The sequence below is a fragment of the Sus scrofa genome, chromosome 2 (assembly GCF_000003025.6).
Source record: "Sus scrofa isolate TJ Tabasco breed Duroc chromosome 2, Sscrofa11.1, whole genome shotgun sequence".
NCBI lineage: Eukaryota > Metazoa > Chordata > Mammalia > Artiodactyla > Suidae > Sus > Sus scrofa.
Genome location: NC_010444.4, coordinates 32,619,388 through 32,691,476, shown reverse-complemented (window position 1 = coordinate 32,691,476; position 72,089 = coordinate 32,619,388). Strand labels below are relative to the sequence as shown.

Here is a 72,089-nt window from a genome sequence, read left to right as displayed (position 1 = left end):
CCATTTCCTCCAGGGACATGTCCTGGATAAGGGTGAAACCGGATGTTCCTTGGCAGTTTCAGATGACACCACCCCTAACTTTCCATTGGATAAGGGAAGGCCGAAAATAGCCTCTGGTTCCACAGGCTAATGATTTCTGGGACTCCAATTCCTGTTCTGAAAAACACAGGGAAGACGCCAGGCCCTTGCCCACTTAACCCCCTCACCAGCTGACCCGGGACACCAGCCTCCTGCTGCCTGCTGACGCAGAGCATTTGCCAATGCCGACTGAGCCCCGTGGCCTGGCTAAGCTGAGCATGTCCTGCACCACTGCCAGAAGCCCTCCAGGAAGGGGCTGACAGACACAGAGATGGCTTTCCTACTAAGTGTCAATCAAAATGATTGCTGGGCAGTTTGGGGTAGGGGTGGGAGAAGAGACAGAAATGGTAGATGAGGCAGAAGAGAAAGCCAATGGTCATCTGAAAACAGAGAAGACATTCCAAACGACCAACAGGGATTCATTGTTTTTCTTCTTTTTGCTTGAACTTTAGGAAGTTCTCTGGAGTCTCACAGAAGAAGCCAAGCTTTAATGAAATGACATGTGGGAGCTTGTCCTTGGCCCAGAGTAGGTTGCTTGAAGGTGGGACAAGTGATGACCTGCCCACATTCTGGCCTGTGAAGCTTTGTCCTCCTCACTTCTGGTCCACTTGACCCTCATCTAGAGGCTCAACCCTCCTGTAGAGTTAGCTTCTCCTTTTCCTGATCCCAGAGAATGGGAAGGAACTGGAGGACCCTCATTCAGGATTTAGTTTTGGGTTGAACTTTCCAGGCATCCCATCCTGACTCTGAGTGTTGATTTTCATATCTAGAATTGTTTATCTTGTTTCTAGGGTGAAGCTTCTACTTTATTTGATTTCTTCCAAGTCTAGGGTCCTAGCTGGTTAATCCCCAGGCATTAAATTCCTATGCCCAAGTCCTAGCCACCAGGTTAGGACCAGAATTCTCCGATGTTTCTGACTCATGCTTACCTGGAGGAAGGGGAGTCTAGGGAAGTGGTCCTACACTGGCTGGTCAACAGATGCCTAGGCCCCGCTCCCCAAGATTCTGATTTAACTCATCTGGTGTGGGGCCTGGGCATAGGTGTTTTTTAAACATTTCCTAAGAGATTAAAAATATGCAGCTCATGATCAAGTGCCATCAGTCTGGTGATGAAGATTGGGAATCTTCATGTTTGCAACCCTGTGGATAGACTTAGAGGGCCTTATGCTGAGTGGAATAAGTCAGAGAAGGACAAATACTGTATGATGGCATTTATGTGTAAAATCTAAAAAAGCTGCACTAATAGAGACTAGAATGATGGCTATGAAGGGCTGGGGGGGCAAATGGGGAAATATTGGTCAAAGGGTATAAGCTTCAGCTGTAAGACAACCACGTTCTGGAGATGGAGTGTACAGCATGGTGATGCTAGCTAACAATACGGTATCGTACACTTGAAAGTTGCTAAGAGAATAGATCTTTAATGGCCTCACCACAAAAAAGAAACAGTCATTATGTGATGTGAGGCAGGTGTTAGCTAACATTATGGTGGTGATCGTTTTGCAATATATATGTGAATCAAAGCCACGCTTTGTACTTAAACTTACACAACATTTACATGTCAGTTATATCTTAATAAAGCCGGAGGGGTAGGAAAAATGCCAGAAAATGTAGGTTTATACTGAGAATGCCAAGAGATTATTAACATAGAGGAAAGCAGCACAGGTACGAAGAATTGCAGGTAGCATAACAATGAAAGGAAATGCTGATTTAAAAAAAAAATCGGCCTTGGGATTTTATAGATGTGGCTTCAAACCTGACTTTATCATTTATTAACTGTGTGACCTTGGGGCAAGTTATTTAGGCTGTCTGTTGTTGGTTTCCTTGTCTCTAAAATTATATCTATATCACACAGTTGATGTGTCTTTTAGACAGCATGCAAATGATCTAGCAGGGCATCTTGCACAAAATAGGGATGTAATATTATTGCTTTTTGTCAACCTCTTTTCCTCATGTTCAGTCAATTCATGGAGCACTCACTCCTTTCTGGGCTTCTCGCATATGCATCATCGGTCTGAAGACCATGGAATCCACTCTCCGTGAAGCATGTCAGTAGAACATACTTTGCCCTTTCACACCCACATTCTGCTCCATCCTGATGGCCACATCCAGTCCTTCACAGCTTGACTTTGCTACCTGATTGGTCTCACCACCTATGGGATCTGTTGCAGAGAAATTGGGGAAACCAGCTGAGTTCATCTTCCGGGTCAGTTTGAGTCCCTTGGCAGTAACTACACAGAGGACAACCTTGAAAAGCATTCTGAAACTAAGCTCAGCTAGGACTAGTGTCTGCGCTGCACAGAAGAGTCGGGGGAGGTGGCAAGCCCTGCCCTTTTCCTGATGCCAAGCCAGCAGGGGCAGGATCACTGCCCTTTCTCCTCCTCCATGGAGCCCAAACACAAGGCAACCTTGTAAGTGTTTGATTTAGGGAGGATTAGGCATTCCTGAGTTTAGCAAATGATTCCAGAATACTCTGTCTACCCAAACCTGGCCACGCACAGGAAGCCCTTCTGATCTGCTCTGAGATGGAAGCAGGGACAGCTGCCCCATTTCCAGGTATTGGAAACAGCCGGCACAAAGCTCTGGCAACCCTGCCCTTGCACTGTTCAGCACAGAGTGGTGTGACGCCCACTTTGGAAGGGCCTCCAGGCAACATGAGCCTCTAGGCATGTCAACCCTTAAAAGAGCAAGCCAGTGTTCTCTTGAAAGCTAAAAACTATCAGTGTGCTTTGCCTTTATGACGGAGGTGCAGCTCTGCTTAGATATGTAGCTATTTCCATTTCTTTTGTTTCCATATTTCCTGATGCCCTTACACTGTTGCAAACGTGCAGTGGTTAACAGAGTGGCTCCTGGACTCCAGGCCCTGCTCTGTTTCTCACCAGTGACCTTTGGCAACTTACTTGAACTCTCTGTGCCTTAGCCTCCTCGTCTCTGAAATGGGAGTACTAATCCCACCACCTATTCTATAGACTCTGGTGAGGATTAAGTGAGCAAGCGTGCCCCAGGCGCCTTGAACACTGCTGGTACACAGTAAGCACTGGTCATTCTTACTGTGTGAGGGGCTACAGGACAAGCAGCTTCATGTGAGGCAGGACCTTCCTGATGTGCCATGACTATTTTTAGAAATGTGGCCATGGCTTCTAGTTTTTCTTTCAGACCATGTGAGTTATTCCATGTCACTCTGGCTTCAGTCTTTCCCATTCAGCTGGGATGGACACTTAAGGATAATGTGTTTCATTTGGATTGCATGATCTGGAAATATGCCTTTTATTGTAGCATATCTGAGATCTTCACATGCCTAAGTGTGTGCAGTGGCTACAGTTTAATTGCCAAGGAATACTGCTGGACGATCCACAGGAGTTGCCTCCCTGAGGCTTCCAGAGGAGACAAAGTGGCCCTGGATGCTAGTGAAACACAGAAAAAATAGGATCCCCTCTATAAGTCAGAGGATATTAGAGAACAGTCTCTGATATCTGCACTAGATGAGCCCAACTTATCCACAGTCAATAGAGTTCGAGACTTTTGCATGGGCCCATCATTTTTCTAAGTGCTTTATGTCTATTGACCCATTTGATTCTCACAAGATCCTAGGAGGTAGGTGGCTGTATCTTTACCTGCCTTTTACAAGTGAGGAAACTGGGGCACAGAGAATTAAGTAATTTGCTCACAGACACACAGCTCTGGTGTCAGAACTGAGAGCTGGACCCCAGCCATCAGGCTCCAAAATTGACTGTCCTATGCTTTGAGAGGTGAGAAGCTGGGTGCCATAAGATCCATAGTTCTGAGGTCACCAGGAAGGGAAGATGGGCATGAACTGGGAGCAGAGCTAGATGGAGCTAGAAAGAAAATAGAAGTTTCTCAGAGATTCAGACCCAAAGCACTCCTGGCCAGGAATAAGCCGAAGTTAGGTAGCAGGAACAAGGAATTCCAGACTCTGCCTATCCAGTGAGGTTTGTCTCCTAAGCTGGCCAAAGCTCTGCTCAGAATGATCTTCCGTAAAGATTTGCTGTGAAGAAGACTGCCATTGGGTGTGGTGTTGACCTGATTTATCAAGGGACACCCTTGTCTTCAAGGCCATTGTCTCAAGAAAGAGGCTATACCTAGAGCACTGTGGGTAGCAGGGAAGCAGGTTGGGAGCTGCATGACCTTGCTCAAGCTTATAAACCCAAAGGAACTGAGAGACAACCCCCATCTGTTCTGGAGGGTGCTATAAACAATGACTTTGTAGGATGCAAATCCTGCAGTTTAATCCATGGTTTCCTGACTGCAACTCAGCAAAACACACTTGATCTCTTCGAGGCACCATTTATGTCGTGGAGTGACATAACATAGGCAAATATCATCGTGTGATTTTGAAAGCAAATTTAGAACCAGGTAGAAAATATTTGCACCTTGAAGAATATTTGGGTACCTTTTGCAAGGCTGGTAATATTTTCATAGTTCTATATATGAAGCAAAAACCTCCCTGGGAGCATGCCTCCCCTTCCTCAACTCCCATTCTGACCCAAGTGCCTCATTTTTTTGGGTCTTTTTAGGACCACACCTGTAGCATATGGAGGTTCTCAGCCTAGGGGTCAAATCGGAGCTGTAGCAGCTGGCCTGCACCACAGCCACAGACCCAAGTACCTCCTGACTTCAATCTTGTGGCAAGTACCAAATAGTAAGAGCATAACTGATGGAGACAGAAGATGGGCAGTGAATTCTCAGAATGTTCCTCAGCCTTTAAGTGCTCCAAAAACCTCTTTAATCCCTTTTCACCACAGAGGATGAAGTAGGAAGGACATAATGATAACTCTTAGGGCTGGAATTTACCTCTAAGACCATCCAGTTCAGTCTTTTCCTATGACAGACAAGGGCTTGGAGGTCCAGAGACCAGAAATGGCTGGGCCATCCTAAAGGCTGAACTTGAACTACCTGGACTCCTGGCTCCTAAGGTAGGCTTGTTAGAGTTCAGGTTTCCATATTGCCTAATAGATGAATAACATATTTGGCCACCCTCCACCCACAGAGAATCTTCAAATGCAGTCTGCAGTGTCTAAAATGTGCGGGAATATGCACACACAGACACACACACACACAGATGGGGTGGGGGTGCAAATAGATTATTCTCCAGAAATAGTTCCCACCATCAGAAAAAGGTTTATCACCAAGATTGGAGAAGTCCTTTGCACTAACAATCTGGTCATTCCGGAGGCGTGAACCTAGGACTCCTAGCTGGACGTTAATAGCTGATTAATTCAGGGAGCTTATTTAATTTGTGGCCGATAGAGATCTGTTTCACAGAGAGGGGGCCATGTTGGCAGATGCAGAGACCAGCTCCCCAGATGGAATAATCCTTTTCTTATTAATTTGCTGCATGTTGCTTCTCATTTCTCGCAGTCATTCCAAATGTGTTACAAACAACTACATGCTCTGGGTCCTGAATCCACTACTGCTTTGAAAGGGAAAGAAATCAAAAACGTTCACTGTCAGCTGCAGTTTCCCAGCACACATTTTGGGGCTGGCTTTTGAAATCATCATTGCTGCCTCCCAACACTGAGCATTGCTCCACCTGGGAGCACCCATTGCTCTTGTGTGGTTTTTTTGGGGGTTTTTTTGGGTTTTTGTTTTTGTCTTTTTGCTATTTCTTGGGCCACTCCCTCAGCATATGGAGGTTCCCAGGCTAGGGGTCGAATTGGAGCTGTAGCCGCCGGCCTATGCCAGAGCCACAGCAACTCGGGATCCGAGCCGTGTCTGCAGCCTACACCACAGCTCACGGCAACGCCGGATCGTTAACCCACTGAGCAAGGGCAGGGACCGAACCCGCAACCTCATGGTTCCTAGTCAGATTCGTTAACCACTGCGCCACGACGGGAACTCCTCTTGTGTGTTTTAAGGAATGAAAACTAGATGCTTTGAATGATATTTTCAGGGCTCTGGAAAGAGGTAGTGGCGTGGCTGGGATCAGAACTCACAGTTCCAATTTCTTGGCCTGTGTTGTCTTCCTATTGTCTAGGAAATTAGACTGCAGGCTGACTTTTGTTTTTTTGTTTTTGCTTTTTTCTTTTTTGGCCGCCCTGCAGCATATGAAATTCTCCAGCCAGGGATCAGATCTGCGCTGCAGTTGTGACCTCAGCCGAAGTTGCGTCAACGCCGGATCCTTAATCCACTGTGCCTGGGCTGGGTTCGAACCTGGGTCTCAGCACTCCCAAGAGGCCACTGATCACATTGCACCACAGCGGGAACTCCTGTCTACTCCCTTAATCTATGTGTCAGGAGCATCACCTGAAGGGCTTGTTAAAAACCCTGATTGTGGGCACCCCCCTACTGTCTCATTCAGTAAGTCTAGGGTGGGTCCTGAGAATGTACATTTCTAACAAGTTCCTCGAGATGCTGCTGCCAGCTGCCTGGACACATCTTGAGGACCAGTGCTTAGTCCCGTTAGAGGAGGGCAAGGGCGGTACTATCTCCAAGTCAACACTGCTCAGTACTTTTGGAGAATGTCTCTGACATTTGGAGGGGTTCTATTTTGTTCTGTCTTTTTCTTTTCCCCCTCCCCCTCCTCCCCTGAGATGCACCAAATTTGAGTTTAGAAACTATGATGACTCTTTTAATGTTAGGGCTCAACGGAGAAGGCAGACTAAATTGAGTGTGTACCTCAGTGCTTGCTATGGATTTTTCCAAAATGTGAGCACTTAAGCTGGACAAAAATATTTCCCCTGGGTTCGGCCGTTCTGTGCAGACCAGCTCCTGGTTTCTAAGGAGCCGTTTGAAGGGTGGACAATACCGAAGTGCAGTGCCACGGACGCATGCTTGCGAGATTTCTAAATGTGGAACATACAGCTCAAGCTCAGTCTTCCAATCAACTTTTTTTGGGTCATTTACAGGCTTCTGATTGCTAATACCCTGTCACTTACTACACTGTTCTGGGTAGGGCATTTTAGGACAGAAGGCCTTACTTTTGGCAAAGGAAAATTACTTTCGTTTTGCCTGATATAAAGAAAAAATTAGCAGCTCCCACTTAAACACACAAATGAAGGCAAGATCCTTTTTTTAAATTTTACATGAGTGATGGCGGTCGGCTAAGATTTAACTAATTGGAAGACTAGCTTTTATAATTCCATGCTACTGACATTACCTGGCAGACAGGATTGTTGTTTTTCAGAAAAGCAAATGTCAGGTTGGGGAGTTCCTGATCCAGCGTTTCATACCTGGCACATAAACAGGGGATGGAAATCCTGTAGAGAGTGCCACATAAATGGCTCTTTTACTTAACAAGGAATATCATGGGGCAGGCCACAATATTTTCCTCACATTTAAGCATATTCCTTTTTTATTTTCTTTTTAGGGCACACCTGCGGCATATGGAGGTTCCCAGGCTAGGGTTGCCACAGACACAGGGAAACGCCAGATCCGAGACGCATCTGTGACCTATATACCACAGCTCACAGCAACGCTGGATCCTTACCCGAGTGAGGCCAGGGATCCAACCTGCATCCTTGTGGATACTAGTCGGGTTCATTAACCACTGAGCCACGAGAACTCCTGTAAGCATATTCTGTAGGAAATGTACTGCATGTACTCACATATCAAAAAGCAAGAAGGTAGCTAGACTTGAAGGAATAAGAGGACAGAGATGTGGACAGGGCATATATTATTACCCAGATATGTATCAGCTAGCTGGTTTGGACTGGCTGCACCTACTCTAGCTAAGCGTTTGGCTCTTAGGTGGGAAGTTCACAGCACCAACCACTAGTCAGCTTATTTTAACCAACAGTGAGGTTCCCAACTATTCCTCCCTGCAAACCAACCAACCAACTAACCAACCTTTAAAGCAAGTTAAGCAACCAACCCACAGCTTAAGGAAATAAATTAAGACCCAGATCCCACCACTAATTTTGCCATTCAACAAATCTGTGGCTCACTCTTTCCAGGCTAAGTATCTTATCTACCTACATGATGCACATAAATTCTCCCAATTAACATTCTTAACAATGGTTTACCAAAACCTGCAGCCACTTCCCCTTTTAGAACAGGCTTGATGTGAGAACATGGAGAAGACGTGTTTTAATTAGGCCTGAGCCCTAATGCTGCCGGAGGGCTGGCTGGGCTGTTTTTGATGCAGTTCATAAGGTGTTCGACATTTTATCTAGAGCCTATAATCTCTTAAATGAATCGGGGGAAATTTTACACTGATCCATTCTAAGATTGAATTCAGATTCTCACTCAGAACTATGATAATATTCACAGAATTAGTATAGAAATTATATATTCATAGAATGAGTATAGTATAAGAAGACTTCATAGATACTGCTAATGACCACAAAAGCTTATCAAGGAGAAAAATATCAGCAATGATCTGGGCTATTTCTAGGCATCTTCATGATTCAAGAGGCTTACCCAATAGAGTACAAATTGGCTCCACCTGTTCAGTTCAAGTTAGAAGAAATTTAGAAGAAATCTCCATCTTTTGTTTGCTTATTCCTCTGACCTCAACTTCTGATGGAAACTTCCTGTCACGTTTACCCAACTCCTTTAACCTCAAGGAGTTTGCATGTCAAATTGAATTCTCACTTCTTTTTACTCAACCCTTTCCAAAAATCTTTGAGTCTTCCTTGACTGTGAAAATTGGTTAAGCCTGAAGTTTACCAAGCTTCTAATTCCATGGCTGGGCTCCTGCTCTGCCTGGCCATCAGGACTGCTCCTACAGTTTAGAGGACTTTGCAAACTCACTCAACAGATGAGGCTCGAGTAATTCCTCTCGATCGATCTGCTCCTCCATATCCACAACACAAGTCTTTGTTTGTTATGACTTTCTTGATCCTTATTTATAAGACAATACAAGAGGAAACCATGTGTGTATGTTTGAAATAGAAATGATACATTGCACAGATATAGTTCACCACGTTCTGGGATGGGTTGTCAGTGTTCAAATGGGAAGTCTCAAGAGTAGGAACAGATGCTTTTTTTCCTTAATGGCCCTTTCTCTCGTTTAAAATCCTTCCATTTATTTCCCTAAGATTTAGTGATAACTTTAAACACTTTAACTAAATTACCCAGCGGCTTGGCAGCCATCACAGAGGCAAATCCTTTTAGAAATCCTGGCAGTCTGTTAGATCGTGGGTACTGTGATATAAAATCTGCGTGTTCCATGTACAAAAATTAAATCAGTGCAATGGATACGAACACATAATGCAAATGGCATCATCTCCAAACCAAGGGTACATGACCTGCCTCTAAATATTGAATTTCTATGTTTTTTTTTCAGTCATTGATTTTCTAAATTTGGGCCAATTTATCCTCATTATCCCTAAGTAAACCTACTTTGATTTTTTTTTTAACAGTTATTTTATAATCAAATAGAGCCAGCCAACCCTGATGCATGGATCCTGATGTTGCTAGGCTACATGGCTTGGTATTTGATGAAAGTATCTCACTTCAAAGGGGAAAACTTTCAAGTGTCCTAGAAAATGACACTCCCGTCTTCCACTGTGGAAGACAGGCCCAATCCCAGAGCTTCTCAAAAGCTCAGACTGCAGGATTGGCCTCCCATGCTTTGAAATAAGCATCGTCTCTGGAGGGCCGTGCAATTGGTCTTAAAGCAAGGAACACACGTATTTATAACAAAACACGTTTTCATGTTTGTTTTACAGTGAAGAGAAAAAAACCCAGAACCCCCAGATTTTATATACTTTGAAAATATATTTAAAAACATTAAAAATTCTATATTTAAAACATATATTATATGTTACTTAGTACACTTAAATAGAACTTATATTTACAATAGGCTTCTGATGCGATTAAGTTTTAATGCCAATTTTTTCAATAACATAATTATATAAATATACTAAAATACAATAAATATTTTTAGTTTGTTTGTTTTACATGGTGAATAATATCTTTACCATAGAGAGAACAAGGCCACAGACATTTACTTACATTTTCAATGGGAATCACCATAAAAAAGCAACAGGCCTGCTGCCATGCATGAAACACTTCTGCCACAGAGACCACAGCAAGACTTTAAGAAACAAAACGAAACGCAACGGAACAAAAATGAACAGCAACAGAGATAGGTTTTGACAAAATAAATCTTAGGTCAACGTAAACCACCAAGCATGTGACTGTGATGTAGCTTGTTGCGTTAAGAGAGCGCCACTGACCACACAATTGCTGAAGGTCTCCTACTCAGCCACTTAACAGATCCGGCCTTTGAAGCACGCTTGGAGATGGCGATGGGGACTTTTTGTTTGTTTTAAAATTTTGTCCCTGGCAAGGAGGCTGTGAAAAACTAACAGACAGCAGATATTCCAAGTCTTCGTTACATGTTAATGATAAAGAGAGTATTCTCAAACAGCACAAAACAAACCTACACTACAGAACGTGTTCCTTCTTTTAAAGACAGGTATTCCGATGGTACTGGAAAAGACAGGCTCCTTCTAAAGGCGAGACTGAACAAATAGAAATTATTTGCTGAGGGTGTCTTCATTCCCTGGGTCATGACGGACAGCCTCTTTTGCTTATCCCTCACCCTCCTACTACAATGTAGCAATTTCTTGAGGCTTCCTGATACGCAAGGACCTGGTCCAGGACAGTTCCAGGTTCACACAACGGGCTAAATGGGCTTTAGCACTGCTTTTCACTGGGATTCATTTTGCCCAGGACCACTATTCCAGGCTCCCAACTTGATTTCTCCTAACCCAAGACGGCAGCGGTAAGGCGGAGACCCTCTCCATGACTGAGAGGATGGTTGGGATGTTGCTGTGGCCTTCACTGGGGAGCAAAACTCTGTCAGCTCTGTCCTGGCCTCTTCCATCAAGCAAGGTGCCTTCAAGCCTTTGGTGTCCTGGATGGGCAGACACCATCCTGTCCCAAAGTCTTGTCTCTGGACAAGATTTTTCTATTGCTAGTTGTGGTTCATCCAACCTGAGTTTTGGGGGCCTTTTCCTGTTCCCTTCCCCTTTACCAAAAGTTTTCAAAAGACAAAACCCTGGTTTCCTCGAGTCTAATTTCAAAGCAATATGTGTTCACGCAGCAAACATCTCCCGTCTCATCACATCAATTTCACGATCACAATGTGACACACGTGGTTCCAAAAATGCTCCAGGCTAATCCAGCTTTAGGCAAAATTATTCAGGGGTGGAGGATGTAAATCAGCTTGAGCATGGTCCTCCAGCGAGAACCTCTTAGCACAGTTAGATAATGTAGGCACTTAAAGCGCGAGGTCCAAGCAACTTGACACGTGTCATTCCAGAGCCACCCCTGAAGGGTCCTTCAGAGGCCGCCTTTTAGGAGTGTCTCAAGTACCCTTCTCCACCCCCACCTAGACCTCAGCACGGCCACTCAGAAATTCCTCCTGCACCGCCCGGAAATGACATGTCAGCTCCACAAAGCCTCCAGGTGGCTGTTCCGTTTCATTTCACTGGCAGTGTGGACGCCTGCTCTGATCTAGATGTTTCTGAAGGGTCTGTACAGAATCCCACCTTTTGCCTGCAAGACAGTTGTAAGCCTTACCGTGATTTTTTTTTTTCCCAAGCCTAAAATGATTTACCCAAATGTTTACTCCTCATCTAAAAGAATCTTTATTTTTGAGTTATTTTTTCCTCATCTAAAAAGAAGAAAAAAGAAAAGACAAAAAGAAATCATTGTTCTCCACACTTCTATGAGTGCCACACTGTCCACTCATTCACAGCAGTGGGAAAGGAGTTCAGAGCTCGCAACTGGATTCTTTTCACCCTTAAGAGAAAACAAAACAAGGAGGGGACCAGAAGGGGTGGGGGAAAGAACGTGCTCGGAGTAAATGCAGATCTTTGCAACCAAAGAAGCTTCCCCCAACCAAGGCCCAGAGGGTGAGCAGGCGCCTAGGAGGTGCACTTCAATCGTTTGCCTTAGTTTTTATTCACTTTCCAGCCATCTGATTGATACTGCCAACATCTCTGCAACATACAAATGAATCTTTTATCAACCAGAATACAGATGGACGGAATTCTTTCCCCATCCCTACACCCTGTGGAACTAAAGAACAAAACAAAACAAAACAAAACAAACAAACAAAAAAAGAAACACAAAACAAACAAAAATAAACCCCTCCCATCCCCCATCCCCTAAGCCAGTAAAGCGATGACAACAGCACCTTGACATTGTTTTAATTCCAACGCTATCAGAAGTTAAAAGCAGTAAAACAGAGTACCAACAAGAACAAAGATACTTACTGTCTAAAATGTAAACGGAATGTTTTGGTTCAAATTTTTGTTAGGCTTTTTTTTTTTTTCTTTCGCTTTTTTTTTATGTCTGTTTTCTGTAAGAGGACAGTTTGTTATCAATTCACAATTAAAGCAGCATGCAATTTATTAGTAGTATTTTTTAAACTTTTTTTTTCTTTAACGTTTTTCAATTCTTGGCAACGGCAACAAACCACAACATTATCGAGGAATGTAATGCAGACTTTTTTTTTAAAGTTGTGCGCAAAAAATGACTGTTTCCCTCTGGTCATGGAAATGTCCAATAAATAGATTGTAGAACCACTGTACTGTATAAACTTCATTTATACATGCAGTTCATAAAATTATTTTTTTTCTTAACTGAATAATTTACCCTGTTATGTATATATACAAATAGATAATTTTTGTCTCAATATAATCTATACAACATAAAGCCACTATCTTCCCCTCTTAATGGTCAAAGTACATACACAGGAAGTGTCTATCCTTATGAACCGCCAGCCAATTCGCTTTTTGCTATCCATGGTGAGGGCCCGCACATACGACTGGGTAGTTCGGCACTGGGAGTTCCAGTGCCTCTTGTCTATGCCCCTGCAGCCCTCCTTTGTGTACCCCATAGGATTGCACTTGGTCTCGTAGAAGTACTGCTTCAGTTGGCCTTTCGAGACGGGGACTTTTTCGAGGACCGTGACCGTGCCACCCGACATGTCCACTGCCGTCTTTTTATCCGCCGCCGTCACCCACTCGCTAATGCTGTCGCACACGCTCAGCTCCCCGCGGCGGGCGGGGTCCGAGTGGCGCCGGACCCTCATGGACATGTTTGCAGCATCCAGGTAATTTTTGTATTCCTCCAGCAGAAAGAGAAGAGGAGGCTCCAAAGGCACTTGACTGCTGAGCATGACTCGGGACGTATACATGTCCGCGTCCTTATTGTTTTCCTCATTGGGCCGAACTTTCTGGTCCTCGTCCAACAGCTCCTCGATCACGTGTTCAAAAGTGTCCGCCAACGACGACGATGACGACGATGTCAGGCCTCTTGAACCTGCCTTGGGCCCATTCACGCTCTCCAGAGTCCCATGGGTCCGCACACCTGGGTAGGCCAAGCTGCCTTGTCCTCGGACGTTGGCTTCTTTCATGGGGGCAGCCTTCATGCAACCGAAGTATGAAATAACCATAGTAAGGAAAAGGATGGTCATCACTCTTCTCACCTGGTGGAACTGTAGGGAGAAAGCAGAAACAGGACACAAGACTGTTTAGGGCTTGCTTGCTTGCTTTCCCAAGGGGACGAGGCAGCCCTCTGACTGCAGTTCCAGGCCATTCTGCAGGGTCAAGGTTTCTGACGCATTGGTGAGAAACTCCAGCTGCACCAGACACAGGTTAATGTCAGTAGTGTGCTAGATGGGCTTTAACATAAACCAGAGACGTGCAGCCTTGGCCCCAAGCTCTAGCGTATAAGCCCGAGATCAGATGGCTCCTGAGCAAGTGGAAAAAAAAACTGCGGCTTCAACTTTGCCTCCTTCCGCCCACTTGAGCAGCTTTGTAAGTTTAATTTTTAATGCTCTCTGCTCAGGCTGTCACAGGAAACGCAACATCAGAAATGTTACCAAGCATCAAGGGTAATAGTAATTCTTCAAGTCGGCAACATGGCCCAATGGCAGGTACGTGTGGAGGGAACAGCGGTGGCCTGTGGGGTCTGAAGTGGGCCTTTCTAGCTACAGGCTATCTAGGTGTGAACAGTACAATAAAACAGAAGTCAGGGAGTTGCATGGTGCCTTCCCATTGACCTTTTTTCCTCCCAGAGAGACACTCTATTGCAACAAAGGAGAAAGATGATTTCATTAAGCATCCTGGTTTGTCAGTAAGGAAACCAAAGGCCATGGAGGACTTGCCTCCTGTCATGAAGAAAGTTCCTGTTAGGATCAGGGCTCCCAATTCCAGCTCCAGTGTTTTTTCTACTACACCTGGGTGGTTATCGTGACAGTAAGTTTTGCTTATTTCCAAACAGAAATCATTTTCCACACGTTGGTTTTAATGATGTGTCCATGCCTGGGGCTGATACCATGAAAGCAACGTGTTTGCTTAAGAAAGAATTGGAGAGGACAGCATCAAAAACCTGGGGAGGCAATTTCAAATGCCTGCCATATGGGCATTGGTGGTTAACTCCACTAACTCTAGGCCTCTTGGCCCTGGCTCAAACACAAACCCATCTAGGAGAGCTCTGCCTCTCTTTTTATTGGACTGTGACCTGTGTGCACGTGTGTGTGGGCTCTGCGTTGATCGTACCTTGAAAAAGCTGAATGGCACTGTGCACATTTTGGTACAGGCAGCTGGCGCTTCTTTCTGGGCTTTTGAAGTTTTCTGGGAAGTCCCTTAACAGCACACCACAAAATTAATCTTCTCCTGTTTGCCAGAGGGAATCTCTACACTAAATTTGGCTCTTTGTCTACAAGCATGCTGTGGGAAGCCAATTCGAAGGAATGAACAGGAAAGATGAAAACATACCTACAGACCCACACAAGGTTACTGCTGGATGGTGAAGGACTTCAGAAGCACTTACCTGAGGCATCACGTCCCTGAGGAGTAAAGGGGAGCATTCCCTGCCCCAACACTAACTTTATTCCTACCGCTCAGTCCTAGGCAAGGACTAAACAAAAAACCACGTGCGTGCCAGAGCTGTTATGCTGTACCAACCAGCAGGAAAGGGGACTGTCTTCCTGTCCACGAAGTGTCACCCGCCAGGAAGGGAACCTACCTGCAGTCAGGAGGTCTTACTGCAGAAAGGGCTGAAACTCTGGGAGCAAGACCCCCGTTTTCCTCTCCACTTTTATCAGAGATCACATTTTCTCCCACTACGGGACTTGATTACTGCCCCCAAACACCAGCCAATTTCCTTCTGGATTCACGCTTACTTGGCACAAACAGCAAGCATGTGCAGAACTGCTTGGAGCATACAGTCTGAGATGAGGAAGGTTTGAGATGAGGAAGCGCACGCTGGTGTGAATAAAACAGATATAACACAGATATCCATTCTGCCAACACCTGAACTTTTGCGAAGGGTTTGGATTCTTCACCATCAAAGAAATGGATCCTCCAAGGATGTTTCTCTTCCTGGCAGGCAGTATTTACACCACTGACAGAAAACCCTTTCTCCTAGTGTTTCCCGTCCAAATTAAAACAACCCAAGGGGCACCTCAAATGCAAGTCGGTGAAAAGCAGCAAATTTAGAATATTTTACTCTAGGATTTTACATCATGCTGGTAAGAGAGTTGCTGTGATCAGCTATCTTTTAATATCACATTTCATGAAATCTATGATACCATCCTTATAAAGCACACCATTTTATGCACCACTAAGATTTTTTAAAATGCAGCCTGTTAAACTATTGCTTTCTTTAATCACTTAGAACTGGAAAGAATTCTTTTAGACTTATTTGAACATATTTTTTCAGATGTAACTTTTGTGCACGTGTAAAAAAGAAAATTAAGCAAAGAAAATTGGTTAAGGCAATGACAACTGTGATGTAACTGTCTAGCCAATGACAATAAAATAACATCATTTTAAGATGTTCCAGATACAAGTCAATTTCAGAAATGTTAAAAAAAAAAGAGTAAGAAAACATGCACCTTAGAATCAATGAAACAGAGTAAGTTTAGCACGTATTTACTAAGTGCCCACACTCACCATTTAAAATGGCCCAAGGTACTGAGGCATCTTAATCTACAGAGCTGGAAAATTGTTTTATTATCACTATGATAGTAATGAGTCTTTTAATGATACTTTGGTCTATCCTTGGCTTGAGGAAGGTGACCCTTTAAAGTTACTGCCTTCATTTATCTTTTTATTAATAAGCTTCTGGTTATAAATGTAGTATGTTATATATCATTTTCTCATCAGCTCCACAAGCAAATATTTCAGAGGAACAAGTGGCATCTGAGTAAATATTACTTGGCTTTCATCCTGAAGCCCAAACATGGGCATCCCTCAGAGCAGAAGATCTGCAGACACATTAATTACCTACCTGGTAATAAAGCCCAACCTCTATTCCAAATCCTGCCCCCCCCCACACACCTCCCAGCCTACAATGCTAATTACCTACTTACTCCTAAGGCCAATACTTCCTGTTGGAACAATGTTACTTCCTAACCTTGCTGATTCTGACAATGGTTTCTTGATACTTTGGACCACCCAGGCTGCAGGCTAGAAATCTGGGAATCAAGTTTTGACAAAACATTTCCTAGAGAGCCCTCAAGTTCAGTCAGTGAAGAAGCCCCACTTGTTTTTCCTTTAAAAGATCTCTCCTGACCCCCCTGTTCCTCCATCCCACTGCCACTGTCTTGGTTCAGCTCTCACCACCTCATTTTGACTCTAATCATGTCCCAATATATATGACATCCTTTCTGCTCCATTTAACTGATGATCACTGCCTGACAGCTCTCATTTTATCATGCTCTAACACAAAGACTTGCATGGACTCTTTTATCCCACCAGGTCAAATATAACCCCTTTTGATAATTCAGCAGCCCCCAAAATCTGGCATCATCCCACACAGCTAACTTTCTCATGTTATTCAGGGCTTCATCTCCTCTGTTCTGATAAGGCCAGAGTCCTTAGAGCCCCTTTTATATATTATTGACTGGAAGTGACTCATTCCTTTCTTCTGGCAAATTCTTTTTTTCTTCTCTAAATCTTGCTTTTCCTTCATGACCCAGTTTAAGCATCCCATCATCTATGCCACCTTCTCCAGTTCTCCCAACACACACTGCTCTCCTCTTCCTCTAAAATTCCACACGACATCTCATTTAGTACTTCACTGCCTACTCACTTGTTAATGGATAACAGTGTTTGTTAATTATGGTCAGTTTTCAGTTGAATGATAAGCTCCCTGGACCATGTGTGATTCCCCTATAATGTTCAACACAGAATAATGTAGTGGTACTCAGTCCGAAACTTAGTGAAGGCTTTATTAAACGGTTAGCACAGTTCTAACATCATTTTTCATAGGAAGCCTTTCCATATGGACAGCACCAGTAAACTCACTGAAATTATTAGGCCAAGTACAAGCTGTGCAAAACCCAAATTATAAGCTCTATAGTATGTGGTAGATAGCAGTTATCAGCCATGAGGAATCTCTTGAGCTTCTCTAATAGGATAAAGCTTTACTTGAATAATCATTTTTAAAAAGCGAATAACACTGTAACATACTAACTGCCCCTACTACTTTCTGTGTAGTTCTGTTTCTAATAGAAGACTTGGAAAGAGGGCAGTAGTAATAATTATAGCAAAATTTGGAACATTCAAGTCTTTTGCTGTCCTTTTTTTTCTATTTACCTCTTTAATGAGTAATTTTATATACTGTATTAGGAAATCACAAAAAGTTAAGTAAGCAATTCTGTGACAATTCTTAGTTCTTCAGATGAGTCTTTATTACACAAGAGATAAAGAGGCTGTGCAAAATTGCTATGTAGACTGTTAGTTTATATATCTGTTTATACATAATAAAATTCACTGCTAATTCTGCTCCATGCCTTACAACAGTCAATTCAACCACATCTATAAAATGCTAGGAGGGTTGGTTTGTTTTTGTTGTTGTTTTTGTTTTGCCTCATTCTTGAGAAATTACACATAGTGCATAGGGCTAAAACAAAAAATAAATGAATAGAAATAGGCTTTACTTTTAAGCATGACTCAAAAGTCTTTAACATTCAACCAGATGAAAAGCCATGACAGCATGCTATGGTAATGACTTATATTTGTCTAAAAGATGACAGAACATTCACAAGCATCATCTAATTTGATTGTCATTAGGACAGGTATTATCTGGAGGAGACAGACACTATCCAGAGGAGACAATTACTGTTCAGAGAGGTTAAGTAACCTATCAGATATCACAAAGCCCAACTGTCCAAGTTCTTACCTTCAAGACATTTAAATTTTTTAAATTTATTTATTTATTTATTTTTTGTCTTTTTGCCATTTCTTGGGCCGCTCCTGTGGCATATAGAGGTTCCCAGGCTAGGGGTCCAGTCGGAGCTGTAGCCACCGGCCTACTCCAGAGCCACAGCAATGCGGGATCCGAGTCATGTCTGTGACCTACACCACAGCTCACGGCAACGCCGGATCCTTAACCCACTGAGCAAGGGCAGGGATCGAACCCGCAACCTCACGGTTCCTAGTAGGATTCATTAACCACTGTGCCACGACGGGAACTCCTAAATTTTTAAAATTTAAATATTTAATGGCAGGGAGGAGAGAAGCTATGCTAGGAAAGATGATCAAAGAAGGAGCTTATAGCATGTAAACACAGTTTTCTGCAGTTCTGGGTATCTTGGAGCCCAGCTTTCTAAAGGCAGCACCATTAAAATAATACTTTGATTTTCAAGTCCCTTCAACTTTAAGGCTTGATTACTTCAGTAGATGGAATTTCAGACAGCTCAGTCTTCCTCTAAAAGAAAGCTCTGCAAAAATTTAGGCATATTAGAGCCAAGTTTCCATGGCCAAAGCTAAGAAGGGGAACCAAACAATATGGATAATTAGGGCATACAGAGGAAAAACATAAAACTTGGCTTGTTCCCAACCCTTCTAGGGTTTGTCTATGAGTATGTAAAGAAAACACAACTTAAAAAATTCAGTTGCTCGTGTTTAGACAGTCCTATAAGCAAGTAGGATATTGGTAATGTTGACAAGGTTATCAATTAATATTTAATTCCTAATATACATGATGCAAATCTATTAAGAGGCAACCTTCACTAAATCTTGCAAGTCAATATAAATAATCTTTAATCTGTATCCAGTTTCACTACATGTGTAGATTAACCTTTCTTTGGTTTGTACGTTCATCAGACATGGGACCTAGTTTCAAGTCTTATACTCTAGGAGGAAAGTAGGTCATATATGTAAAGTAACTAAAACATAAAGGTAGAAACAACCCAGGAAAGTATACATAAAATTCTATAAAGAGAAAGAGGTTACTTCTAGTTAGAGAATGAGGGATGCTTTGTGAAGAAGATTGCAAAGGATAGAGAGACTTTAAATGTATCCAGAAAAGACACCAGTGGGTGGGTGGCCGCTTGAGTAAAGGCACGGAAGAGTTCTGGAATGGTGAAAAATAAGAGTGGATGATTGTCCACTCTTATTTTTGGTTTTGGAAGGCTCTGAGGGGGATGCTAAAGGGTTTTGCCATACAGGCACAGAAGAACAAGTTTCTGAGCAGGAAGAATGCTTCAAGAAGCCCAGTTTATCACCATGTGTAAGAGAACCTGAAAGAATGATACAATGGAGGAGATGAGTCAATTCACTGACTTTGTTCTTAGTGGCTACTGAGCTTTGAAAATGAATATTAAGAAGTGACAAGTGTGGAGTTAGGGTTAAGGACCTGGACATGTCTTTTAACTTAATCTATGTATGGATGAATACATATATTTATTTTTAGGCTTAATTAAGTTGCCAAAAGCAAAGGGGTTAGAGAGAAGTCTGTAGAGCTGGGTGCTAACCATGAGCCATGTCTGGCTTGGCTGAAGGAGCAGAATGGAGGGAGATGGCGGGAAGGCGGGACGTTCTCGTTCTAATTATGATGACAGGGAACTTGGATTCCACTGCTCAGCACTTTTAATTCAAAGAGTTCCAAACACTTGGCAAATATTAATTAAGACTCATAGGACTCTAGAGGTACAGGTAACTATAATTATCCCCATTTCGTTCAGGAGGAAAGGGGACCAGAGTTTTTAATCAACTCATCCACTCACTGTGCTTCCCCAGATGGAATGAGGTCAGAGCCTCAGATTCCTAAGAAAAACTAAGCATTCACCAACAGGGACTAGTTTCTTCCATCCCTCTGCATTATTTCTGTATTGTTTCCCCATTAGGTATATATTGCTTAGCCAAGAAAGCTTAAAACAAAAACAGAACACCTCACATTCCTCAAAGAAAATAATGGGTTTTATTTGGAACCCACAAATAAAATGGGGGGAAAGCTCATGATCATTACAGATGCTCATCTACTTACCTGAATGACCAATCAATTGAAAGCAATAAATATTTCAGTAAATGATAATCTGATAATGCCTATGTCCCAAAGCTTTGAAGGAAGTTCCTTTAAAAATGTAATTTTTAACCATAATGTCCAAGAGTATGATTATACTTCCTATAAAGCACAGTCCTTCATACTATTCTCTGTTCCCCAGGTATGTCCATGGTATTGAGTAATATGTGGAGACATTACTTAGCCTCAGTAAGAGTCCCAGAGAAATTGCTGGTTCTTAATACCAACCTGGAGTGATACCTACATGCAAGTACCATGGGGGGCAGGGGAGTGTATTTCCTTAAATCATAAACTTGATAGATAAATGCACATACATCTTTGATAGAAACCACTAAAGCTCTAGCCCTTTATTAATGCCTTCTCTACGCCTCACTCCATTTATGAAGAAAGATTTTTTGTATTGTTTGGAGACCTACCTTACCCAGGAGTAAAACTAGACCACATTCTCCTAGGATAGGGACTGGGCAGTCTCTGAATTACCACAATTTGTATAGTACCTTGCACAAACTAGGTTCCCACACACGCTACATGACTCAGGTCCCTTTGTGCTGGTAATATCTGCATGGTATTTGGGGAGATGCAACTCAAGTGAGAGCATTAAGTCTTAAAGTGAGCTGTAATGATGGAGAGAATCTTGGATAAGAGAAAATGACTGGCACAAGGACCAGGTCTGGAAAGAGAACGCTCCACCTGTCATTCCAACCCCAGGTATATCTGCCACCATGCAAAGGTTTCTAAGTGCTCCCATCACTACTGCCCTAGGAAACTACTGTTATGCTGTAACTCAGGGCCACCCAGAGCTGGCAGTCTCATCCATACTCTGCCCTCTTACTTTACCTCCCCTGCACAAAGCAGTACGTCCCGTACTGCCCCAACAGTGTACATCTCTGGCCCACAATCAAGAAGTCTCAAGCACAAATACCATATGATGTCGCTTATATCTGGAATCTAATATACAGCACAAATGAACCTTTCCACAGAAAAGAAAATCATGGACATGGAGAACAGACTTGTGGCTGCCAAGGGGGAGGGGGAGGGAGTAGGGTGGATTAGGAGCTTGGGGTTAATAGATGCAAACTATTGCCTTTGGAATGGATAAGCAATGAGATCCTGCTGTATAGCACTGGGAACTATATCTAGTCACTTATGATGGAGCATGATAATGTGAGAAAAAAGAATGTACACATGTATGTGTAACTGGGTCACCTTGCTGTAAAGCAGAAAATTGACAGAACCCTAAACAAGTTATAATGGAAAAAATAAAAATCATTATTAAAAAAAGTCTCAAGCATACGCAAGTCACTTGCACATCAAATGAATAGACTGTCTAAAAATGCTTTTTAAATTATTATTATTTTTTTTGTCTTTTGTATTTTTAGGGCCGCGCCTGTGGCATAAGGAGGTTCCCAGGCTAGGGGTTGAATCGGAGCTACAGCTGCCAGCCTATGCCACAGCCACAGCAATGCCAGATCTGAGCCACGTCTGTGACCTACACCACAGCTCACGGCGACGCCAGATCCTTAACCCACTGAGCGAGGCCAGGGATCGAACCTGCAACCTTGTGGTTCCTACTTGGATTTGTTTCCACTGCGCCACAACGGGAACTCCTTAAATTATTTTTTGAACTATCACTTTTTGGATCACAAGGACCAAATGGCAGTTAACATTCAATTAAAGAATTGAATGTTAATTAGCAGTCTTTAATTAACATTCTGTTTCCTCTAGAATTTCGGGTAGAATTTGTCATAATGAACTGAAGTTCATTTTAAACAATATTCCAACTATTAAGTTGCCAAAAGCAAAGTATTATTTATCAAATTCCCATATACGGTAGACAGTAACATTAATTAAAAAGATACTGTCGGGAGTTCCCGTCGTGGCGCAGAGTTAACGAATCTGACTAGGAACCATGAGGTTGCAGGTTCGATCCCTGGCCTTGCTCAGTGCGTTAAGGATCCGGTGTAGGTCGCAGACGCAGCTCAGATCCCGTGTTGCTGTGGCTCTGGTGTAGGCTGGTGGCTACAGGTCCGATTAGACCCCTAGCCTGGGAACCTCCATATGCCATGGGTGCAGCCCTAGAAAAGGCTAAAAGACAAAAGATACTGTCTACTTGGTTCTGTGTGCCAGTGACCCACTGTGTAAGGGAGGATGTGAAAAAATTATTGGGTATCTATCACATTTACCGATAGGTGTTGATCTCAATATGCGAAATTGTGGGGGAAATTTTCCAATAAAGGGAAAATGACTCTAGAAATAGTAAATAAGGAGATACAAATATCATTGTAACACAGGCATTTAAGTTATATTGAAACATATAGACTTTGAATTTGCAGAAAACTTCTAAGTACAAAATTCATTTTATGCAACCTAAAGTGTCAAAGTTCAGATAATTTTTTGAGCATTATAGTTATAAATTAAGTGTATTACTGGGATTCAAATCTGTGATTAAGAATGCAATAACAGAAGGAGACATTTGTGGGGCCTGAAATAAGTTTTAGGAAATGTTGGTATGGGATAAAGTTCCATGGGCTGAAATTAAATGAAGCCTTGGTTCTCAAAGTCTGACCCCCTTGGGCCAGGAGCATTAACATCATCATCTGGGAGCTAATAAACACAGAATTTCAGCTTCCTCTCTTCCATCCCATCCACCCATCCACTAAATCAGAATTACATAATATACTAAATAAAGATGAGAAGCACTAGGCTGAGTGATAAAAAGAATGGTACTTAAGACATAGAAATGAAAGGGTTAACGTCAACGTACACACTGTGGTACATTCTGCGCCTAGACCACACACTTCCTGTCCTCTTTCCTCCTTGATTCAACTTGTCTTACTGGGACATTTATTATGTGGAAAATATTTTTGCTTTTGTAATGTTCGGTAAAATCTGAGTTCCCTTTATGTCAACTGGCTTCTCCACTATTGTGTTTATACCATAAAGTACAGGATACCTATAAATGTGACAGGCTGAATGAGAATTTATAGAGTACTACTGATCTAAATCTGGACTTCCACTCAATCACTAATTTTTATCTCAATGCTACAAGGCAAGTGCAAGCATTACAACCCTAACATGCACTCACTCAATCAGAATGATACTGGAAACGATGCAACCAGGCACAAGAGAATGACTTTCAGCCAGATCCTTCTGGCTGATCCTTCTGAGTTCTTTCTGTCCAGACATGGTGAAACACAGAGGCAGAAAGAACTGATTCACCCACCCAGTGATTTCTTATTTCTAGGCTTGTCCTAAAACTAACAGGTCCAGCTATCTCCTACCATGTACTGTGAAATTAAAACAAAAAACTCATAAAATAAAACAACAGCTGCAGCGGCAAACAACAAAACCCTAAAAGTATATTAGTGTAGCTATCAAGCATCATAATCCCTCCTCCAACTCAAATCGATCTCACTTCAATTAGGTACCCAGCAAAGCAGCAACCCAATTTCTCAGTTGGGTTCCAACATTTGGGATCATTTGCCTCAAGACCAAAGCACCCCAAATGATAATAAAGTTATTAATTTATTTAATGATAATAAAGTTATTATCAAATAATAGATTTCCAAAGAAAATTTAAAAAATTTTTGAGTTGAACAACTAGAGACTGGTCCAGACTTTACAAAGCACTGCAAGATGGCTAGTTTCCAAACCCCAAGAAGTCACCAAGTTCACCGGTACAAATGCAGATGACTCACACCAGGAACCCTGATATCACTTGCTATTAAATTGTTGGCAAGTGGGTGGGGCTGAGATGCCACAGAACCCTATTTTCCCAGGCAGTATCCCAAGAGTTACTGGGTTCCACCTTGAGTCCCACACAGTAGATGTCTCAACACAGCTCAGAAACTGCCTCTCCAAATTATAAACGAGGCACACCTCCTAGCAGGGGAGGTTGTGAAAGCACAGCACAACACTGTCTGGATCCAGGATGAGCATGCTCTATCTAAAAAAAAAAAAAAAGGAGGCGTTCCTATCATGGCTCATTGATTAATGAACCCTACTAGGATCCATGAGGATTCGGATTTGTTCCCTGGCCTTGCTCAGTAGGTTAAGGATCTGGCGTTGCTGTGACCTGTGGTGTAGGTCACAGATGCAGCTCAGATCTGGCATTGCTGTGGCTGTGGTGTATGCTGGCAGCTATAGCTCTGATTGGACCCCTAGCCTGGGAACCTCCGCATACCACAGGTGTGGCCCTAAAAAGACAATAATAATAATAATAATAATAATAATAATGATGATGATGATAATGATAATGATAATAATGATAATAAAATAAAAAATTTTTAAAAAAGCAAAGCTGACACAACTGCATTGTTTGTCCCTAAGGGGAGAACATGCAGTAACTCAAGTCAGAGGATGAAGAAAATCCCCCTTTAAGCAAAGCAGTTTGGTATAATGGAGATTGGGAACATGCCAGAACAATTACAATAAAAAAAGGTGGGGGGGGGGAGTTAAGACCCATCTGTCCTATTTCAGTCTCTTTCTTCAGAACTGGCAACTTCAAATCGACAGGTTGCTGTCAGGGTGCTGCTGGACATTTTGAATTCCAGCTAGGAGATCCTATGAGAATTTGGACAGCTGTGAGTCAACACCCCCTAGACACCATCGCCACACAAACACACTCTTAATGGACCCCAACCCTGTGGCAAAGGCATGCCCTTCTCAGTTTTTCCACAGATGGTGCTCCTGAAAGTTTCCAAAGCTCGTGCATGCCTGTGGTTAATTAGTTATCTGAGCAATTTCCATTATAGAAAGGATATCTGTACATAATGAGACCCATCATAGGTCCAAACTGGAAGGCTTCAACGCCATCAAGTCTCAAGGGGGTAAAAAGAGAATGGGATGGATACTTCTCTCTAGATTAGTCCCTGTCTTTAGGAGTATACAGAATGTGAACTTTAAAAAAAAAGAGGGTGGGGAAAGAATCCAGACAGATAAGTTGCCTCTAAAATCAAAAGAATAGCATTCCTTTAAAGGCTTCTACCAAGAAATCCTAGGGGAAAGATAAGATTAGCAAGAGGAGGCTGGCAGTTCTCTTGTCACTCACCTTTACGAGACCATTTTCAGAATCAGTTTGCTAAATTCCACTGAAGCACAAATGCACACAGCACAGCCCTTCTTCTGGATGCACAGTCACACCACACAGAAGCATGTGGGTAGAGGCCAAAACATGTGTGGACACGCAACCCTTTCTATAGCAAGGCAGTGTTTCTGCGCATTCACGAGGATTAGCCTCCTGCACACAAGGAGAAAACTGGTGGTTCCACACATCGAGTTGTCCTTCGGGTTATTTGTGCATCCAGCTCTATAATTTCTTTTAATTGCTCGCTGGAAAGCCCAGGAAAGTGCTCATTATTTGTAGCTTAATGCAGGAGCAAAAATAATTGAATGCATTCCCCCGCCCAATCCTTGCCCTGCCCCAGCCCCCAACCCCTCTAAGAGTCACTGCTCATCTGAAGAGCACGAGGAAGCCAGTTTCTGGGCCCTGTATATAATGAGCCATGTGGACCCTATTTCCAGAGGCTGGCTGTGCTCCAGCGCTACCATAAAATACAAGGAAAATATTAACATCTCAGATGACAAAAGACCCATATGGCTGGTCACAAAACATCCACATCATAGATAATGTACCTATGGAAACATTCAATTCTGTGGTTCCATGAGTATCAGAACTGTGAGAACATCTGTTTGTCTCCATCCCTTTTCATTAACCATTGATTCCTACAGAAGTCAAGCAAATTCAAACACCAATATATTTAACCTAGGCAATGGGATGAGGGCTCTGTTTCTACCTAGTGCCATGAATAAATACAGTAGTGATGTTTATGGGTTGGGACTTGAAGAAGACGCTCTAGGGAGCTGGATAAATAAGGAATATCAGACTGTGTATTAAAAAATGATTTAAAATAATAGCTAACATGTATTAACTATGAGGTAAATAGTCTAATTATTGATGGTTTACAACTGAGAAAACTGAGGCTCAGAAAGATTCTGTAAACTGCCTAAGACCATATGCCTGGCATGTGGTGGAAATGGAATTTGAACCTGGGCTGGCTTGCATGCTTTTTTCCATATGGAGTCAGATGTGGATGTGTGTCTTATATTTTGAGGGAGGTTTATTTGGCAGAGACATCCCACATACCTTAGGCACCAATTTCTTATTTATTTAAGCAAAGCTCCATATGACCATTCCTGGTAAGTCGTTTGTTTACTCACTAATTCCACAGAGGCTGACTATAATCCCAATGTTTCTTCTTTACTAGCTTCTTCCCAATATTGAATTATTCCCTCAAGATACCAAGCCTACATGCATACTTAATAGGGCAGAGTGTCAAAACCATGCATGAAGGTCATTTGTTTGAAATGGCAGAACATTTTGGAACCAGAACCACATGCTTTTCAGACCACAAACCGCAACCACCAAATACACCTGTGTCAATGTCACTTGAGGAAGAATATTATCAAGACCCAAGTGCCAAAGTGCCTTTAAATACATGTGACATAAAAATCTCTCTTTTTAGTACCTCAACCTAATCTTCTCCAAGTCTGGAGCTCTGGTACCTGCACGTCTGACCCATGTGACTTGCCCTGTTGCTCAAGAATAGAGCTGAGGGGCTGAGATGGAAGTGAAAAGGAAAATATGGCAAGACAGCCTCTAGTTTATTCTTGGCAAGCAGTTCAGATTCCTCGTTAGGCCCACAAAGACAGGAGGGCAGATGGTCCAGCACGGACAGAACAGTGGACTCTCAGACTGTGCAAATAAGAGTGACTGCATCAAAAAGCCAAAGGAATACAAGGGAAGCAGCAGGGACCTCACTAGAGTTCCCTACCAATGAACTGATACCTCAGCATGAATGACAATGGCAAAATGGACCCCACAGCTATACCAACTTGATGCAGAACATACACCTGGGATGACATCCTGAATGTGTGTGGCAGGTTAGATTATGGTATAAAAGACAGTACACCTTGCTTCTGGCCATAGTCAGCCCTCAGAAGAGAGCAGACTTCTAGAGAAGCAGCTGCAAGGAGCCTGAGAACCAAACTGGAAATGCCTGTTGTGAAGCCTTCACAGGTATTAAGAACATGTGTATTTGCATCTGTCAGTGGTGTGTCAGCTGGCTTCCAGCGGTCCACCCTCATGGCCCAGGAATTATTTCCTGTTTCTTGTTACAGGCCAGGTACAGTCATCAATGCAATTGCTCAAGGGCAACTAGTCTGTATAAGGGAAGAAGGAGTGGCTTTTCCCTTTAAAGTGACCCCGTCAAATATTCCATGAAAAAGAAAGTTTGTTTAGACTGAATAAACATTCTGCCAGACTCATTTAACATAGTTTTCTATGCAGTGGAACTAAAGAGATTTTTTAAGAAAAGTTAAGACTGAGCTTCAATCTTATGAGTAAGAATGGCAAAGAGTTGTGCTCGTCACCGTGTGGAGACATTATCTAGACTATGAAGGTTATATTTTACAGGATGGCCTCTATGTACCACAAAGAAACTACTGGACAACCTTAGGGAGAAGTCTAGCAATATTGTGACATTGTATCCTGGTAGTTTTAACTTATCTTATAAAGCACTAATTATTTAATTACAAATCTTGGGGGAACTGCAAAATTATTTCTCAAAAAGAGTGTCCCCTTGAGTATGAAAGTTCCAAGCTTAGCAAGACTTCCCCAGAAATAAGGTTAACAGCTGGGAAACAAGCATTGAAAGCCTAGTACACCGTGTGCTGTGGTGGAACAATTTCTTTTGCTGCTCAAGTAAACACCGTTGTGCTCTTTAGGCCCAGTATTGCTAGTTGGGTGAATAATGAATGCATGCTCAACTTTCCACTGCTGGAGATTCTGCAAGTGGCAACGTGGGTCCATGCCATGTGTGTCACTAGAGCTGGCGTAAGCCCACAGCCATAGTGAGGCATTATTTCCATTGGAACCGATACCTGCACTAGCTCTTGGAACTGGGCAGTATTCCCACAGCAACCAGGGGCCAGGTGAGAGACTGAGACCTCATTTAGAAGTTCACCTCCCATTTTTCATCTTTTAGACTGGCATGCACTCTGTTGGTGATGCTATAGAGAAACAGGCATTCTGATTTATGATGGTGGAAGTACAGACAGTTCAAGACCATGTTGCACAACAATAAGATTAATATTTCTCAAATTATAAATGAATTTTCCTGCTGATCCAGTCATCCCACTTCTGAGATAAATGTATAGTAATCAGTAAGTGCATAGGTACAAAATGATGTATATATAAGGCTATTAATTGCTATAAGGCATAGAATAGCCAAAGGACTAGAAGTAGCCCAATTTTTAGCTAAAAGAAAGTAAACTATAGTGCATATTTACAATGAATTCGTGCAACTATAAGGAACAAGTTGGCTTCCACAGACTGAAGTGGAAACCTCTCTGAAATATCCAACTAAGTGACAAAAGAAAGATACAGATCAGCATATGTATAATATACATATTATTTTTCGTTTTTAAAATGGCAGAATATAATATTCACATTTACTTGCATTCCCACAAAACACAGTACAAAGGATTCACATGAGACTAATACAAAGGACCACCCACAGATCGTACGTGTTAGGTGGGGAAACGGACGGGCATGGCACAGGTGGGCAAAACTTCTCAATGGAGACTTTTTAATACCCTTTTGACTTTTGAACCATGTAAATAAATTATTTTAAAAACTAAATTTAAAAAAACCAATTAAAAAAAGGTTTAACCTAGGGGCTTCACTTTTGGCACCAATGAATCTCCCACTGTGCTCTCTCTCCCACTCAAGAGATTTACACCAGTACTGGGTCTTGGTGGGGACTAAAATCAAAAGTGTGGGGGTTATCATCAATTTCTGAGACATTTCCCTGGAAGAAACCATTGCAAGGTGAGGCAGTTGGATATACAGCACAGTCTCTGGGGCTGGGGACTAAGGACCTGAGATCTGGTCCTGCCTGTCCCACTTGCTATTATTAAACTGACCCTATGGAATGGCTGATAATTGGCCCTTTTCTACCAACAAATTGGGTGAACTCATGGGTGACCTCCATGGGTGAGCCAGTTCAAGAACTCTGCTGCCTCGCTCTTTGACAAGAGGAGGGTTAGAGTCCTCACCCTGCCTGGCACAGCATCCTGCTGAAGGTCATCAACCCATGGAAGAGGGCTCTATAAACTGTTAAAGGGCAACCTTACAAACAACCAACACCAAGCTGAGGAGTGACTGTGGCCAAACCTAGCAGAAGAACAAGATCCAGTCCCCCAAATCTCTGAGACACTTAGATGGTGGGGAGGAAAGAAAACTTCCAAAAGATGGAATCTAAATGTAAAGAGAACACAAGAGCAGGCTGACCAAGGATGACTCTGAACAGGAAGACACATGGTTAAATGATAGCATCTGCAGTTGAATACACTGGAAATTCCAGAAGCCTAACAAGGAAATTCGCAAGACACAAATGGAGCGAACTTAAAGGACAGAGACTTGAACACAGATGCAAGATCAATGTCAAATGAATGATCCAGAAGGATGGACCATATCCTTGTGATCAGGGTAGTTTTGGAGCCAAGTGCCTGTCACCCACAGGTAGGCCCGCAACTTTCCTCCAAAATCAGATGTGAACACCAAACACCTTTGAAAAAGCTCCCTAGACACTTTTACCCCCAATTGAGAAGCAGAATGAGAAACCACTCTTTTAAAAGGCAAAAAAGAAAAAGAAATTTCTCATCTCCATATGTAAAGTCATCTGGAAAGCAGATCTCCCATTAAATGGATGGTCAAAGTTGTACCGTGATGCTAAAGTCATCATGAAAACTCAAACTCCTCACTTTCCTGAGGTGAAACATTCCAAGAGGTAGGAAATAACCTCAAGAGGAAGTTCACTGGTGGTACCTACCTTGGTATTGCTATCTAGATACCTGGTCTAGAAACCAGAAGGCTCTTTGGAACTCTGAAGAAAGAAGAGAGCAAAGAAATCCTTCCTACTTTGACTAAGGAAGGTTCTTGTCAAGGTTCTTGTTCCAGTTGGGTATAAGAGGTCTAAATGGTACAATGCATCCTGAGACCACCACTTAATGACTTAGATGGACCTTGCTGAGAAATTCCCAGGCCACTCTGGGTCAAATGCAATGTCCTAACACCTTCGGCTACAATGGTTCACAATGGACCATGTTTCCTTACAGAAATCTCTCTAGGAGGCCTACTGTCCTATACTATTCTGAGTCAGGGTCTCCTCTTGCACAACAGGGTTAAACTACCTCTGATTAAGAATGAAAATGTGTTCAAGTTTAGTTTTAAGGATTCATTTATTCGTTTAGCACAGGTTATTAAGAACTTAACAAGTTTAGATGTACTTTGCTTTAGGAAAATCATTTTCAAGGATGCTTCACGTAAAGCGGGAATAATCAACTTGGTGACTGAAACCCGAGTTTAAATTCTTACCACTTTCAAATATAACAAGAAAATCAATTATGGAGGTGGGAGCACTCCCAGTTAATTGTCAATAGCTTTCAAAAGAAGTGTATCTCCAAAGATACACAGATGGCCAACAGGCACTGAAAAATGCACAACATCACTCATCTGCATCAGAGAAATGCAAATCAAAATCCCACACCAGTCAGAATGGCCATCAATAACAAGTCAACAAATAACAAATGCTGGAGAGGGTGTGGAGAAAAGGGTACCTTCCTACACTGTTGGTGGGAATGTAAATTGGTACAACCACTTTGGAAAACAGTATGGAGGTACCTCAGAAAACTAAATACAGCACTACCATATGACCCAGCAATCCCACTCCTGGGCATATACCCAGAAAAAACTTTCAATCAAAAACATACATGCACCCATATGTTCACTGCAGCACTATTCACAAGAGCCAAGACATGGAAACAACCCAAATGTCCACTGACAGATGAATGGATTAAGAAGATGTGGTATATATATACAATGGAATAACATTCAGCCATTAAAAAAAACAACAAAATAATGTTTTTACAGCAACATGAATGGAACTACAACTCTCATACTAAGTGAAGTAAGTCAGAAAAAGAAAGACAAATGCCAAATGATATCACTTATATCTGGAATCTAATATACAGCACAAATGAACCTTTCCACAGAAAAGAAACAAACTCATGGACATGGAGAATAGGCTTGTGGTTGCCAAGGGGAAGGGCTGAGCGAGTGGGATGGACTGGGAATTTGGGGTTAGTAGATGCAAACCATCGAATTTGGAGTGGATAAGCAAGGAAAGAAGGAGGCAGAGGAAAGAAAGCTGCTGGCCCAGGTTTTTGTTCAAAATGGATCATATTTTATAGACTATATTACCCTGATCTGCTAACTGACTGGCACCTACAACCCATAAAGTACCCATGAAGAGGTCAGAGTTGCTGAGCTTCTGGGGCATATAAGCGGGAAACCAAAAGGCTCATTTTTCAGAATACTTAGCTGGAACTAATTTCCCATTGAGAGTGCTTTTTAGCTGAATATGACAATGCTGGAATCTTCTCTTTCCATAAGGAAAGTAAAGATTATTTATCAAATAGCTGTGGTACCACTTACTATGTATGTGCCCATCAGCCAGCCATGTGTTATAAGGACTAAGACAATGTAGGAGACATAGTTTTGCTTCCAAAAGATTTATAATCTTAATTGTCAGTTAAGACTAAATTGCATGAAAGAATAAAGCTAACTTATAAGACAGCTTCTTTGGACCAAATATCTCATTCAATTTTGAAAAAAAAATAATGCCCTTTCTCCAACTTCCCACTCGTACATATTTGGGATAACCATAGCTCCTCTCCTTGGGATTATGAATTGAAAACAGAATAGAAACAAGGTGCCAAATAAGAATCATAAAACAGAGTCATGAGAGCAAAGCTGTATTAGAAAATGTGGTGGGGCCTATTTCCTACTACCTCAAACCAGGGCCCTGGGACTCACACAGTTGGAGGCAGAAAAATGGGAACAAGGGGCAGAGATCTCGGCAGGGCTGCAGAGAGCCAGCCCTGCATTTACTGCTTACTGCATAATGGCTAGAATGCCAAGAACCTACACATTTGTGCATGGTAGTCCCATAGAGTAAGAGGGGCCTGGGCTCAGTTTCAGTCCAGTGGTCTGATGCTTTGGGAAACAAGTCCCCTCACGGAAATACAGGATGGGGGAAAAGGATTTCCTCCAACATTATTCTAGGCACAAAGAATGTAAGGAACTTGCGCAAGATGGCAGGTCTAGCAAGCAGTGGCCCTGAAAGTAAACTTGATCATCAGGACCAGGGATGCAGGTCCCAGGCCTGGGCTGCCTCATGAAGTTTCTATTTAACAAATAGTTCTTATTTGTTCATCAAGGATGATCCTAAGTAGAACATTCTAGAGGATTTTTCTAGAGTATCTTAACCACAGTTCCTAGAAAAGAACGATACAGAGAAGACATCCAAAAATGATTTAATATTTGCACAATTATTGCTTATATTATTAAGTATTAAAGTGTAAGATATGGAGTTCCTGTTGTGGCTCAGTGGGTAATGAATCCGACTAGTATCCACGAGGATGTGGGTTCGATGCCTGGCCTTGCTCAGTGGTTTAAGGATCCGGCGTTGCCATGAGCTGTGGTGTTAGGTCACAGATGCAGCTCAAATCCTGTGTTGCTGTGGCTGTGGTGTATGTAGGCCAGCAGCTACAGCACCGATTTGACCCCCACCCAGGGAATTTCTGTGTGTCTTGAGTGTGGCCCTAAAAAGTCAAAACAAACAAACAAACAAAAATGGTTAAGATTCAGACCACAGATGACCTATGTATCCAGATACGGCAGGTTCCAATGGGGCAGGAGTCTTTCTAGAGGAAGTCAAATTTGAGCTGGGTCTTAAAGATTGTGTAGGATTTAGATGGATAAAAGGAAGAGAAAGTCAATGAATAAAAAAAGGAGCCTCCAAAGATGACAACAAAAGAGTTCTGGTTTTGTTAATGTTGGTACAAAGTGAAGAACATTTAGGCATGAAGCATGCTGATAAAGGCCTTAAGTGTCTGGACTTATTATCAAGTCATAAAAGGTGCTCTTTTAGGTCTGGACAGTGTCAATACTAACAACAGTGGCTGAAATTCATTAAGCATTTACTATGCCAAACACTGTTCTGAGCACGTCACAGGTATTAACACATTTAATCCCTGCCACAACCCTGTTAAGAGGTTGAGGCACAGAGACCGGAAGTAGTTCATTCGAGAGCCCAAACCTTGCAAGGGGTGGCCCTGGAATCCAGCTCAATTCTTGGGCCCAGGAATGTTGTTCCAGGCCCTCTGCTCTCACGCGGAAGTTTGAGATTAGGAAATATCTTTCAAGTCAAAGAATATCTTCAACAGGCCTCCCACCTCAAAGCTTCTGGATTTCTGATTATTTACAAGGCTGTAAATCCCTTCCAAGCATGCTCAACGCCAACTATTTGGACAATGAAGTAAACAATAAGTCTTTCTAAATCACAGTCTATTTGATTTAGTTGGTCTCTAGTTCAACAACTCTGAAAACTTCTTGCACATCTGAACCACCTGTGGAAATTTCCAAACATAACATATGCCCAAGATCTGTCCCAAACCTATGAATTTCAGAAACTTGGACCTGATATCTGGTTTTTGTTTGTTGGGGTTTTTTTAAGTTTCAAAAGCAATTCTGATAGCACCATGTTTAAGAATCACTGCTCCATGTTATGTATTGTCCAATAGTTCATCTACAGGATCCTCAGATTTAAACTTTATAACTTAGAAGCTCAAGGATCAACACATAAAAAATCATATAACCAACCTTTCTCCCTCTTGTTTTCAAGAATTTTTTTTTTTGCCTTTAAAAAAACTAAATTTAAAAACTCCTTAGAATAAACATTTTTTATCATTCAGTCGTCAGTTTCTTCTTTGGCACACAGAAGGTCACCAATCTCTTGAGAGAGAGTGAGAGTGGACACTAGGCCAGGGTGACAATACTGGCCTCCACCTTTGCCATTTATGCATCAAAATATGGTTTCTTAACTTGAATTCTGCAGGTCATGGCTGTAACGGTCGGAGTGACAGTTTAAGAGGGCTGGATCAGGAGGAAAAGTCACAGAGCTGTAGTTCCTGCTCCAGTTAGACTGCTGTGCATCTTGGATCAAGTTATTTAACTACCTGAGCTTCGGTTTCCTCGTCTGTTACAATAATATGCCCAATTATTATTTTTTTTTTTGTCTTTTTGCCTTTTCTAGGGCCGCTCCTGTGGCATATGGAGGTTCCCAGGCTAGGGGTCAAATCGGAGCTGTAGCTGCTGGCCTACACCAGAGCCACAGCAATGCCGAAATCTGAGCCGCGTCTGCAACCTACACCACAGCTCATGGCAACACCAGATCCTTAACCACTGAGCAAGGCCAGGGATCGAACCCACAACCTCGTGCTTCCTAGTCAGATTTGTTAACCACTGAGCCACGATGGGCACTCCAATAATGTGCCCAATTTTTTCCAAAGCTTCATTTATAGAATCAAGCAGAATAAGACATGTGGATGTATTTCCTGAATGTATGGAGGCCTATACCTCTGGATAAGATTATTACTGAAGTGTGCAAACTTGTCTAGGTGTGACAATAAAATCAGGTAGGAATGGTAGTGACGACAAACCAAAAGGATTTAGGCGCTGATACCAGTGCCCACTGGGGACTACACCAGGGCTAGCCATCGTAACCTCCGATACTGCTGGGAACAGTGATGGTGAGGGTTCCCCTAGATCTTTATACCAGACTGCCTCTGATTAGACGCTCTGGAATAACAGACATTTCCAAGGTTTAAGAAAACCATTGCCAAGAATGTGAAAACCAGAAGAATATACTGGTACTTTAGGATGAACATTTAAAAATACATTTCATTAATGATGATCAATTTTACTGATTAACAAAATCTTTAAGAGAAGGTCATCCTGTGTTGCTTATTAGCCATTACACATCTAGGATTATTTCTAAAAAGTACACAGTCGGAAAAAGATCACACAGACACATCTACTAAGTTACCATTTGTGAATAATTTAAACAGGTGGATGGGCACAACTCTCAGTTCAAAAGAAGAGGAGTTCCCGTCGTGGCGCAGTGGTTAACAAATCCGACTAGGAACCATGAGGTTGCGGGTTCGGTCCCTGCCCTTGCTCAGTGGGTTGATGATCCGGCGTTGCCGTGAGCTGTGGTGTAGGTCGCAGACGCGGCTCGATCCCGCGTTGCTGTGGCTCTGGCGTAGGCTGGCAGCTACAGCTCCGATTGGACCCCTAGCCTGGGAACCTCCATATGCCGCAAGAGCGGCCCAAGAAATAGCAAAAAGACAAAAAAAAAAAAAACCAAAAGAAGAGCCTCTGGATGGGCCAGAGGACAATCACTTTCATGAGGAGGAAGGAAGGTTTAGAGCTTGGGGATTTCCACTTACTGACTCTTCCCTAGAACAATAGTTTTCTAACTGCGTTTTGCAGAGAACAGTCTCATTCAAGAGGCTTCTTGCAAGGGGCAAACTTGAAGTCAAGGAGGCAGAACACTGATGTTCCCACCTGTTACTCAACTAGAACAGCAGTGCTTATTTGTGTTTTACACACTGGGGCTCTGTAACAGATTTTGTCAGAGGGGGAAAAAAAACAAATGGTCCTACAATTTACTTATTTACATTTATACCGCTCTTTGGAGGTTAGTGGATATGTGTTTCTATCTCTGATTTTGTCTCAAAGAACGGATGGGTCTCTGATACTATTTAATGGCTTATTCTTTTTTTATGGATTTATGATGTATTCTGATTGCCCTGCTCAGGAGTGAAAGAGAAGGTTAGAAACACAGCTATAGATTTAGTACTAGAAGGAAAATGGGGCCTACTACCACTTTCTGATACTGTGATTTTTTTTTTTTTTTTTTGAGACTCACAAAAGAACTATGTAAAAGTTTGCTTCCTTGTTGTATATCAAGAGGTTAAACATTTCTGAGTTGATGGTGCCGAACTGTGCTCTAGTTCCATTGACATATTTACATGATCCATGAACACCACATACGGATCCTTCTTTATACCACATATTTGAGCAAAAACACCTCCTGACTTCATCGTGAAGGGAGACCACCCAATGGACTGAAAAGTGGTTCTCAGTAAACTCTTAAAAAAAAAAACACCCATTACTAAACTTAAACGTGTTATTGACTAATGTTTAAAGGCAAGATAGTATTCACTACACTTGTTTTTCCCTTTTTCTTCCTAACATAATCATGAAACCAGCTTCTAGCAAATGGAAGCATTCTCACATTCTCAGTTTCTTTAGGAGGGAAACACAAGATTTATAAACACTGTCAAATAAAAGACACATTCCTGAATACTAGGAGGCCTAAATGTGCCCTTGTAAGTAAGGAAAAAAATCCTTCATAACCTCAGGGAAAATGAACAGCATCTTTAGTCCATAAGTTCTCCTCCTACTGTGGCTTCTACCAGCATCATTACAAAAGTCCTCTCTTGATATTATCCTCAAACGATAGCAAAATGTTTAAGACCATGTCTAGCAAGCATTCCATTGCCTTAATTTGAACATGAAATGATACTCGATTGTTACAAAAAAAGAAATCTCTTAAAAGAGATACAAGTTCTAAAATGTGACAGTCCACAAGTGAAAATACAGTATGGGCAGGAAGTTCTGAAATGACTCAGAGAATCTGTTCAATAGATTTTTTTTTTTTTTAACACTCTTTGAAGCAAGTATATGAAGAGGTAATGGAAGCCTTACCTGGGAGAATCAATGAAGTTCTTTATCAAGGAGCACCTGAAGATGGATGCATCCATCCAGCCCACTGTCTGGCACCCACTGGGCCCTCAATTAATGCTTAGTGAATTAACAGACAAAGAATCATTCACTGCATATAATGCCTTTACTTTTTTTTTTTTTAAGAAAAGCTTTGAAATGAGAAAACATGCATGCAGCAACAGAAGCTATCAAATATCTGATGCTCTAAAGGGGATGTAAATAGTAAACTGATTGCTTTGCTGACTGACAATATGACTATCTGAAATACTGAGACCATAAAGAATAAATATTCATGAATACTAGGAGCGGGCTGTGCATCCTATGGCCTAAACTTGCATTTCAATGACATCTCCATGTTGGTTAATCTCCAACTGGCCTACAGAAAAGCAAAATAAGTTATAAATAATTTATAACTCACGTTAACTCTATCCATGTTGAAGCCTGATGGGTTTGGGGAAAGGGGGTCCATTTCTTTGACGGTTTACATTTAAAAAGAGAAATTCTTTGGAAAACCCTTAATAGAAGTTCCCAGAAGAAGGTGAATATTGAGGGCTTTTTTTTTTTTAGTTCAGTTGCTGAACTCTCTAAAAAAAAGGCTAATGTCACAAGTTAACTTCTTAAGCAATTTGGGGCTCTGAATCCGATCAGGATTCTTTTTTTTTTTTTTTTTTTTTAACATTCCATTCTGCCTGATCCAAAGGAAAAATAACTACTTTTGAGAATCCATGTCTAAGTAAATCATGCGTATGTATGATAAAAGTAATTGTCCAGCATTTTGCAGAGTGGGAAGGATTGCTGGGGGCTCAAATCATGCTGCTGCACCTGAGAGAGCGGATTCAGATATGATGGTCATTAGGATTATATGTGAACCGAAAACAAGGAGCACACTTCTGACATGATCAATATGTTTAAAAAACCTAAAGAGCATGAGGGTACTTCGGGATATACCTAACTCCAACCTCCGTGTTAATATCCATCCTTTCTTTCTAAAAGGGTTTCAGTCTCTGCTTAAACATCTATCAACGGGAAACTGATCATATTCCAAAGAAACTTCTTTTTTTTTTTTTTTTTTTGTTCATAAATTCCCCCAGTAAAGTGCTTTGTATGCAGTGAGCCTACAACATTTGCTTAATTAAATGGTACTGAAATTTCTTCTAGATTCTACATACAGTGCCTAAATTTCTATCACTGGTCCTAGATCTGCTCTTTGGGACAACATGAAATAAACCCTCTCCCTCCCGATGGGCTAGTTCTTCACATTTGCAAAGACTGTCCTCTAAATGAGAAGGTCAAACACATTACCTATGCTGCCCTGGACAGCTTCAGAATTCTTCTTAACCCAGCCTTCCAGGTAACTACCATCATGGGATTAGGCTAAGGGAGAAAAAAAAAAAAAAAAAAAAAAAAAAAAAAAGCCATTCCAGCCTAAATTTTCCTGTCCCCCAGCCACCCATTCCAAGTTCCCTCAACCATTCCTCACTTGCAATGGTTTCCACCTTTCTATGCATCCTAGTCACAATGATCTCAATATACACCAATCTGACAACGATGTACCTAAAGAAACCTATTTTAGCTCCTTGAACTGAAGATAATATTCAGTATACGATCAACTTTTAAAATGGGGGAAATGTATTAGTTTCCCCATTTGAGTGTTATGCTTCTAGTATAGACCAAAACTGCAGTAGTTATGTTGATATCATCCCCCCACCCCCCTACCCCAACATACGCACACCACGGGCTCACAAAGAAGCTGCAGTTATTTAAAACATCTAAGTGTCCGTTGGACAGTCTAAGTCAACCCCTCAAACCCTGTCCCAATTCCATATTCTATCTTCTATTTATAGTTGACTTTTAACCTAATCATAGTATTTTACATTTAAGAAAATGTAAATGATCCAGATTCCATCATTCAACAGAATGTCTGCTGGCTTTATGTTTCAAAATGATAAGCACATCGTCTGTGCCTCCAGATACGTCATCAGCTAATGTGTTAATGCTGGATGTACTTTCCCCATGTAGGCAAAGAGAGAACACCTTTAACAGTTTGGTCTAGGAATGTGGCCTGGGACTCCGCCAAGCATCTCTGCCAGCAGCATGAAGCAAATTTCTCGACCTTCAGATTCTGCATGATGGAAAAGAAATTTATCTGTGTTTAAAAACACTCCCCATAATTCACGAAATAAATGAACATGTGAAAAGATAGAGAAACTTGTTTCCATTTGGGCATAGGTTCAGTTTTCAAGAGCAGAACGCCAGTATCAGAAAAGGCAGCAAATGCTGATGGTAGCAGCTCCAAACCAAGAGTGATTAGACTAAATCCCATGTGACAAAAATTGTATTCAATGCGTTTCCTTCTTCCTCTTTCTCTCTTCCCTTTTCCTCTCCCCCACCCTCATCTCTATATGCACTATGTACATTTTTCATTTTCCTGAAAAATAAAGTTTTCTGCACCTAATTGTTTCTACGGATGATACAATGGACAGAAAACAAAATGACTTTTTTGGGGTTATCTGCTTACCAGAAACCGGCACAAACTTAATATACACAGTTTTTCATTCCCCGACTCACAATAACTGGTTTGGCCACTGGCACCCCTCAAACTGAAAATATTTAAATGAAAATCTACCAATAGGTTTAGAGTCGCTACTTCCTAAATCAGCTTTAACATGTTTCAAATATGATAATTTGATGAGTCCATAAGAAATTTTAGAATTGCATCAATGAAAGAACATTTATAACATGTATTAGAAAAACAAAAATACAATACTTATTTCCTCTAATTTCTGCCTCTCTGCCAGCAAAGTATTTTTCTATAAGGTTTTTTCATTGTCGACATTGCTAGTCAGAATCTGAGGCAGCTATTTCAATCACTCTATTGTTCATTCAACATTTGTCCAAATGTCTCTCTGGCTACCAGAACTGCTTTGGATTCTATTGTGAGATCATGCAAAAATGAATTAAAATGCAGATCTTGTCATCAAAGAATTTTAAGCTAATCTGTAATTATTGCGTCCTGGTTCTATTACTAAGTTTTGGTGCTGGCACAGGTGTGTATCTCTCTATTCTAAGGTTGAGGCAACCCTTACAATTTCCTTCTCTGTGTCCTTTTTCTCCCCCCTTGCTTTTTTGGTGTTCCAAGTCTTGCTATGTATATAACCCTTCATTTCATCCTTAGTTCTTCTCAAATCATTAAAGTTAAAATTCCATCATAGATCAAAGACATTCTTATGGTCGCTCTAGTCAATTTATTTGGTATTAGTATATCTCAGAAAGAACAATGAACTGCTTGTAGCAAGTAAGTAAAATCAGAACCTTTGTACTCAATGCTTCAGTATACACTGAAAATAATAAATGTTAAAAAGGAGGTCAGCCCTTATCTTTGGCAGGTTATTCTACTTTTGGCTACTATATTAAAAGGCAAAAGGACTTAGTGTTAGGTATTATGTTATGGATCTGCCAGTTTTAAATTCTCATGTACAATCCCAAGTGCATCCTAAACCATTCCCTCCCCATCTCTCCACCAACACTCACCAAATCTGAACAGGGTGCCAAGGCAATCCTAGTAACTGTAGCCTTGGACACATATATGGCTCCTGTGGCAAATAAGCCCTTTGGCTGGTAAAGCTAGTGATTTTCTTCTCTAGGTGGCGCTATTTCTTCAACTTTTGATGAGTTGCTTAAACTCCTTGAAACTGTCCGTTCATATTCTTTCCATTTGCATCATATAAATCTTAATTTTACACACACTGGTTGTAGTTAAATGACAAACGGTCTCCTAGTTTGAATTTAGTAGGCCATTTTGAGGTTCAGTGATTTTTTTTTTTTTTTTTTACCGTATGATTTTACACATTTCCTAGGTACATTGTCTTAAGAGTTACGGAGTCTGCCTTTGGCCTGCCCTCCTTCCCTTTATAAAATGCAGAGGCATGTCAAAAACGCAGAGCATCGTCATAAAGCTTCAGTCAGACCAAAGGAACTAAGATGAAAGCATGTTTAAGAGCTACTGGGTCCTGCGAGCTTTCAAAATCAGGACATTACTACCATGACAACCAATGAAAAGTTCTTTTAAGTGAACTTTTGGGGAAACTGCATAACATTCATTATTTGTGGGGCTCTTTGGAAATAAACTTTTACTTTATCACGGCTGTCACTGAAGCTTGTGATTTTACTTTGCCTCCCTACAACCACTCCCCTGGCTTATACCCAGCCCCCAAGTCATCTAATGGAACCCATCCTCAAACTTTAGGCAAAGTACAGATGAGACATCAAGACAATGAGTCACTTCTTAGCATCCTGTATTACTGGGTCAGATTTGTTTCTCCAGGAGCATAAACATCTCAAGAGTTTGTACCTGCATTTAAATGAAAGCACCTACACTTCTTATCTGACCAGATATCCACATTCTTCTTACAGAAATACCTTCCTGTTCCCTTAGAAAACATGCCCATTTACCACTCCACCCAAAAGTTTTTCAAAGTCAATATATTAGTGGCCTCCACTGTTTCACTGTCTATTATCAATGATTCCATGTACTTAGTAACTGGGTCTATGACTCCTCTAAGGCTTTAGTGTAAGTATTCTGGAAAGCCAGAGATGCATTTAAAGTATAAAATTATTTAGGATTAAACAAGTCTATGCCTTAAGTAGAAGTTTAAGGAGATATGAGGACACATGTGTCTAAGCTTAAAAATACCAAAGCCTTCCTGTTTCCTAGGGTTAAATCCCACATACAAATGACATACGGATTTCATTTGCCAGTATTATTTATTGCTTAACATTACTCTATCCCATACAGAGTAAAGGGATGTACTGTGTAACCAAGAAGTTCACTCATTCACTTCTGAAGCCCATCTGGGCATGTGACCTGGCCTAATAAAGAAAATTTATCACAACATGTCTTAACGTTCAAATGATTTCTTCCTCCATTGAACAAGGGCCAGTATTTTAAACCTCGCATTCGGTGGAATTCTCTCTTCCGTTCCTCTTTTTAAATGCAATTCACAGTTTGAGATTACAGAGCCTACCAGTGGCTGAATGGCTGCGCTGGAAGGTTGAGAGTCCTTCAATTAAGCAGCAATTTTGCAATTAGTGGAAACTGAGTGCTCCATAACAATCGTTTGACAACAAGTTGAAACAAGTTAGCAATTACCCTATTAAAGGGATATGTTCACATGCATTGGGCTAGGCTAGCCCCCTCGCCCTAATGGAAATCTTCCACACATGGAAATGCAAATTGAAAATTATGTTTCAGCCATTAAAATCATTTCAGTATTATGGCCATCTGAAATGGCAGTGCTTTGCATTTTAAAGGATATTCAGAATTGAGCCCTCAGATACTCTCCATACTCTTTTCTTTCAAGCAGACTAAAACTGTTCTTTTGTCTACTCTGGGACTAACTTCCTTAACATCAAATGTTAAGGAACTACCTGTGTATTACCTTTTCGTTTTGAACATCTTCAATATTCTTGAAGCTTAGTAGATTAAGTCCATTAAAGCTGCTGGCTGTTACATTCCACAAGTTCACTACCTGGATATAGAGCTATGGATTTATGCATGTGAAGGATATTTACAGAAGGTTCCAAAGACAAATAAAGCTCTTGGCTATACTATCAGGTGGGCATGCCCAGCTTGCTGTGTGGTGCTAAACTACAAAACAGAGCTATTTGTGTTTAAAAGAAATGAGATTATCAATCATCTGCCTTTTGACTATTGAAAAGCTGGGACACTTCTCAAAGATTCCAGGAAGAAGAGAATAACTAATGGTGCCCCTATTAAACAGAAAACTCAGGACTTTGAGCCCAGATTTTAGAAATCTGCATTATTAACAGGACTTCCTCCCCTCCCTCCTGGTGAATCAGAATGAACCAGCAATATTCCATCACCTCTCCACCCCTCTTTGGCCATTTTGAGATTTGGCCAATTAACTCACTTAGTATAAATGAATCATTTAAGGTGATCATTGCATTTTAAGCAAATGACCACTTTTGATTACTTCTATTTGCAAGTATAAGTTATACTTATTGAAAAGACATCCTAAAACAGTTCCTAAATGCTTTATTTTCTGGATACTCAAGTGTTGACCCACTATAAATCTTAAATGACCTTAAATATCACCTTAAAATAAACAAGATTTCCAGTTGGTAATTCAGCTCTGGATGGGCAAAGAAAGGCTTCAAAGGTATGTGAAAAATTACTCTGTTATTGTGCTTTCAAAAAAATGTGATGTCTAAGTGTGGCTGCAATGTTCTAATGCTTCAAAACATGTACGTAAGTCTTGTTTATCTGGAAATCATTTCTTTCTGCTTATATCATTTATAAATAGAAAATGTTCTGTAACAGCTTAAAATAGCTCTACATACATAATGCTTCTCTTGTCATAATACTTAGAACTGGTCTATATTTACCAACATTTATCACATTTTGCAAAATAAAGTGGAAGGAAAAAAGACAACGACTTTATGGCCCTGGAATTCCAGTAATGGTGACCAACGTGTTTTAAATTCCAGTAAAGGTTATGGTTACATTTCAACAAGTGTCTCTTTCCTTTCTCTTGCCTCCACTGCTAGTCCCCAGTAAACTTACAAAAGGATCTTAAAGCAAGGTATTTGCAAATCAAGGACCAGGAGTTAGTGTTTCAAAGGAGTGTGGTTACCAGGGCCAAAACTTTGTGATCTACTACTTGCAGTAATAACAATAACTTGAGGTGCTACATTCCATAATCTCAAAAAACTTCCCCAAAATGACAATGTTGCATGAGGTAACATCGAGGGTTCCCATGTTTAGACCAATTAAATCTGTAATGATGCCTTAATAAAGACAAATGCAAAAAATTTAAGTACGTATAAATGTAACTAAGGCCAAAATGGCCTGACTGTATAACAAACTCATATAAATTGGGGGGAGATAAAAATAAAGGAGAGGGAGTACTTTCCAAATAGTCTAGCCAATTTGAAGGTCTCATTTAATAACAGTGTATTCTATTAAAAATCAAAATGCAGTGAAAAAAAAAAAAATCAACGTTCCCAATTACATACTGCTTTGCTTTTAAAGATAACTATACTAGGAGAACTAATAAACACTCGGAAATATGCTTTTCTTTGCTTCTGGCCAAGAACATTCCTGCATTCTTGTCAGGAAATGTTCACTGTTTACTGCTGACACCGAGGAATAAGTGTAAGATACCTGAAGGACCTTAAATGAGATCCAGGGAGCCCTAACACACTATCAACCGTAGGCTGTCAAAGTTCCCCAGCTCAAGGAAAACTATGCATTGAAGCCAAAAAGGAGCATTGAATCGAAATTCAACCAAGTCAGAAGCGTCATTCAACAAGTCCCTCCTACCAGCAGCTAACGAGGGGATCTGGCAAAGCCACTTCCCCGCCCCCAGCCTCCCTCCCCCTGCAGCTGCTCCGGGCAGCGTGGCCGGCAGAGGGCAGCCTCTACCTTCCCTAGCGCAGCTCTCCCTGCCCCCTCCTCCTCCAGGCCCCTCCAACAGCGTCCCTCCACCCCACTCCACCCCCAACACACAAACATCGCATCCTCAGACGGCGACTCCGGTTCGCCCCAGCAGCTCCAAGGCTTTTCTTCCCTAGGGGTGCCCCCAGTCTGCAACTCCCCTTCTCGACCGTCTGGCAAAAAGCCTCCAACCGTCAGCTGTATCTTTCCAGGCACAGTTCACTCACCCATTTCCTCTTCCCGACTCTGCATCCCAAGAGACCCACCCGAGTCGGAACACTCCCAATCCTTCTCAACCCCCCCAAAATCAAAACTTTTTACTTTCCGGGAAGGTGCCCCAAGGGAGAGAAGGTATGGGGACAGGCGTGGGCACAGTTGGCCCCGGAGTCCGACAGCCCCTTTTAGATTCAAGCTGCAGGAGTGTCCCAAGTTTCCCAAGATACAGACAGTGGCATTGGACGTGGATGGGTCCGCTTTGATGTCAACTTCTGAGGAGCAGGTGACCGTGTGTAGCCCGGCTGGAGTCTCAGGGACTGGGATGCCGGCTTAAGAAGCGTGCTCCACCCCCCGCCCCCAAAAAAATCTGCTCGGGGACCACTCAGCCCATGGGTAAGATTCATATTCCAGCCCCAACACCGTAACCTCAGTCCGGGCCCCCGACAGCTGGAGTCCTAAATCGCTCTCACGACCCCTCCTCCGCTGGGGGAGGGTTTTGGGGGACCCCAGGGAGGTGTCTTCTCCCATCGCGAAGCTCTGCTTCTCCTCGTGGCTTTCCTCTCCCCCACTTCAGGGCTTTCCAGGGTCCCTCTCCCTGGGGCTGCCCCTCTGGCTCGTGGGATGGGAAGAGAAAGCTCTACAGGAGCAACTCCGTATCTCCCCTTCTCGTGGAGGGAGGAAAGGAGTTTTTGCCTCTTCCCATAACTTCTTCAGTGCCCCCAGTCAACTTTCCCCGGCAGACGCGCGGCTCCCGCGCCAAGCCCCACGCTCGATGCTCGCCTACCTCTGGGTCCACACAAAGCTCAAGGGTCCCCAGCGGCGGAGTCACATCCTTGTCCCGCTCCTGGCCCCTGAGCCCCGCCCCGGTCCCCGTCGCGGAGCCGCTCGCCGCCGGCCCCACAGCAGCGTTGGCAGCTGCAGTTCAAGCGTCTCATCAAAGCTTCACAAGGAGGAGCTGGGGGGCGCGCAGGGCCGGCTCCTCGGCCCCGCCCGGGAGCCCGCGGCGCGACGGGGTGCGCGGGACAGCTAGCCGGCGGGTGCGCCCCGGCGCGGCGGCGTCTGCAGCGCGGACTAGGAGCTCCAGCCTGCGCCTGGAGCCGGGGTCAGACATTATTTAGCTCTTCGGTTGAGCTTCTATTGGTCAAACGGCGCCGCCCCCCCCGCCCCCCTCCTCCCGCTCGCCCGCGCCACCGAGACCCGTGCGGGGTGGCTGCTTAAAGGGAACGCCGCGCCTTTTCCTCTCCCCCAGCTCGGCCCCTAGGACTCCCTGGGCTGCTGGGGCTCCCCTGGCCCGCGCGCCGCGTTCCGCCTTTCTTCTCGGCCCCGCGACGTGACCCCGCGAGCCCCGCGCCCGTACCTAGGGCGCCCCATCAGGACCGCGCGCCACGCCCGCCGTCGGGAGGAGTGACCTAGTCCCGGCCCGGGGGAACCCCGCGTCCGGTGCCCTCCGCGGAAGCCCTGGCTCTGCGCGCGGGGGCGCGAGGGAGTAAGCGGGAATCCAGCGCCCCCGGGGTCTCGCTCCCCTCCCTGGCCACTCCCTACGCCCCATCCCAGCACCCAAGTTCTGTGGGAGAGGGCGTGCGTTTCCCGGGCCACAGACACACCTTCCCGCACCTTCCGGCACGACGGAGCTGGCAAATGTGAGCACACAATGAAATCGCACAGAGCATGGGGGCTATTGGTTTACTCCGCTGCCTTAAACACACGGGCTTAAACAGAGTTCGTGCACTGACCTCTCCGGAGTTTGCCTAATAGGAATTCGATCAAGATAATAACGGCATTTTTTATTAATGAACGCCCCCAGATAACGTTACACCAAGTTACTTGCTCCAGCCAAGAAGCCGAGGCAATGACAGATCTCACTAAAGCCACACGGTTTCTAGCCGACCAGAGAAAAACGGAAAGAGATAGAAAGAAAAAAGAAACCCACCTTTTCAGTCACTACTTGTCAAAGTAAACATCAAGGCAGCTGCTCTGGGGAAGACTTCGGCCCCGAAATCCCCAGACTCTATTATTTTTTCACGTTCCCTTTGGTCAAAAAGAAGGGGTAGGGGGGAATCTTTGGTGCCCGGTTTGTACTCCTTCTGTTCTGCAGCAAAGAAGTTAAATTATTGATAGTGGAAATTGCATGGCGGAGGTAATACTCGCACCCCCTGAGCGAGGAGCTCCATTTGATCTCGGCAGAGGCAGGGAGATTTCATGCTAGCTCGCCGGGGGGAGCGGCTGCGCGAGCAGCCCTCTCCGGGTGAATGAGAAAGTGGGTGGGAGTCCACGAGAGGGCTCCACGGTGCCTTGACGTGCGCTGTCATATGATACCTCCGCTGCCTCGAAATAGACACTCTAGTGCACGAATTACCAGAATCAAAATTCAGCGCATTTAAAATGATACATCTTTTATTAGAAGAGTTCCGTTCCAGGGCATTGCATGGTTCTGCAGATGTTTTCACTTCCCTCCCTAGCAAACTTACACACATAAACCAACCCTTTTAATAATGAACCTGGGCAGCAAAGATAAATAAAAGGCCTTCTGTTTCAACGTGTGTGTGTGTGTGTGTGTGTGTGTGTGTGTGCGCGCGCGCGCGCGCGCAGGGGGTAGTTGACTCAGTTAATCCTCCCCTCGAGCCCCTCCCCCCGCAGCAGAAGAGCAAACTGTCTGTCGGATACTTATTTGTCGGTAGCCAAGACCCTTGGAGAGAACTTAAGTGGCTAGGGTCCAGAGAATCATTTTCAATTTGCCATTGGACGAACGCTTTCAACTGTCTACCTGGGTTCCTGCTTTAAAGCTGAATTTCCTTTCCATTAATTCAACCGACTCGTAGGTCTGCACTAGGACAGACCTTAAAATTTAGAATAAGGAAAAAAACAGCGGTGATTAACTAGGAGTTCTTGGACCACCTCCGAGCATAGCAAATCACCTGGGTGCCTATTAAAATGCAGATTTCTCCTCTAGAAATTGTGATTTACGAAGGGTGGGGCAGCGTCCAGAAATTAGCATTTTTAAAAGCACAGCAAGCAACTGGGATGCAGAAAATATGAGGTTGCATTGTGAGAAACATTTTCTTAAGGGTTGCCTAAATGGGAGTTAGAGGACTCTCCCATTTCCCCCAAATTTGGTAGTCAGGATTGCATCTGTGCATTTTTTTTCTGTAATCTCAAAGGGGTTTGACCTAATAATTGCTAAGACTCATTGCTTTAAGAATGTCTCTAAACACTCCACAACATTAATTTGGGGGAAGGGAAAGATTTATTAACAGTTTCCCTTCCTAGACCCTCTTGTGGTTATCAAGAATGTGCTGTTGAACTGAATATATAATATCATATACTCAGTTCAGTTTACCTAACAGTTTCTAGTTTTAAAAAAATGAATGCACTTATATTGTTTTAGAGCTTCTAAAGACCAGTTATAGAAATTAGTATTCTTATTTTATAAAGAACCCGAGGCTCAGTGCCACGAAATAATTTGCCCAAGTTCACACTGCTAAATGCCAGAGATGAGACTTTAATAAATCAGAAACTCCAGCTAGAAAGATCCCTGCCTCTCCCACCCCCTAAAAAGGGAAGCTATCTGTTTCTTGGAAGTGTTATCAGGATGTGTGATCTTTTGGAGCAGTCTTTGCAAATTGTTGGACTGAATAGTCAAATTATTCAAATATATGCAGATTCTTAGAGTGTCACACATTTAGCTTTGCACTTCTATCAACTTAACAGTATACATGACCAATACAAACTACCCTACAGCACAGATGGTGAAGTATATTGTGGAATACTTAATGGGAAATAGGCAAGCTAGACGGAAGCAATAAAGGACAGAGGCCATGAAGCCTGGCTTGGCCACCTCAGAGAACCTCTACATTGATTCCCAAGGGTATAGGCTGAATGCAGTCACAATTTATTTTAATATTGCAAAACAATTTGAGAGGCTAGTTTATAAGTTTTTTAAAAAAGAGTTGTACTACTTTATAAAGTACTGGGAGGAGCCCTATCTTAATTTTTATAATAATTTTAGGCTAACTTCAAACTGATGCTTACTTTCCAACTTGAAATAAGTTATTTCCACAGGGTTTTTTTTTTTTTTTTTTTTGGTCCTTTTCTAGGACCTATGGCATATGGAGGTTCCCAGGCTAGGGGTTTAATCAGAGCCAAAGCCGCTGGCCTTCACGAGAGCCACAGCAACACCAGATCCAAGCCTAGTCTGTACCTACACCACAGCTCATGGCAACACCGGATCCTTAACCCACTGAGCGAGGCCAGGGATCGAACCCGCAACCTCATGGTTCCTAGTCAGATTTGTTAACCACTGAGTCACGACCAGAACTCCTATTTTCCCAGGTTTTAAAGCTCATTTGTAATTTAATTCTTCCCTGAAAAATGTCTTGCTCATAAATATTTTTTATTTTTTATTTTTTTGTCTTTTGTCTTTTTAAGGCCGCACCCACAGCATAAATACTTTTTAAATCTTAGCATACTTAATGAGTGAGAAGTTGCGGCAAATCCAACTGCTAAATTCATGTTGCCACATCAGCATTTCTGCTGAAGGAAAGAGTTCTTATTTCTTAGACTCTGAATGTATCTATGGCCAATTTTTTAATTCCTACACTCCCTTGATATTATACAGATAGAGATATCTTTACCTTCCAGTGTGTGGTGCAGTTTTACTAAGGAAAAGACAGACGAGTCAGAAATGGCAGGAATATTTAGACATAAAAGAAGACCGAACGTCAATTCAGATAAACTCTCTGATGAATCAGACCTCTGGACATTTCTGAGCATTTCCAAACTTTCTGATTTATGATTACGGTGTTATCAAAACAATAAAAGCCAGACTTAAAACACTTGCCTATTTGTCTTAAAAATTCATCTTACATTCAAGAACAATGTTGCCAAAATAAAGGTATCCCTACTTTGCATGGAATTCTGCATATAGCATATAGAGGTAGTGTTAGAGGTCTAAGATCGAACTTTTTACAAAATTATTTTCCTATTGTGATCAAGGGTGATGCTGAAAATGTAGAGCTCATATTTGATTCTTCTTAAAGATTGGTCTCTGACATGATTGATATGTTAGAAGCAAAGATTTCAGGAGTTCCCTGGTGGCCTAGTGGTTAAGGATTTTGTGTTGTCACTGCTGTGGCTTGGGTTTGATGCCTGGCATGGCCAAAAAAAAAAAAAAGTTCCAAGTTTGTGATATGAATAGTTTCTTGATCACCAAAAAGAGGAAAAACTTCACTGTTTGAAAAGAAACTGCTCCCTATTTCACTTTTGTAGGACTTACAGATTTAAATTTGAAGTAGTCAAAATCTCTATTTATTTTTGGTTATGGTCTAATACTATCCTAACACAATATTCCAGAAGGACAAAGTTCAGGAAGAAATTCTCATCTCCCGTTGTCAGGAAATATGAACTAATCCTCATTACCCAAGTGGGAACAAAGACAGTAAGCTTAGCTTTGACAGTGACATATTTTTTCTATTAATAATTTTAATTGGCCGAGGTCAATACTACTATCACTATAAGCATTTTATGTTTAATTATGTTTATTTTAGTTTCCTAGCTACTCCTGCCATCAGTCTTCCTTGTAAAAAAAAAAAAGTTATCCAGTATCAAATGAATTGACCTCAAAAACTGCTGAAGATTGGCATAATTAGCATAGGGAAAATAATAAGTAAACAGAAAACTCTCCTGCTGAGCAGAGTGGCAAAGATGTTTCCAAATTCATGCTGCATGATTTCAAAGGCCCAACCCAGTGTCAAACTGTCACTCCCAGTTCTCCAAATAATTGAGTAAGGCCCATCCTGAGAAAAATCTTAAGGGAGAAATAACACCCCTATTCATTCGATGGTACCATAATATGAGGTGTATTTCTTCTCCGTAAGCTTTTTAGAAACCATCAGAATAGCTGTATAACATACTCAAATGTGTCCAAATTGGCCAACACCTGTTATAGGAATTATGTAACCAGGCATGGCCATTAGTGGCCAACAAAAGAAAGAAACCACAGTAAGAAAATGTTAGAAGGGCCAAGATTAGGAGAGGAGAACAAGAAGGTCAAAAACTGGTCCCATCTGGGAATAATATTTAGTTGTATTAAAAAAAAAAAAGAAACCGTTATTTAACAACTAACTCTCAAACATATGAGAGTCATCAACTTATAGCCCTCGGAATTACCAGATTTTCCCTGAGAACATTTAAAAATGAATAGTGAGAAACAAACTGGTTTATTTGTTACAGCATTCCCCTAAGCATGGTCAAGAGGAATGTGACTGTGGACTGAGGTCAAAATTGAGAACTGATAATGATAGCGGACTGTGGTATTGGCTGGTTTTGCTGGCAGAAGAGTCATGAGGAAAGTTAACAAGTTTAACCCAAAGGGTTTGGGGACACTGAATCAGATTTACCCCTGACAGGGGCAGATTATTTTTTGAGACCTAACTCTTTAGACTGTGTGATGATTGGGGTGAGAGATTTTCTACTGCTAAATTTTATATTCTTCATGGAGAAAGTCAGCAACATATGCAAAAAGACAATTTAGAGGAAAATAATTACTGGACTTCCTAAAGGCATATTTTAAAAATCACACTAAAAATTTGGCCTATTTTTCTGTGATTCTGAATTTATACATTGTCTATTGTGAATGTTTTTTGGAGAAAGGACCCTAGCATCTTGTACATGAGCTTCTCTTGTCCAAGCCCTCTGGATCCCAGGCCTGGTGGGAATAAAGTTCTCAATGGCACACATGTGGCAGGTTGGGCTTTAGATTTGTCTCACATATACAATCATTTGAAAACCTCTGAAATACATGGCCTTCTCAACTTCAATTTACTACCTTCAATTCCTAGTTCCATTCATTCAGCTGATGAAAACTTGCTGAACCCTACTGCCACACAATACTCTATGGACTGTGACCGGGCAGATGAGCAAAGAACATTTCAGCACTTTAGCTGCTCAAATTTTAGACATAAAATTTATCTTTTAATCCACTGGGCCACTTGTGAATTAGTTAAAAGCAGCAATTTATGCTTTGTTTGGTTTTGTTTTCCCTTGCTGTGGGTTTGGTGTATAAAAAGACCATCACCATGACCCTAGTGGACAAGACACCTGTTCCCGAAGCTGGAGGGGCAGCTGCAGCTGGAGAAGGCCCACCACAGTTGCTTAGTGCCCTAGCCGTCTTTGGTTGGCAGTGTTTTACAGAAGGTAGACAAAGGATGAGGGATCAGGGGTGGAGGTAATGGCAGGGAGAAAATGAGCCATAATTCAGGAAAATAATGTTTCTAAATATGATTAGGTAGACTTATAAAAGATAAATCCAGAAGGAATTTTAAGAGATTATCTAATCTTCCTCACTGCTCATAGGTCTATCACTGCAGACCAGGCAAGCAGACATATCCTTCTTCCAAGGATCTTTCTAAGAATCCAGCAAGTCTAGTGCTTGGAAGTTCCTTCTTGAAACACACTGTGGCTCTTGCTGCAATTATATTTTATTTCATTTCATCCAACCTTAGTGAAGATGGAGAACAGCTGCTTATGAACCTCCGTGTGTTAAGTCACCACTCAGACTTTTCTCCGAGCGAGAAATCAGATCTCACAACCTTTCTTCATAAACTCCAACTTCCAATCCATTAATCATTTCCCTCGGTCTACCCTGGACCTCCTCCAAGATCTCCATATTCTTCTGAAAATGTGGAGGCCCGTATTAGACATGTCTGTGAAACTATCCAGGGCTCAGGAAACATGGGCGTCATGAATTATCTGAACACAGCTGTTGGGAAAAACTAAAGGGAAGATTTGATCAGATTGACAAATCTTTCCCTTGCAACTTGGAGACAGACGTTGTTTTACAAAAAGATGAACCTTTATGTCAAAGCTATATATTCTATCCTTAGTTGTCAGATGAAGCATTTTTCAAAAAAAAAAAAAGCAGATCTTTAATAGGACATTCCATTTTTACTTCTTCTCAACAAAATCATTGAAGAACAAGTGATATTTTTCTGTTCTCCACTTAAATGTCCCAAGTTGTGGACCTTTAACTGTTAAATGAGGATAGCGCTTTCATATTTTCAAGTGTTGATTTTGAAGTAATATCGCTCAGAAGGTAAGGTCTATGAAACACTACACTGCTTCTGAGGCTTGGACTTTCTCTGAAATTGAACCATTTCTTTTCATTTTTGACTGCGTACAAAACCTAATTAGAGTAAAACTGATTGAAATCCATAAGTGAGAATCATGCTAACCTACATGATTCCTAGAATCAAGTGTAATTGATGATGTCATTTGTCAGGTAGATGTCCATTATGATCTCAATCCAATGTGACCAAGTATTTTGGTTCTTCTAATTCTTGATAGCCCAGCTGAAGAGCATGGAATCAGCAGAAATATCATTCCCTCTACTCATGGTTGTCTGTTTAGGGCAGGCCGAGGCAATTCAGTGGTGACTGCAAAATCAATCCAGTAGTCCCAAGAGGAAATTAAGCCAGACATGAAATGAAATCAGTACTTATCTAAAAAGAAACTGAGTAGAAGAGGAGAACATTTACTTCCTATTCATAACATCATTTTGAGAAACTGTCAAGGGATTCTGTGACTAAAAGATTGCTAAGAGTGTTTGCTGTTAAATAAGCACTTCTGGAACCTTAATCTACTAGGAAGGGTACCAAGAATTGCTGAATCTAGTAGGGTGATTGCTGAATCTAGCCAGAAAGTGTGTTGATGTTGATATAAATCTAGCAAGAAAGGGTGATGTTGATATAAATGGATAGGACAAATGTAATAGTTCATAAAACGTGGTGCAGTGGTTAACGAATCCAACTAGAAACCATGAGGTTGCGGGTTCGATCCCTGGCCTTGCTCAGTGGGTTATGGATCCGGCGTTGCCGTGAGCTGTGGTTTAGGTTGCAGACGGGGCTGGGATCCCGCGTTGCTGTGCCTCTGGTGTAGGCCGGTGGCTACATCTCCGATTAGACCCCTAGCCTGGGAATCTCCATATGCTGAGGGAGCAGCCTTTTAGAAAAGGCAGAAAGACAAGAAAAACAAAAACAAAAAACGTGAGGAGAGAGAGATGGGATAGTGGGAAATGAGCGAGAGAAAGAAGAGCCACACCTTTAAATTCCACGACCCCTTAATTAATGTATTATTATTATTATTTTAGTTATTGCTGTATACATACTGAGGAAATTTGTTTTTCTCTGCTTGGACAGTAGTCATGACCTGGGAGAGGGAGTGATATGTGTGAGGTGGGGGAGAATAGGACTAGAGATCTGTTTTTGGAAGTCAGATTTTGACTTGATGATACAAATTAAATATATTTCTGAGGTGTAAATTTAGCCCACAGGCAGCTTTCCTCAAGATAGGCTCCATACTGAATTAGAAATATGAAGACCCAACACTTTCTTTATTACCAAATGTCATACTTTTCCTAAATGCAGTAAAATGTTTAGCACTGAGAATCTTTTATTTCATAGACATGTTTTCCAGGAGGCTTTGGGAAGAATGAGACAATGCTATCATATATTCTGGCCTTTTTAGCAAAAAAAAAAAGTTCCCAGGATAAATAACTGCAGTTAGCTTGCATTGCTCATTGCTTTATGTCTATACTGAATGCTAACTTGAATTACCATTCTCACATAATAAACATATTTTTATGATATTACAACCAGATTGTAGATGTAGATCATCTTAGAACTACTTTGCAAGCCAAATTTCCATTGCCTTCCATTTTATCTGCACACAAAAACTAATTAAAGTAAGTGAAAATAAGTTGAATTCCATAAAAAAGAATCATGCTAACCTACATGATGCCAATTTATCTCAAAAAATATGTCGAAGTTTGACATATTCTTGACTATTTGCTTGACTAATTAACATTTTTTTCTAATTTTACTTTTTGTTATGTTTTTGATGTCATATTGTTATTTATTTATGATTTTGCTCTTCATTCCTAGAAAGAATTTATAAGGTGTCTAATTTAGCCTTCAATTAAGAGTTCAACTTCAGAACAGTATTTAATAATAGAAATTAATCACAAAAGCAGAATTATATATATAGACATCCTGTGAAGTACAAAGAAACAGTCTTAAAGAAGATTTCTTTGGAAAATGATGTGAGTTAAAAAAATACAAAGTTATTAAACACTTCCTAACATGTATAAGACTAGGAATTTTAAGAAATTTTATAATTTCCTCCTTATTTCTTGATCATTTTAAGAGAAATAAATCAATTTTTGTTTCTCTAGGGTGAGAGGGGTAGAAGCTACAACAATAAATAAATAAAGCTGTTGTCAAACCTCAGATAAAGATCTAAAACCAAAAGAAATAACTAAAAACCTAAGAAATTATATAGGAATCAATGAAAACTTGAGGTTTCAACTCATCTTGGCTTGGTGTCTCAATAATCGTAAAGTAACTGCGGAGTGTTTAAGAAGTTTAAATAGTATAATTAGTTTGTCCTACCAGTTTGAAATTAATAATGTCTTACTGGAATGCTATTAAAATTTGTTAGTTATGTTTGTATTTAAGATATTAACCTAACTTATATACAAAAATTTTTATTTTGAAAATCAAGATAATTAAACTTTTTTTTTTTTTTTTTTTTTTTTGGTCTTTCCTAGGGCCGCACCCATGGCATATGGAGGTTCCCAGCCTAGGGGTCTAATAAGAGCTGTAGACTCCGGCCAACGCCAGAGCCACAGCAACACCAGATCCAAGCAGCATCTTCGACCTACACCACAGCTCACGGCAATGCTGGATCCTTAACCCACTGAGCAAGGCCAGTGGGTTAAGGATCCTCATGGTTCCCAATCAGATTCATTAACCACTGAGCCATGATGAGAACTCCAAGATAATTAAACTCTTGCACAGACTGTGAATTGTTTTCTTTTGCTTTGATTATTGGAAAATAGGAGAGATGTCATTGTCACATCATATGATTTTAAGGCCTTCAGTGGTCAAGAGAATTTGAGTCCTAATTTACACTCTATCACTCTCCGGCTGTGTGACCTGGGCAAGTCACTTCACTAGCCCAAGATTGTTCACATCAAAACTATCAGTGCCATAGAAATACTCGTTGAATAAGTTGAGCTATCTTAACTTGCATACACCTCAATGAAATGAGGGCAGTGGGCTATAAGCCATGGTTGTCAAGCCTGGTGGCACAGTCAGACTTTAGCTTGGAAGGAACAAATGATTTAGGTGATTTCATCAAACTAGGGAAAACTGTGAACTAGATCATTTCTAAGGTATTTTTTTCCCTCTAAATATGGACTGCTTTTGGGAACTGTGTATCAGCTGGTAAACTAAACTTGAACTTAGGTAGTTACTTCCTCTAAAGTTAGAGCCTGGGGCCAAGGTAAGGATGCATACTCTTGTATCTTTTCTATTACATAGTTATCGCTGATGAGGCTTTCATACACCAAAATGACTTTAAGATCATCCTTTCCTGCTGAGCTGGTTCCTGAGCCCTGAGACATAGCAAATGCATTGTGAGTTCAGGCCATCCTTCCTTGTATAGATCAGAATGGAGGCAGGATGAGGTCTTCCTGTAGGTCTCTACGCCGTTGATTCCTTACATGATTCTGGCAGCTCTGCAAAGACTTGTACTATCTTAAACTTAACAGTATGCATCCGATCCCTCCTCTAAATCCACACCTTTCTAACGGTGGCTTTGCAGGTGGAAGGTGGACGAAATTTATCAGGAAGATGCCCAAGTACATGTATAACTCCCTTTCCCAGCCGATCCCCACACTTAGTCACTAGAGCTGGTATTCTGAGTTCTGAGTTGGTGCAAAGACGCAAAAGACTCAGACACCAACACTTGGCATTCTCCCAAATGAGATGCTATTTCCAGAGAAGTTCCAAGTTTGGAGTAGGGCTTTGGGAGGAAGAACGTTAAATTGCACAAGGAAAGCCAATAAACATTTTAGTCCCCAGCAGGGCCTGTAAGCCTTGTAATTACGGTTAGGATTGTGCTTGTCCATCCTCTTCTCCATCTCTGTAAACAACATGTTAGCTTTGGAGGTTTGTCATCCACTGTGTTTTTGGAGAGGGCGTTCCTCCTCACAGCATCTGCAGTGCTATAGCCAGTAACAGTTTGAAAAGGCAAATTTATGAAAAGGCTTCTAAACATACTAAGTCCTAATCTAAACAATTTATAACGTTTCTTACTCAATAACTCTCAGAAGTCAACCAACTTGGAACTGCCCTAAACAAGTTAAGAAAGGAATCAGACATCATCCATGGGGTTAATAAACTAAAGTAAGTGGAAGGAAGAACGTGCAGGTGACAAGTTCCAGATACTGATCTTTCCCTTCAGTGACTACATACTTATTTCTGGACAATCTTCTCTCTTGCTAGTGTTTTAAACATGACAACAATTATAATAAGAACAGCTAAGATTGTGTTGGCACTTACAGATTAGTTTACCTATTAAAATGAAAGGCTCGGAGTTAGACTGACCTGGGTTTGAGTCAAGCATTGCCACTTATTTGCTCTGCTAATTTAGCTTAGTTAACTAATTAATAGTGCCTAGTATCCTTATCTTTAAAATAGGAGTACTAATAATCTCTGCCTAGAAAAATCATAGTGAGCGTTCAATTAACTATGGAAGTATAGAATGCTCACCACGAAGAACTCAATAAAGTTAATTTGATTATTAACTTATTTTATCCTCCCCATATACTTTAAGCAGTATCACTCTCTCCATATATTGTGACCGTAACAGAAGGGCTTCAAAAAGGATAGGTGACAATTAGTAGTTTGAAAGTTTTCTGTTAGTTAGCAAAGATTCAATATCATTCTAAAGCAGCATTTGTGGACACTGATTTTGAGATTCTCAGACATCTCAAAGGGTTGTATTGAAGCTCTCTTAGCAACATGAATGTGCAAACCTGACAATGGGAGGCCCAAATCAAATCTGGGTGGTAGCTATTTGATAGGGAGTGTGATTTTATAATCAACTTTAGAACCAGAAAAGATTAGGTTTGATTTTTAGCTTTTCTGTTTAAGATTTGTTGTATAAATTTGGATAAATAACTTAAACTCTCTGAGCTCCTATTTCCTTATTTATACAATTAGCATATACTCTATCTCAGAGAGTTGCTTTGAGGGTTAAACAGTACATGTCAAATGCAAAGCAGACAATTTAACACTGGATAAATGCAAAATGAATGTTGTCCCATCCCGTCATAATTTGCTTACACTTTCCCATAGTAGAGTAATGACAGAAATGAAGTAATGACAGAAATGACAATACTCAACAGGTTAATGAAGTCACACCAGGAATCTGAGGCAATGCTCACTGAGTTAATGAACAGAGTCTGAACTTTTTCTCTCTTTCCATGGAGTGATAGATTCTAGGGCAGTGGGATTATGCTGATGATACTATGGATAAATTTCAGAGGGATAGCAAGCTCCACCAATAGAAACATGTCTGCTATCCCCTAGCCATCTCATCGGTTGGTTCTTTTGCCACTTGACAATTTATCTAATGGCAAAGGTGAATTTTAAAAGTTTTCTCCAAATGCTAGTTTCCTTTTGCCAGGAAGGAAAATTCAATGGCTAATATTAAAAGGGAGGAGGAGACAATTAGCATTTCTGAATCTATGCTGAATCTCTGCTTAATATGTGCCCTGTTTCCCATCACATAGGATTAGAAAATACCACACAGTAATATTTCCAGACTCTGCCACCAATGGAAATCACAGTCACCTTCATATCACATGACAGTTGCTACAGATATCTCAAAAGACATTAATGTATATCACTACTGCAAAATGACAGTATTCACCCTTCTGCTAGATCTTATTTAGTGCATTAAGAAAGTATGTATATAGCCATATCACACAATCTACTTTTAAAATACTTTTATAACTATATTTCAGTGTAATTTGCTTCCTTTATAAACTGTTTCAAAGTTTTATTCATTTAGAAACATTATTCTGGGTTTATAGGCTTGGCCAGACTGCTGGAGGATCAAAGCCCATGGCACAGAAATGGTTACAAAGCCCATGTTAATCCAACAAATCCCAACAAGAAATAATAACAAGGCCATTCTTTTTTTTCCTTTTTCTTTTTCTTTTCTTTCTTTTTTTTTTTTTTTTTTCCTTTTTAGGGCTGTACCTGTGGCATATGGAAGTTTCCAGGATAGGGGTCAAATCAGAGCTACAGCTGCCAGCATAAGCCACAGCCACAGCAAGCCACAAGCCCTGTCTGTGACCTACACCATAGCACACAGCAATGCTGGATCCCTGACCCACTGAGTGAGGCCAGGGATTGAACCCACATCCTCATGGATACTAGTTGAATTCATTTCCGAAGCGCCACAACAGAAACTCCATAACAAGGCCATTCTTAAACACTGACTATGGAAGTTGTTGGGAGGAAAAGAAGCTGTTACAGGAGGAAGAAGGTAAAACCAGAAGAAATCATTGTTTCCTACCACGTAACCAGAACAATGAGCATGGACAGTGGAGATCAGGCTCAGAGGACAAATGGCCTGGAGGAGTAATCTCAGAGGACACATCTATGCAAGAACCCCTATATAATACTAACTGCATTTTGGTTTCCCTTTTCATTTCTCTGCTCAATTTTCTATTCCCTTACTCTGTTATGTCCTCTCCCAAAGGCTTTAGATATTTACGGAGCCTTTTTATAATCACCCAATTTAGGTATTTCTTCCCACAGTCACCTTATCACGTAGGGATAGTAGGTAGTTGCTATTTTCCTTGAAGCTGGAGATAAGACAAATCAGTTCCAACTCCTTCTGGTGCTGAGGAGTATGATGTTTAGCATATTCTGAAGGAATTCTGCATTCCACAACATCATAGCGTATACTCTGGGCACAAAGATCTCAGAGCATTTTCTTCTGCTGTTTCGAGCAATTGATTGGGTTTCCCTTCCCCAGTGTGAGAAGGTTTTTGAGTGCATTTAACATTCACTCAGAGGTTAAAAACATTGGCAAAGTACCTTCTACCTCCTGAGGTGATCCAGAAAATGCTCACAAATGGTCAAAATGTCTTACACAGGCCACGGGCTTCTCCTAGCTTTGGACTGAACTCTTAAATGCAGAGGTCACATATTGCTAAACTGCTGATTTTTAGAAATTTGACTTTAAAGCTTTCGGTTCTTAAATTAATACTTTGGGAATATATTTTACCATTTGTCTAAAATAGAATTCGAGAATGATGTATGTCATCCCGAGTGCATCAGAAGTTATTTTAAATATGGCATCTTTATAAAAGTCAATAGCTGCCTCATCAAAGGGCAATCATGTCCAGTGTGGGTGGCTGTGCCAATTGTTTTTGAACTACTGCAGCAATTCAGCCAATCCCAGGGAATGGCTTGCAGCCTTTCTACACCCACATTTTTCTTAATTATCTCCACCAGGCTGAGTTAGCTAAGGACAGATCTATAGCATTTCCTGGATGTCAAAATGCCCACACACCTTCTGCAATCCTTGGGCTACCAGCTCCCTTTCATGTTTCTCCTGGTTGGTCCATCTAATTATCTATTACCATGTGTATATAATGCATTATTCATGAGGCCCAGACAATTTCAGGGTGTAATATCTTTGATTTTTAGAAGATAATGACTTAAAAAATGAAAATTTCAGCTTGCACAAAGAAATAAGCATTTTATAGTGACTCTCTCATCATCCCATCCCTTTAAAGAATAATCTGTAGAAGTTTGAGATCATTGTTCAAATTAAAACTTCCCAAGTCATCACTTCTTAGAAAACAAGAGGTTCAGTATCTGGATTCTTTCTGTGTGGGGTTCAGATAAGTTGCTTTTATTTTTCGTAATATACTTCTTTAACAAACAAGTTTTAAATTGGTAGCACTCAAAATTGTAAATCATCAAAGTTTAGGGTGACTTAGGCCCTATTATTATCTAAGAAAAAATTTATCCATCATATCACTTAAATTTGGAGCTAAGATGGAATTTAGAGTTTATCCTAAGAATATCCTCCTTGTTTTATGTGTGAGGAAAAAGAGGTCAAGAGGGACTAAATGATTTTTCCAGCTACTGACAATAGGTTGGGAGCAAAGCTCAAACTCAGGCTTTTAATCTGGTTCACTGTGTTCTCCTGAAAAAGCTAAGAATCGAGAAGTCTTCTTCTTGGGAATAGAGCAAATTAAAGGACAAGTCGGTTCTCTGTGCTGTAAGTTCCACCGAGATAGGTACCTTGTAGTCTAGCTCATTGCTAACTCTCTTGACTTCAGTACAGTTCTTGACACGTTAACAGGTTGTCGACTGGTGCTTATGGAATAAAATTATGAATATTAGAGTCTCTATAGAAAGTATACTTCAGACAAACGGGAAATGGCCTGTGAAGCTCATGATCCCCATAAGCATCAAAGTATCTACCAAGATAAGCAAGATCCCAGGCATCCAGGACTGGGATGAAATTCCAGAGGGTGAGGAAAAGACAAGCCAGCATGAATTCATGCATCAGATATGGGCTGGGCTAAGTGACCGGTCTACGGCTCTCAGGTAAGAGTCAAGTGCTTCTTGCATCTGACTCTTCCTATTCCCTGTGTTGGTTTCTTTGGTAATTAGTGGCTATGCCTTATATGGAGTGTCAGCTCTGGGACGATCCCTGCCTTCTCTGATTTCCGATTGAGGGAAAGTGCAGGAATGTCTTAGAAAGAGGTCATAGACTAGTAAACAACACTTCCCATTAGGCCTACAGAATTTGGGGAAATATTTGGAGATAACTTTTTTTTCTTTAAAATTAAATAAATCAAAACAGAAGGAAATAATGCCTATAATCCCCGCAGATGCCTGAGTGGGGTTTGAGGTGGCATGGTCTGAAGAGCTGCAAGTATAGTCACTGAAATTTGAAGAAATAGATTCTGAGTCCGTCCTCACCTTTTCTTGGCAATATGTCTTGGGAAACTCTGAACCTGAGTTACCTCATCTGTACAAGTTGATTAATAATTCCTCCTCTAATATGGTGGCTGAAGAGGTCAAATAAGGAAACTAGTGAAGAACTTTCAAAGCACTATGTCCATATAAAATATTATTCTAGGAAATATAAATAGAGTCTTCATTAAAGCAGAATTATTTATAGGACTCTTTTAGAATGTTAGAAAAATAGGGGGAAAAAAGTCCACCTGAACTTTAAAAACCTCAGAAGGAACACTCCAAAAATTGCCAAATGAGAATGGGAGGCAGGGATAAAGAATTTAATATTTTGATTTTGCACCATGATGTTTTGGGGTTTTAGGCTTTAGTCTTTCTCAAGACACACTTGTTAAAGCAGTAGCTTTAACTTCCAAAGAAAAAGAAGAAAGATTTCATATTTTTGAAACAGTCACCCTTCAGCCAAAGGGAGAGAGAACATTTTCACTGTTTAAGAATTTACTCTTTCCCCCTTTCGAGTCAACACCCCCTCTCCATTTCCTTAGGATTCAATAATGGTAAGCTCTCACTATATGGTAATGTTTATTTTTATTTATTAAATGCCACGTACAGTTCTTTACATGGATTATGACATGTAAATTAAGAGACACACTGCTTGTTAAATTCACTAGAAAAACACAGAGAAACACACCCATACACACACACACACAGCCGTAGCAGATCAGCAGAGAAAGATACCAGCCAAAGAAAGATAATTTGAGATACTTCTGAGGTAGCAGTTGTAAAATTAAAATAGGCAACTCATTTAATTATCCATAGAGTGAAAAGAAAGCTACAAAAATAGATATTTTTCTGGCAAGTCAGTGCTTTTTAGAACAAATTTAGTTTTAAGCAGAATTTCAAAATCAGATTATATCAGTTCATATTCATTAGAATCATTTAAATGGTTAGATTAGTTTTTCCTAATTAAAGGCAAAGATTAGCTTTACTGGTCTTTGGCAGGAGTATATTTAACAAAAAATATATTCAGTTAGACATAATTTTAACTGACAGTTTGTAAGCAGTCTGATCAAATGAATGTTATTTGAGCAAGTTGGAGCTTCATCCCCAAATTACAGAATTAAAAATAAAAACCCTTTGTAAATCATGCCTCAATGCTGATTTTTTTCCCCCTCATTTCTATTTGTTGGTTTTTGTGGCTGATTATTTTGTGGTCATCTAGGCCCCTGCCCCTCACATTGCCTGATACTGGAATGCTGTTTCATACGAAGCTTCCCCTAGAGGACAGGCCAGGAAAAGAAAAGAAAGTAAATTCACTAGCTTCTCCTCTTATTAAGAACATAGATTACAGATTTGATAGGGAAAGAACCTAGCAAATGAACGAAGAAGCTTATGTATTTTGATTTTAGAGCTTTTCAAGTTACTCTTTCCGTTTTACATTGTTAGGCAATTTTACAAATAACAGTTCGTAAGCTAACAAGAAGCTTGCTTTTAAAATCCCATTTATTGCCTTACCATATAGACTGAATGATATTTAGAAATAACTAGCACTCTGGTTCAATCAAATGAAAATGCTATATGCAAAGAGAATGACACAGTGGCACCTCCCTCTTATGGAGTGTCTGTTTCCCAGTTTGCAAAGCTCTTTCAGACATTCTCTTCTATCCTCCAAAAATTGCTGTGTTGTAGGTCTTACTATCAATGACACTGAAAAAGCTACAGGCAAAATGAATACATTTTCATCTGAATCAATACTGATATATTCCATTGGGGGAGCTAGACCAAGCTAAAATCTCACACATAGAAATATTAATATGCAGGACCAGAGGGTTCAAAAGTAGGCTAGGTTGGAGTTCTTTTTTTTCTTTTTTTTTTTTTAAGGTTAAAAATATCCCCCTCCTCCTTCTTCCCCTCTCCTTTTTAACACCTTCTAATCTGTCTGGTGTCAAACAGGACAGTTGAAATTTCTTGCTTTCGTGCTGAAGAGCTCTATGTAAATACACATCAACAGTGAACATCAGGTGCACCATTCTTAAAGTGATACTCATTTTCACGACACTTCAGGCGAAACCATTTCATCATGTCGAGGATGTGTATGTGTGCGCGTGTGAGAGAGGATGACGTGACACTTTTGAGGTTTGTTTAAGTTGTTAAAGATCTCGAGGTTATAAATTTAGTTAAGTAGCTCCCCTCCTAGTCTCCCAAAGACGCGAAATCTACAATTTTCTCAGTTCGACTGTCAGATAAATTGGCAAATCGACTAAAAGGATAATATTCCCTTAACGATGCATTCATTTGAAGCCCTAGCAACTGTATTAGGCAGCAGCGGGTATTCTCTAGCAAGGCATCTCGAGGAGACAGGGAACTCTGCGATTTAGAGTGACAGATGATTTTTTTCTCATCCATCAAGCCGACTCAAAATGTCACAATATTTACACCTCTTTCTTGGTGAATTGGAATCCAAAGACAGGCAGACAGGAAAAAGAAATGCCGACCGGTTGCCGCTTGATTTGGGGAAAAGGAAGCGTTGCACCTTTAAATTCTGCCCCTCCATTCCCTGCTCCCCTCCTTCTTGGGATTTTGCAATAAATCTCCCAGTTCTGCGTTCGGCCCTGCAGATCCGTATTTAAAACAGCACCATCTGGGAAGGGTGGGTGGCGATGGTGATGCGGACTCCTTGGAGTTCCTTTGCAGCACGCTTGGAATTGCATCAGACTGATCAGAAATCCCCCCGCCCCCAAGCCCAGCCCCTCCTGCCTCGCTCCCCTCCCAGCCCCTCCCCTCCCCTCCTCTCCCCTCCCTGCGCGTAGATCTGACTGAGAAAATGACTGGATCTCGGAACAATCTGTGCCCCATTCGCTGCAGGCTTGCTCCGTAAACCCTGCCCAACGCTCTCTTTGTGTACCGAGCAGCCTATCACCTTCATCTGATCCTAGGGCCTGTTTTTTATTTTTTTCCTTCTAAATCTTCACAATATCCTCGCGTTGCCTACGAATCCATCCTTTCCACCTGAGCAGAGTTGGGATTCTTTCTTTTTTCGTTCGCTAGAATAGTCCAGTGAGTTTAGGAAATAGGTTTTCCTCCAAGCCCCCCCCCCCGCCCCCCAAACCTCGCCTCTCAATTAAGAAGGGCTGATCCAGGAAGGAGGAGTCCAGAACGCCCAAGCCCTGGGGCGAAAACTGCCACGGGGCTTGGCCCAGCGGCTAGAACAAAAGGCCCGGGAAAGGGGTGGGTTGAGGGTCGTAGGAGTGTAGAGAGGACGGTGCACCCCTCACAGGGGCGCACAAGTCCCTGGACTCCCTGAAGAGAGAGGCAGGACTACGCTGCCGAGCTCTCCGGCCGCTCGCGGTCCCCAAGTGGCGGAGAGGTGGAACGGAAGACTGGGAGGCTCTGAGCAGCTAGGATCACCCCCGCCCCCCGGCCCACCCGGGCGGTGGCGGCGGCCCCGCGGCGAGCCGACCGCCCTCTACACGCGCCTCCGGGTGTAACCTCGCGGTGGCTGGGCGGTCTGTGCGCCTAGCTGATTGGTGGCTTGGTCAGCCACTGCGCGGAGCTACGAGTGTTCTGCTCCAGTGCTTCCAGACGCCCAGGCCCCCACCCCCGGCCCACTCCTTGGCTCTTTGGACAGTAAAGGACCTTCTCCTCCCAAGCAGAGGCCCTTTTTCCTTAGTTATCCCGACGGATTCGGACCTGGGCTCACTGAGGCATCCGGCCCGGCGAGCGAGCAGAGAGCGGTCTTGGCGGCTCACGTTCCCTTCAGAAAGCGAGAGCCCTCTAAGCCAGCGCCCGAAACTCGTGGGGAGGGAAGAAAGAAGGGGAGGGGGAAGAAAGAAAGAAAGAAAAGAAAGAGAAAGAAAAACAGAAAGAAACATCCAGCCAGGCGCGAGGGCGACGGAGGGGAAGAGATAGAATAAGGAAGGGACGGAGGCTGGAGGAGGGGGCGGGGTGGAAGGAGGGGGGGGCGGGAAGGAGGGAGGGGGGAGACGGAGGGAGGGAGGGATACAGAGAGAATGAATCCTTCTGCCTAGAAGAGCTGAAATTACCTTGATTCATTTCGTGTTGGAGATTTAGCGTTACCTCCTACCCTTTCCCTAACCTCCACCTCCCCTTTTCTCACTGCACACCACCTCCACTGCCTGATTCTAAATGGTACAAAGTCAAAATTTAGGAAATCGAATGTTGTGTAAAAGCTTCATAATTAGTAATGAACATACTGTACACACACACACACACACACACACACACACACACACACCGGCAAAAAGAACGGAAAAGAGGGAGGCGAAGGGGAGAAAGAAATCTTACATTGGAATCAGACATTTGCAGGTCCAAGTTAACTAAACTCATTATATCCGCAGGAAAACTGAGCTTTCCCATCCCCCTTCTCGCTTCACCCCAAGGCTCTCACCTAGGGCAATTCAAACTAGGCAAATATCAAGAAACAACCCCCCTCTTACTCTCTCCTTCTACTTCCTCCCCTCCATCGCGCGTCCTCTCGGAAAGATCGAGTATCAAAATAGCTCAAAAATTGGGGTTGCAGAGGGTCCCCGCCCCGGTGCTTACCTTCTTTGCGGCTTACACCACCCCGGTGGCTAGATCCTGGAGATAAACACTTGCATTTCCCAAAGTTAACCCAGTATACCAACCCGGAGCTTGCCAAGAGTCTATTCCAGCCTACACCGCTAGGAAGCCAACTTCAGCGAGCTCAATGAGGGGACCAAACTGGGGCTCGCTTTCCAAACGCTCCGCTCCAAAATCTCTCTCTTCAGCCCCGATCTCAGTGTGAGCCGAATCTCGGAAAAAACGCTTCTTAAGGGCGACACGGGGCTGGCTTACTGCGGGGCCGAGACCGCTACCTGGGGTACCACCACCTAGGACAAACCCGATGGCTCTGTCCAAGGTGCTGAATGGGCTTGTATCTCCCGGATTACACACCCGGCACAGCGGGAGGAAAAGGCTAAAAAATCTCTAATTAAGTGATACTTGATATTGCTCTAGACGGTTTCTTCCACTTCCTTACGTTTTGTCACGTGCAGATGGCTTTGCCAAAGCCATCCTGTTAATAGTTGATCACATGTTGATGAGACCCTTTTCTTCTATGAGAGGCTTACCCATTACCCGTGATATGCCCTTCTGACTTATTCCTCTCCCACCAACCCCACCCCCATCTGCACCCAAACTCCCAGTCTCTATCCCATTCTTACCCCCACTCCACCCCCTAACCCCAATTCCTAGTAGCATTATTGTTTTTAGATGGAAATTAACCTTCTTGCAAATGTCAATTACATGCCCACATATAAATCATAGAATATGCTCATACACCACACACATAGAGGCAAAGAATGGAATGCAAGAAGGCTGTAAGAGAAGCATCAGCCTTGAACAGCCAACATAACACGCACGCACACACACACACACACACACCCCAGCTCCAAGTTTGTTCCACGCAGTTCCACATTGCTATGTTAAATCTCAAATGATTCCAATTAAAGTTGCACTATGTAAAAACGCGATTCTCCTGGCCTGAGTAGCTGCTGTTCTTTGGCGTGTGAAGTGCTAGGAAGAGCTGTGATATGCCCGTTGTTAAGCAACATGTCAAGATTTTTCAATTATAATGCAGGGTTTATGCTACTTACCATTGTGCCTTTGCTGTCCTGGAGACTCAAGTGTCTTAAAATCCCGTCTCCCCAACAGATGCTGGAAGGTAATGTGTCTTGTTTGAAGTCATCATGTGAGAAGTTCGGCTTTGCTCAGTGGATCGCCCACCACTTGGTGTGACTTATGAATCTAATAACCCTTTGCAATATCCGCAAGCTTAAACTCTCAACCACCTTGGCGACTACAGAAGACAAAGCAATTGGCATCGATGTTGAAAAACCTATAGATTTACGCAAACGCCCTCACTCCGAGAGACACGTTTCCTTTTGAGTTCTTACGTGATTATAATGAATGAGCGAGGTTACCAATGACTGCCCAAGTGCCCTGCTATATAGCAGGAGGTTCCTGAGGCTGCCTCCCAACCGCCGGTCACTGAGTCCTGGCACAGAAAGTTCCCGGGGAAAGTGAGGAGTTTCAGGGTACCCTCATAAAAATATCCCAGTCTTCCCACTGCTCCCTTGCCCACTGCTCAGGTCACAGCGGGGGCTCTGGGAAAGCTGAGCTCGACTCGGGAGATTTCCCTGTCTCCAGGTAAGAAAACCTTCGCCTAGTCAGGCTTGGGCGGGAAGAACGCTGGGGAACTTGTTGCTTATCAGCGCCAGCAGGCTACCGCTTTAATAATAATACCAGAAAAGCGCAGGGGGAGGGGGCGAGAGGGGGGCGGCAACGACGAGTATCCGTGCTGTTTACGTGATCAACTCACTATGACACCCTTGGTAAAAAGGAAACTTCTTAGAAAAGTTCATGCCCCTCCCCCTTCCCCAATGACTAAGGGTCTCCAGCTGATGAGGTCGTGAGTGGTGATGGGGGGGGCTAAGTGAGGAGGGGGTGTGGGTGAGTGACTTGTCCTTGGGAACAACTATTTGCGTCGAAGCGCTCATCAGCCCTGCAACTTTCCCTTTCCCTCTTAGGGACTGATGACTAGGCTAGAGGCACCCAGGCGAGCCACTAGTTGCCCACAGGAACCTGTGTAAACCGAGCTCTCGAGCGGCCGAGTTGAATGAAGTTATGACTCGGTTTGCTCTAATGGGTTATGGCTTCTCAAATGTGAGTTAACAGTCCGAGTGCGCAGCTAGGTAGGCATAGCGCGACGCAGAGTGTGGAGCCGCCGGCAAAGGCAGGGAGGGGTGCCACCGCAGCGGCTCCGCGCTCCGCGTCCGCTCGGTGCTTCTTCCCCGGCGTCGCTTCCGCATCATCTGGGGTTCCCGGGCCACCAGTGTGCCCGGGTGAGCGCGGCGGGGAACCGGAGCCGCCCGCTGGAGGAGCCGAGGCTGGGATTGAGAGCAGCGGGAGGGGGCTCTCCCAGGAAGCCCTGCGGTTAGCACCCGCGCCTCGCCACCAGTGGCTGCGCAGGCTGGGAAGTGGAGAGGTCACGTGTTGGTGGAAAGTAACTTAGAAGGGATAGAATGAACTTCAAGAAGAAGGAAAAAAACGCAAGAAAACAAACCACTTCCCCACCCCCTCACCCGCACCTCCCTCCCTCGCTCTCCTCCCTCGCCCTCAGCGTGTAAAAGAAAGGTAGAGGAGGGAGAGGTGGGAGAGGGGCGCAGCTCTCTCTGCCAGAGACCTGGGGAGGGCTCAGGAAGTCTCAGGCAGAGAGCTTTATAACTCAGTCAATGGTAACGTACCCCCAGCCTAGGGAGGCGCTAACCCAAGGTAGCTTTCCACTGAAGCTGCCCTTTGCCTACCCCCAGCCGGCGCCTCCACAGCTGAGGAGAGGAACGGAGGATGAATGTAAACCAGTTGTTATGGAGATGCCGGTCGCTCCGAGAAGCGCAAGTACCCTGCAAAGTCCCCAGACGCATTTCAGGTGTCGTCGTTTTGGCACCAACACCAAAATTTTACTCTCCATCCAGAGTTCCCACGAAAGGGAGCCCACCAACAGCGTCACAGGCCCTGGCCGCGGCGCTATTGACTGCAGGGATGAGGCAGAAAGATGCTGCAGAAGATGGTGGATAGCTCTTAAGTTTCAGACCCTCCAGCTCCTTGTAATTACCAGTTTCTTTATGCCGATCAACAGTGTTCTGTTTTAATGACGTTCGTGCTTCCTTATGTGTATAAACATCAGTAACACGATAGGATGATTAGAAGTAAGAGAACATTAGCATTCAGTGGCTGCTTTAAGGTCCTGCTCCCCTCCCCCTCCCACCCCAGAAATGCCTTCCTTATGGAAAACAGGCTTTACTCCCTAATTCTGTATATGGACATCTGTTCATTGGAGTCTCCATTGGTACTGGGTTATTATTACTATAAGAAAGTCCAGTGCTGAGTTGATATTACTCTAGAGATGTTTCCAGAGCCAACCTAGCTTATCTTTATCCTAGGTTCCAGCCAAGGGACATATATTCAAATGCTTGTTGGACCTCATTAGGGACAGTTCTAGACTTGCCAGGTTCCTGGAGACCTGAGGTAGGGCATCAGAAAAGGATACCAGACACCTCCACATTCACCAATGCAACAGTTCCCTCCAACTAAAAGGACTGCTCAGATTGTCCACAAATTACCACTTTTTGTCGATCCATGAATTAGCCAGCAGATGCTGCCCTAAGACTGGAACAGCTGGCACATACCATCCTCAGAGGTCTTGGGGTACAGGTTTTGTGGACAAAACTGGTTTCCTGAGAATGCAATTCATAATGCTGTAATTAAGTATTCAGTGTCTCCACTACAGAGCTAAAACCTTGAAAAAACACAGGGAGATGATTACTATATGAACATAATTATTCCCCATCATCATCTATGTGATATATTTATCTGACTTTCTCCTTAGCAGTTTGTGGTCTGTGTAGAGATTTAGTTACTTCTTTGATGGATTCTTATTCTGAAAATTAATGTCGTGTTTTATAATGGGATACCCTGAATTCTTAGCTTGGGTACCTGGGGATTCAAAACATAAACATTTGATTTGTTTGAAATGATTTGGACAACATATGATTGTATTGAAAATATTTCCCAATGGATATTTTTGGCCATTGTTCTTCTTTCTTGGAATCATTACTAAAACTTACAACTCATGGGCCAAGATGAGGAGCAAGAGTCGTTTTATAATAAGAGTTGCTATAGAGAGTTGGGGAGAAGAGTGAAGAGATGGTGTTTGACGTACATGTATTTTCCCCTCTTGAGTTCTCAGTCATCTGAGGAAGAATTCTCTTCTCTTGGTGCACTATCAGCTTTCCTCCTTTTAATCTCCATCCACTCACTAATATTGTTTCTTTTTTTCCATCTGCAGAAATCCAGTTTCTAATATAAGCAAAGGTTGCAGTCATTTAATTTGTTAAGATAGATGCCAAGCACTGGACCTGTCACAGTTTTAATCTTAGGAGCTCTTATTCCTGAGGTCATCTCATTTTCTCCATAAAACCTTGGTGGGCCGTGATATGAATATCACACCTCTCTAGGTTCATCTGACCCCATTCGTTTTTAGTAATGATAAGAACATTTCAAACTGAACAGTAAAACAAAGCTTATTCCTTAAATATTACTACCTAACAATGTAGCCAAATTTAAAGCAAAGTGCATTCATACAACCTAGAAGGAAGAATTTTTGCTTTCAGACCTTGAGTGTTGTGTTCTTTGTTGGCGAATTGTTTGGTATTCACATGCAGTTTTCTTCCAAAGCTATAGTTATAAAGTTTGTCCTCTGCCTATACTTTTAGGAAGAAGGGTATAAAAATTAATAAGAAGGGGCTGACCGAGACTAGGAGGCACAAAAAATATCATCAAGTAGATGTCCCAAGAGTCTCAGAATTAATAGGAGAGAGGTACCAAAACAGGAGCCCACAAAATCAGATGTGAAAAAAGAATTCCTTTTGTATAGGGGATTAACAGACACATGGAACATCTCTTGAGACAAATTCTACTCTCTCTTAATTTCTAAAAGAAAATTCAGCAAGTCACATTAAAAAGAATGGTTTGGGTACTCCCTTCCCTATATCAAGGTGGAAGGAATAAAATAGTACTCCACTCTTTCCTCTCAACTTTTTTCCCCTTAAATGTTTGTAGTTAATTGCCAGACTATCTCACCTTGTGGTAGGTAGATTATTTTCCTTCCTTCCCCTTTACTCTTTTTATTTTTTAAAATTAAAGTATAGTTGATTTACAGTGTTGTACCAATTTCTGCTATACAGCCTAGTGAACCAGTCATACCTATATATACATCCTTTTTCTTATACTATCTTCCATAATGTTCTATTCCAAGAGATTGGATATAGTTCCCTGTGCCGTACAGTAGGCTTATCCATTCTAAACAAAGCTTATTCCTTAAATATTACTACCTAACAATGTAGCAAAATTTAAAGCAAAGTGCATTCATACAACCTAGAAGGAAGAATTTTTGCTTTCAGACCTTGAGTGCTTATCCATTCTAAATGTAATAATTATTACATTATTGCTTATCCATTCTAAATGTAATAATTTGCATCTACCAACCCCAAACTCCCAGTTCATCCCCCTCCCTCACCCCCCTCCTTTACTCTTATTTCCTCTCCTCCCCATTCAGTCCTTATTCTATGCCAGCCATTTTGATAGAGGCTGACGATCCATATTTTAATAATTCCCTACCCTAAAGAATCTCAGAGTCTAATAGATCCAAGATCTAATCTATGAAGAGTCAGTGAGTCAGGTGAAGATGATACAGTTAAAGAGCACATGGTTAATTATTGCCAAGATGTCAACAGTTGCCATCTCTCTGTCATTACCTAAGGATCAGTTGTAATAATCAATGAAGGAAAGTGTTCACAGAAAGACTTCAGATGGTGACATAATTGCTGTCTTGGGGGCTTAGGGGTAAAAAAAAAAAACAACAGGTAGCAAGAGTGCTGCTTATGATATAAGAAGTGAT

At 42.1% G+C, this 72,089-nt stretch overlaps 1 protein-coding gene across 6 annotated transcripts; it reads right to left on the bottom strand.

The window, feature by feature from the left end:
• Positions 12,184-67,809, bottom strand: BDNF (brain derived neurotrophic factor). 6 transcript variants are annotated; one of them, XM_005654684.3, is made up of 2 exons: positions 67,228-67,809; positions 12,184-13,492 (listed from the first exon to the last, which is right to left on the bottom strand). In XM_005654684.3, the coding sequence occupies exons 1-2, from the start codon at positions 67,228-67,230 to the stop codon at positions 12,713-12,715; spliced, it is 783 nt and encodes a 260-aa protein (XP_005654741.1). In that variant the 5' UTR covers positions 67,231-67,809; the 3' UTR covers positions 12,184-12,712.